The sequence below is a fragment of the Colossoma macropomum genome, unplaced genomic scaffold (genome assembly GCF_904425465.1).
Source record: "Colossoma macropomum unplaced genomic scaffold, Colossoma_macropomum, whole genome shotgun sequence".
Lineage (NCBI taxonomy): Eukaryota > Metazoa > Chordata > Actinopteri > Characiformes > Serrasalmidae > Colossoma > Colossoma macropomum.
The window spans coordinates 1491270-1554174 of record NW_023495565.1 but is presented as its reverse complement, the minus strand read 5'-3'; the positions used below and the strand labels follow the sequence as shown (position 1 = coordinate 1554174).

Sequence of the window (62905 nt, the reverse complement as noted above, 5' to 3'; positions counted from 1 at the left end):
TTACTGAGCTTTCATCTAATTCATTTATGAGCTGGTAAACAATATACCAGTATAATTAGTACGAGTATAATTGGCAAATTCACATTTAACTTTAACTGTTATTAAAATTGAAGTAGTGAAGTAAAATTATTTTATTAGAAATTAACTCAAGTAAATGTGCTATGATTTAATTCTACTCAAAAAAGTACCATTACATGGAAAAATGAGTACTTGAGTACTGTAACCACAGTGAAGGTAATTTGTTACTTTCTACCTCTGGATATAGGGCAAATATCAAATATGTTTATTTTATGAAGAGCTAAAGAAGACAGTGAAATAAACTGTTAGGCAATATGTTATTTACTTAAGTGATTTTAAAAAATAGGATATGGTGACCTTTTTTTTTCCAGTCCAGTGATTATATCTTGTGCTGACAGACTCATAGGTGTGCAGAGATTACAAGTGCTTGCTGCTAGCATTTAGCTTGATAAAAATCACTGATTTTCCTTTCGACTGAACTAGTGCCATACTGATTAAATCAGAAGATGTTAAAGGCATACACTTATTCTTTGTTTTTGTTTTAACTATAGTAATGTAGTAATGGTGTGTCAACATATGATCTTTTGACTAGTGAAAATTACTACTTGTGCACCCTTGACACAGTTGTGGCCTGCGACCCTACCACAAGTGGAGAGCCCTGAGACCTAAAATGTGTGTTCACTGCTCTTCTCTGGTTTCAGTTTCACCCCTCAGCAGGGATGGGTCACCAGCTGGTCAATGGCATGTCTAGACCAATTTTTGAGTTAAGGGGGTTAGTATATTTTATATATTAGATGTAGTTTCGATGGATATTGATTTAGTTAAAATACAAAAATTCATTTTAAGTTAGCCACCAAAATCAGCTTAGTGCGGTTGCAGCTTCTGATTCTGTCAAAGCTCCTGCTTCTGACCTGGTTCCTTCAGCCTCTAACTCAGGTCCTGAGCCAGCCTCACTTCCAATCTTCCTGCCTGCCTCCCATGATCTTTATTTCAGGCTTTCCCTATTTTCACGTTTTAAAGCCAGCTCCAGATTTTGAATCCTGCCTCCTGTCCTCATTTCTTACAACTGGATATTGGTCTTAATCTCACATTCCAAAAACACTTTTTGTCCTTATAAAATTGTCATTCAGAAAACATAAGTGACAAAAACACGACAGCATATCAGACAACTCATTTTGGTTTTATTTATAATCCAGTTTATTATGATAATCACCAAAAAAACAGATTCTTCAGCTTTGACGTAGATTCTGAGGCATGAGCAGAGAACATAAGGAAAGAAAAGGCAACAAATTCAGTGACACACAAGCAATGTTTTTAATTACCAACGATGATCATCAAACTCAAGCAGAAGAAAACAATGAAAAAAGTCAACAACAAGGCAAGAATAGACTCGCTTCTGTTTTTCTCGCTATTGTTTAAAAAAATAATAATGAGTATATAGAAAATCATCAATGAAAGTGTTTAAAAAAGGACGGGAGAGCTATGACAAGTAGATTCTGGGGCATAAACAGAGAAAAGAAGGAAAACAAAGGCTAGAAATACAGTGAGACACAGGCAATGTTTTTAATTACCAATGATGTTCATCAATCCGTTGTCCAAAACAAGGCAAGAATAAACACACTTCAGCTATAATGGTGCGGTTACCAGGTTCAGCTTGATTCCAATATGCCTTACACTGGTACACTTTCCCTGTGATAAAATAACTGGCTGATGTAATTAAGTATATTAAAGTGGCGCACTCACCATACAAAATGGTCCAGTAAATCCCCACTGGCAAGTCTCTGAAGATTTTTTTTAGAAAAAAAAGTATAAAAATATCTTTAATAAAATAAAATAAAATGCTTGAGTGCTCAACAGTAAAATCAGTCATAATTAGAAATTAAATGCTACTATTCTACTATGCTACTAAGATGCAACCTCTGCAAGTAAAATGCCCACATGCCTAGCAATGAATCTGTCACTTCTCTTGACTTTGGAATGTAGCCATGAAACTCTACATGCATCTGCATCCAAAAAAAAGAACCACAGGCTTCTATGGAAGCAAGTAGGAGACATGAGAGTTATTAATAGGTTTTAAATGATTTTAAGTAGTTAACATTATATTTATCAACATTTAGCACCATGTTAGTGGCAACAAAATGTGTTTAACTTTGCAGTAATGAATAGCATTAATTATTGTGTTAATTGAATTAATAATGCCTTAAAAATACATCAACATTATTAATAATACTCAAAGAAGTTAAAGCAATAACAAAAACAGTTATTTTCTGTACATATACCAAACACACAGATTTTAATTACTTACATACAGATCACACTAAACAGAATATTAAATACACATGTTAATTTAACTAGGAAAGTATTCACTTGCCATCCAATAATGCTGCTGTTGCTTCTGTTTGTGACTGTGGATGGCTGAGATTTAAAATAAATCATGAAGTCTGAGCTTGCCTTTAATGGATTTTGCTTAGTGAGCACATTGTCCACAATATAAGGGTGAGGGCAGCTGCAAGGGCTGCAGAGGAGACCTGAGAAGTTCCAGTCTGTGGTAAGTGTCTGTACTGCCTGTCACTGAAATCTTTTGGGGCTTATTTATTTGGATGATAAATTTGAAATTAGAGTTACTGTATGAAATTCTTTCGTTTCAAGGGCTGTGGAAATTTCATCTGGTCTCAGGCAGGAAACAAATGTAAGATATATTTGGTTTCTTTTATTAATATTAATTAGACTATATTCATGAGTGAAATGTCTCTTAGTGTTTCCATTATTTACTTTTAGGAATAAGACAGGCACTATATTAGATTTTATGAAGGGTAAAGGGTACACCTTCAGTACCTTTATTCAGGGAACATATTGTTCCGTGTTCCGTTTTAGTCTGTACCCTGTTTTGACTCTTCGCTTTATGTTTTCTTTTCTTTTTTTTTTTTAAATGTAACCAAACAGCAAAAAATTGGCATTTTCTTAGGGAAAGTGAACAAAGGTGTACCTTTAAAATTTATTTAATGTACACAATTTGATTGTGAGACTGCTGAGGGTACATTTACATTGTTTGTACTTGAAAAAACTGGACCTTTTTTCTGTCAGTGTAGATATGTAATGCAATGTTTGTAATACTGAGGAGACTGACGACTACATGATGAAGTAATTATAGGAATACTTTGAGACTCAAGTCTAGAATAAGGAGTAATTGTAGTTTAACACTAAGTTAATATAGTTTTGAAGTATTTAAAGTGCAATGCATGTAAAATTCATATGACATCAAGAACAAAAAAGATCTGAGGCATTTTGCTGTCCATCATTTATTTTTGACATACATATGGACTTAAATTAAAGGTTCATGACAGGAATGTACATTTCAGAATGTAATGAACTTGTCAGGTTATGTGTAATTTTTGAATCCTCTTCTGTTCAGTAAGCTGCCACCATGAGTACGGACGCTGAGATGGCCATTTATGGCAAAGCTGCCATCTACCTCCGTAAGCCTGAGAAGGAGAGAATTGAGGCTCAAAGCAGGCCTTTTGATGCAAAGACTGCTTGCTTTGTAGCTGATCAAAAAGAGCTTTACCTTAAGGCTACAATCAAGAGCCGAGATGGTGGCAAAGTCACTGTTGAAGTGCTCAACACCAAGGAGGTGAGAATTAATACCGGAATGTAACTTATTCCGATGTTAATGCTCCTAATTTCTATCTAAACTAAACATATACTATGTCATTCTCTAATAGGAGAGAACAGTTAAGGAGGATGATGTCAGCCCCATGAATCCTCCAAAGTTTGACAAGATTGAAGACATGGCCATGATGACCCATCTCAATGAAGCCTCTGTGCTATATAACCTCAAAGAGCGTTATGCAGCATGGATGATCTACGTAAGTTATAACGAACAGCATGACTACAGGCTGGTTCCAAAACAGCTGATTTTTTACATGGCAGTGCTTCAAGGTGAAGAAATCCTGTGATGACAGTTTTTTTATAACTGTAATTTTACAACTTAACAACGTGTATTCCAATCTGCTTCAGACCTACTCTGGATTGTTCTGCGCTACCGTGAACCCCTACAAGTGGCTCCCAGTGTATGATGCAGAAGTGGTGGCTGCCTACAGAGGCAAAAAGCGCATGGAGGCCCCACCCCACATTTTCTCTGTCTCTGACAATGCCTATCAGTTCATGCTTACTGGTAAGGTATAACATACAAAGAGTTCTGATAAAGATAGCTCTGAAAAGAAAACAAATTAAACATATAAGGAATGTGACACATTACTATATTTTTATCTAACAGACAGGGAAAACCAGTCTGTCCTGATTACGTAAGTATCTATGAAAATTTACAAGTAATTGCATGAGTAGCAGCTTTGTTTTTGAGCAATACTAATCTGTTTATCATCTCGTGTAAACCAGTGGAGAATCTGGTGCTGGAAAGACTGTGAACACTAAACGTGTCATCCAGTACTTTGCCACAGTTGCAGTGCAGGGTGAGAAGAAAAAGGAGGTTCCTGGCAAAATGCAGGTATAAACTGAGCTGCTTTTTATTTTCAGTTTCCAAATACATTCCAGTAAAGTTTGTATAAAGGTAGACACAGTTTTGCTTGGGACGAAAATATTAGCCGTTTGTAATATCCTGCCTTACTTCAGTAAAGGAACATTACTGACACAACTCATTTCTAAGAAAAAGCTTAAAGTCTTCTACCTGAATAAAAACTGAAAAAAATGCACTGGCTTATAATAGAGTTTTCTGGTTTCCAGGGATCTCTTGAGGATCAGATCATTGCAGCCAACCCTTTGCTTGAGGCATATGGTAATGCCAAGACTGTGAGAAATGACAACTCCTCTCGTTTCGTAAGTTCAGTTCTATTAAGTTTGTTGAGATTTGCTTTAATTAAATCACTACTGGCAAACTGATAAAGTATTTAGACATTTTCAGTATAGATTCTTTATGATGCTAAAAACATTTATTTTCTTTTAAAAAGGGTAAATTTATTAGAATTCACTTTGGCACCTCTGGCAAACTGGCTAGTGCTGACATTGAAACTTGTAAGTATAAGGATTGATTATAGCATTTATTTTTGGAATTCTATCATGTTGCATTTTGATAATAAGATGGTAACATGGGCACATTTTCTAAACAGATCTGCTGGAGAAGTCTAGAGTAACATTCCAGCTTCCAGATGAGAGAGGCTACCACATCTTCTACCAGATGATGACCAACCATAAACCTGAGCTGATCGGTATGAACATTTTCAGAATGTATTCATTTTCCCTTTGTTTGACCCAACCTCTCAGTTTAAAATGCAATTTTTGTTTCACAGAAATGACTCTTATCACCACCAATCCTTATGACTTCCCCATGTGCAGTCAGGGTCAGATCACAGTGCCAAGCATCGATGACAAGGAGGAGTTGGTTGCCACAGATGTAAGAGGCTGTTGAACTGAAATGAGAATTCCTAAATTTGTACTTAATTTGATGCTAATGTTGATCTTCATGATTTAGACGGCTATTGACATTCTGGGCTTCAGTCCTGAGGAGAAGAACAGCATTTATAAATTTACTGGAGCTGTTCTCCATCATGGTAACATGAAGTTCAAGCAGAAGCAGCGCGAGGAGCAGGCTGAGCCAGATGGCACAGAAGGTGAGGCTGTTGTTCCGCTTTATTTATTTATTTATGTATTTTTGTTAAAAAACATATGAATGCCCCGGTCATTGTGATCAACTGAACACAGGTACTGACTGTGTGTAATTTTGCTGCTTTTAACAGAGGCTGACAAAGTTGCCTATCTTCTGGGCTTAAACTCTGCTGATATGCTGAAGGCTTTATGCTACCCTAGAGTTAAGGTCGGAAATGAGTTTGTGACAAAGGGCCAGACTGTGCCCCAGGTAATATTTATATTTACTACAAAAAAGGAATACGCAACGGATAACGTCTTAAATTCTATTATACAATACTAAACTAAAATTACATTTTACATTTACTCTTCTTTTAGGTGTACAATGCCGTGAGTGCCTTAGCCAAATCCATCTATGAGAGAATGTTCTTGTGGATGGTCATACGTATCAACCAGATGCTGGACACAAAACAAGCTAGACAGTTCTTCATTGGTGTGCTGGACATCGCTGGATTTGAAATCTTTGATGTACGTAACATTTTTGCTAATCCCATCACTAGCAAAACTTGATGAAATGAGGTTGACCATTGACTCATTTTATTTTATTTCTCTCTAGTTCAACAGCATGGAGCAGCTGTGCATCAACTTCACCAATGAGAAACTGCAGCAGTTCTTCAACCACCACATGTTTGTCCTGGAGCAAGAGGAATACAAAAAGGAGGGCATTGTTTGGGAGTTCATTGACTTCGGCATGGACTTGGCTGCTTGCATTGAGCTCATTGAGAAAGTAAGTAGAACATATACATTCATTCTTACAGGTGAAACTGTATCTAATTTCCATGCAAGCAAATGCATTTTCTTCAATGACGTCTCGTCTGCAAACAGCCCATGGGTATCTTCTCCATCCTTGAAGAAGAGTGCATGTTCCCCAAGGCAACGGACACCAGCTTCAAGAACAAGCTCTACGATCAGCATCTTGGAAAGTGCAATGCTTTCCAGAAGCCCAAGCCTGCCAAAGGCAAAGCTGAAGCCCACTTTTCTCTGGTTCATTATGCTGGTACTGTGGACTACAACATCGCTGGCTGGCTGGATAAGAACAAGGACCCACTGAACGAGTCTGTTGTGCAGCTGTACCAGAAGTCTTCAGTTAAACTGCTGGCTACCCTCTACCCACCTGTTGTTGAAGGTAATTTCATTTTATTCAGAAGCATACTTACTAAAATATTTGTTGCCTGATAAATTATGTGGTTTGCTTTTTGAACTATTTTTTTCAGAGAGTGGTGGTGGCAAGAAGGGAGGCAAGAAGAAGGGTGGTTCAATGCAGACTGTGTCCTCACAGTTTAGGGTACGTTATAGTTACAGGTCATCACAAAAAAAGCAGTTTTATTTAATATGCAAATGCCATTGGAGCAGATGTGCATCAGCTTCACCAATGAGAAAATGAATGCCAATAATGTGTCCACTCTACAGGAAAACTTGGGCAAGCTTATGACCAACTTGAGGAGCACTCATCCCCACTTTGTGCGCTGCCTAATTCCCAACGAGTCTAAAACTCCAGGTAAAGATCAACACTTAAAGCTGAACTGAGAGGGAAGTTTCATTTCATATCGTATTCTGGAATATTTATGAATGCTTACTGAAATTGTTTTTTATAGGTCTCATGGAGAACTTCCTGGTTATCCACCAGCTGAGGTGTAACGGTGTGCTGGAGGGTATCAGAATCTGCAGAAAAGGTTTCCCCAGCAGAATCCTCTATGGGGACTTCAAACAAAGGTAAATAAATCTGTGAAAAAAAACTGTAAGGCTGTTGCTTTCATTTCTTATAAAAAAGAGCTAAAACCTGCTTTTTTACAGATACAAAGTGCTGAATGCCAGTGTCATCCCTGAGGGCCAGTTTATTGACAACAAGAAGGCCTGTGAGAAGCTTCTAGGATCCATTGATATTGACCATGACCAGTATAGATTTGGACACACTAAGGTGAATTTTCATCCAAAAAAAGTTAAAAGACTCAGCGTACAATATCTAGTGGAGGGCTTAGTGTAGTAATTCCTTTCTCTTCAATTCAGGTGTTCTTCAAAGCTGGCCTGCTGGGTACTCTTGAAGAGATGCGAGATGAGAAACTGGCTGCTCTGGTTACAATGACTCAGGCTGTTTGCCGTGGTTACCTCATGAGAAGAGAGTTTGTAAAGATGATGGAGAGGAGGTATTTTAAAAAGACACCTGTGATCTGAACAGTACCAGTGACTGTTATTGTACATGTTTCTTGACATTTAACAGAAAATGTGAAAGTTAACTGAATGTCAGTAGACGTTCTAACACAATACATGCCGTTTCACATGGTGGTCTCTACCTTCAACAGTCAGTAGAACAGTGGCAGAATGAAGTGTTTTTATTACCCAGGGAGTCCATTTATACCATCCAGTACAACATCCGCTCATTCATGAATGTCAAACACTGGCCATGGATGAAGGTGTACTACAAGATCAAGCCTCTCCTGAAGAGTGCTGAGACTGAGAAGGAGCTGGCCACCATGAAAGAGGACTTTGCCAAATGCAAGGAAGACTTGGCCAAAGCTGAGGCCAAAAAGAAGGAGCTTGAGGAGAAGATGGTGTCTCTGCTGCAGGAGAAGAATGACCTGCAGCTTCAAGTTGCATCTGTAAGTATTTTTTTCTAAAAGACCTATTAAAATTATAAATTGTCCAAGCATGATTATTCAAGTTTTCAATCCGCTTTATAGATAACAATTTCTTTTTCATTGATTATTTTGCTGTAAATAGGAAGCTGAAAATCTTTCAGATGCTGAGGAGAGATGTGAGGGTCTGATAAAGAGCAAAATTCAGCTTGAAGCTAAACTCAAAGAGACAACTGAGAGACTGGAGGATGAAGAAGAAATCAATGCTGAACTCACTGCCAAGAAGAGGAAACTGGAGGATGAGTGCTCTGAGCTCAAGAAGGACATTGATGACTTGGAGCTTACCTTGGCTAAAGTGGAGAAGGAGAAACATGCCACTGAAAACAAGGTCAGTGCTGTTTACTAGATGGCAAAGAAATAAACTGTTCTCAAATCTGATTTCACTTTAAATCATTTTCTAACAATGCATGAATTCAAAAATTGTAGGTCAAGAACCTCACTGAGGAGATGGCAGCTCAAGATGAGAGCATTGCTAAACTCACAAAGGAGAAGAAAGCCCTCCAAGAGGCACACCAGCAAACTCTCGACGATCTCCAGGCAGAGGAGGACAAAGTCAACACTCTGACGAAATCTAAAACTAAGCTTGAGCAACAAGTGGATGATGTGAGTTACATGACACAGTCATCAAACTGGATTACTCACAAGTTAATTCTGTTTAATGCTAAGCAAATATTGTGTTTGTACAGCTGGAGGGCTCTCTTGAGCAAGAGAAGAAGCTCCGTATGGACCTGGAGAGAGCCAAGAGAAAGCTTGAGGGTGACCTGAAACTGGCTCAAGAATCCATCATGGACCTGGAGAATGACAAACAGCAATCTGAGGAGAAGCTAAAAAAGTAATACGAAATGCAAATTATAAAACAACTCCATCCTGGTTATTAAAATTTATTTAACATTATTTAAAATGTTTAATACATTATGTATTTAAGAGTAAGAATAAGTAAGAAATAATTTTCTTTTTTCTAACTTACCATAAAAATATTTCTATATATTGTATAACAATGTTTCTGTTAAATTCTCTCAGGAAAGACTTTGAAATAAGCCAGTTTCTTAGCAAGATTGAGGATGAGCAATCTCTGGGTGCTCAGCTTCAGAAGAAGATCAAAGAACTTCAGGTAATAATGCATTCTTTTTGTGATAATGACAACTGAGAGAGATTTTTTTTAACCAATTTATAACATTTTTAGTCTAACAAATAACATTTGTGGGTTGCTTTATAGGCCCGTATAGAGGAGCTAGAGGAAGAGATTGAGGCTGAGCGTGCTGCTCGTGCCAAGGTTGAGAAGCAGAGAGCTGATCTCTCCAGAGAACTCGAGGAGATCAGTGAGAGGCTTGAGGAGGCTGGAGGAGCAACTGCTGCTCAGATTGAGATGAACAAGAAGCGTGAGGCTGAGTTCCAGAAGCTGCGTCGCGATCTTGAAGAGGCCACCCTACAGCATGAAGCAACTGCTGCTGCCCTGCGCAAGAAGCAGGCAGACAGTGTGGCTGAGCTTGGAGAACAAATCGACAACCTCCAGCGTGTCAAGCAGAAGCTTGAGAAAGAAAAGAGTGAATACAAAATGGAGATTGATGACCTCTCCAGCAACATGGAGGCTGTTGCTAAAGCCAAGGTCTGTGTTGAGCATTGAAAACCACTAAATGAATGAATAACAGTAAAAAGCACAGATGACGGGCTCCCGAGTCGCGCAACCGTCTAAGCGTTGGCCCTATCATCAGGAGATCGCGAGTTCGATCCCTGGTGATGCTACAGCCATCCGTAGCCGGGAGTCCGAGAGAGCACAATTGTAAGGGATGGCTGCCTTTCTCCCCCCATCACTCACTAAGCGCGATGCTAGTCAGCGCAGGCGTCTGTTAGCTGACGTAACAGATCTGGCGGTTGGCGCTTTCCTCCGAGCGCGTTCGGCTGTCCAAAGACGTTGCGTGAGCGGCAGTTCGAAAAGATGCGGTGGCTGGTTTCACAGATCTCGGAGGAAGCCTGTGTTAGCCTCGCCCTCCTAGCGTTGATAGCGTCGTGTGTGATTGGGGGAGTCCTAACTAGCGGGTGGAATTGGCAAAGACTAAATTGGGGAGAAAACCGGGTAAAAATTGAGCACATATGGTTATATTCTGAGAGTGGCATTAAAATAGGAATAATTTTTGAATTGACAGGCAAATCTTGAGAAAATGTGCAGAACCCTTGAGGATCAACTCAGTGAAATCAAGACTAAAAATGATGAGAATCTGCGCCAAATCAATGACCTCAGTGCTCAGAAGGCCAGGCTCCAGACTGAGAATGGTAACTGAACATTCAGTGACATACATGTCATGGTACATTAGCATTTATTGCCATACCTGCCATAGTCACTCAATTTGAAGTTCTATATACCCAGATTACTACGTAACATATAATGTTTATAGTTTTTATGAAAATAACTGAAAATCATATATTTTCAACGCTGTGCAGGTGAGTTTGGACGCCAGCTGGAAGAGAAGGAGTCTTTGATTTCTCAGCTGACCAGAGGCAAACAGGCTTTCACTCAACAAATTGATGAACTGAAGAGACAGATTGAAGAGGAAGTTAAGGTAACAACATCATGAAATGATACCTCATTAAAAAGAAGACAAAAACTGATATCTCAAATTAATTAATGGCTCAAAGAGACATTGTCCTTTGTGCTTCACAGGCAAAGAACGCCCTGGCCCATGGTTTGCAGTCTGCCCGTCATGACTGTGACCTTCTCAGGGAGCAGTTTGAAGAGGAGCAGGAAGCAAAGGCTGAGCTTCAACGTTCAATGTCCAAGGCCAACAGCGAGGTTGCACAGTGGAGGTCTAAATATGAAACTGATGCCATCCAGCGCACTGAGGAGCTTGAGGAGGCAAAGTAGGGGCAAAGGAGGCTATCATGATTGACACTAGATATTCACAACACTAAAATGAATACAAAATCGAGTCTGAAATGAAATGTAATTTTTAACAGGAAAAAGTTGGCACAGCGTCTGCAGGAGGCTGAGGAACAAATTGAGGCTGTAAACTCCAAGTGTGCCTCTTTGGAAAAGACCAAGCAGAGACTCCAGGGTGAGGTAGAGGACCTCATGATTGATGTGGAGAGAGCCAATGCCTTGGCTGCCAACCTTGACAAGAAGCAGAGGAACTTTGACAAGGTAAACTGTCTGAGTAATTTAGTGATGCATAGCCTATTCATATTGCCTGAACATTAGCCTTTATGAAATGAGGACTGCATATCTACCAAAGGTGCTGGCAGAATGGAAGCAGAAGTATGAGGAAGGCCAGGCAGAGCTGGAGGGAGCCCAGAAGGAGGCTCGTGCTCTCAGCACCGAGCTCTTCAAGATGAAGAACTCCTATGAGGAAGCTCTTGACCAGCTGGAGACCCTCAAGAGAGAAAACAAGAATCTGCAACGTATGTTAAAATGCTCCTGTGATACGCACACACACACACACAGACACACACACATTTTCTAAACCGATTATCCTTCCGGGTTGCGAGGGGCGCTGGAGCCTATCCCAGCGGTGATATTTAAAAGTAATTAATTAATTAAAATATTTAGTATTCGCCCTGCAATGGACTGGCAACAGCTGGGATCGGCTCCAGCACCCCACCGTGACCCAGAAGGATAAGCAGTTTAGATGACGTGTGTGTGTGTATTTAGTATTCAACTTAGATTAATTAATGTTTACACTGTGTTTTGCCATTGGTGCAGAGGAGATCTCAGACCTGACTGAACAGATTGGTGAGACTGGAAAGAGCATTCATGAGCTGGAGAAGGCCAAGAAGGCAGTAGAGACTGAGAAGGCAGAGATTCAGACTGCCCTGGAAGAGGCTGAGGTAAAATAGAATGATAAGATTCTGCAGTTTAATCAGTGCAGTTCTTATGTTAACATTTTTAATAATGAAAATGTAATAATGAATCTTCATTTTATCTATGAAAACTGAGCATAATTCTCTTACAGGGCACTCTAGAACATGAGGAGTCCAAGATTCTTCGTGTCCAGCTTGAGCTCAACCAGGTCAAGAGTGAGATTGACAGGAAGCTTGCAGAGAAGGATGAGGAAATTGAGCAGATCAAGAGGAACAGCCAGAGGGTAACTGAGTCCATGCAAAGCACTCTGGACTCTGAGGTCAGGAGCAGGAATGATGCTCTGAGGATTAAGAAGAAGATGGAGGGAGATCTCAATGAGATGGAGATTCAGCTGAGCCATGCCAATAGGCAGGCTGCCGAGGCTCAGAAACAACTGAGAAATGTGCAGGGACAACTCAAGGTAAAAGCCCTTTTCAGACATAGTTCAGAGAACCTTTGTTTGATGAGCCCTATATAATCCACTAACTGTCCATATTAAACTTTAATACATAGGTTTCAAGAAACTATCATGGCTCATGTCTGAAACGCAATGTCCTATGCACTATGATAGCAGATATGCTATTTTTGGTGATTTGTCACAATGTAGTTTTAGTTGATAGTATGCTTCCAAGGTGAACTCATATATGTGAATGGGGTTCTCAGTAGAACTCAATACAGTATGTTGATAAACACTGCAAATTCTATTGTTTTCTGATACATAGGATGCCCAACTGCACCTTGATGATGCTCTGAGAGGACAAGAAGACATGAAGGAACAGGTGGCCATGGTGGAGCGCAGGAACACTCTGATGTTGGCAGAGATTGAAGAGCTCAGAGCTGCTCTGGAGCAGACAGAGAGAGGTCGCAAGGTGGCCGAGCAAGAGCTGGTGGATGCCACTGAGCGTGTTGGACTGCTGCACTCTCAGGTACTAAAAACTGTGGCTTTTTATAAAACTAAGAAATTAACATATCTAATCAAGATCATTAGTAATGACTTACATTATTTCTCACAGAACACAAGTCTGCTGAACACCAAGAAGAAGCTTGAGGCTGACCTTGTTCAAATTCAAAGTGAGGTTGATGACACTGTGCAGGAAGCAAGAAATGCAGAGGAGAAGGCCAAGAAAGCAATCACTGATGTGAGTGCTTGACTTAATTAACCCCTTAAAAAGCCAGGGCCCACCAGATGGCCCAAAGTTTTATTGCACATGTCTATCACCTAAGAATAGCTCAGCCAGTCTGCATTGAAGGCCCTGTAGTTACTGAATAATAAATCTTAGTATGTTACAGCCATGGGATTTTAAGGTAGTCTTCAGTTGTATTAGTTTTATGATGTACTCCAAAACGTAGATCTCAAAAACTAGTTTGACTTCTTAGGCTGCCATGATGGCAGAAGAGCTCAAAAAGGAGCAGGACACCAGCGCTCACCTGGAGAGGATGAAGAAGAACCTTGAGGTCACAGTCAAGGACCTGCAGCACCGCCTGGATGAGGCTGAGAATCTGGCCATGAAAGGAGGAAAGAAACAACTCCAGAAATTGGAGTCTAGGGTAAGTCATACTCGAAAGCTAATGTTTACTGGACACTCAACACAGTATCTGAAATTCAAAGAGGGGGTAATTTCCACTGGAATCATTGCCACTGATGCAAGTTTCACTATAGACACTTTAAAGATTTTTTCATGTGTGAACTCTTCCAGGTGCGTGAGCTGGAGGCTGAAGTTGAAGCTGAACAGAGAAGGGGAGCTGATGCTGTTAAGGGTGTCCGCAAATATGAGAGAAGAGTGAAGGAACTCACCTACCAAGTATGTATAAATTCCATCCATGTCAAAACATGATGGTAATGTTCACACCAAAATATAAACTAAATAAAATAATATATGTGATTTGTAGACTGAGGAGGACAAGAAGAACATCAACAGGCTACAGGATCTGGTTGACAAGCTGCAGCTGAAGGTCAAAGCTTACAAGAGACAAGCTGAGGAAGCGGTGGGTCAAGCATGTTAGAACAGGACGTAATGGCTTTGGTAAATCATTTAGAGTATCACATCAAAAAATATCATAATAACATTGCAAACATTCTATAATTGCACATTTAGGAGGAACAAGCCAATGTCCACCTGTCCAAGCTCAGGAAGGTGCAGCATGACCTGGAGGAGGCTGAGGAGCGCGCTGACATTGCTGAGTCTCAGGTCAACAAGCTCAGAGCCAAGAGCCGTGATGCTGGAAAGGTCGGTGGAGAAAGTATTTTATTCATTATGGCACATGGAAATATTTAACTCTCCATCAAATCCTCTTAAAGTCCACAAAAAAATCAAATATATGTTGCTTGTGTTCTTTGTATGGACCAAAACATCAGAGTTAACAAATGTTTTCTCTCTTCCTCAGGCCAAAGAAGAATAAACCTGCTGGATTCTGCTGTGGTTATAGAATATGACTATGTAGCAGCACAACTTTTGCAATTGCTGTTAAATAAAACTGTTTATAGCAACGTCAATCACTTGTGTCTAAGTCTTTGATGGGTTGAGCCCTGACATTTTATGAGGCAACTACATATACTCTGTGGCTAAAATGCCTTTGTGTACAGCTTGTGAACTCTTTGAAAAAGGGTCTAATTAACAAACAAACAAACAGCAGCAGCAGTAGCAAACCCCACTGTTTGTAACACGCGGTTACTCTCACAATGCCCCACTTCTTCACTTAAAAATACCATTGAGTCATGTCTCAAGGTTGCCCTCTGTGGTGAGAGTTGTAAGTACTAAGAAATACTCAATGGAACTCAATGGAGCCTATGTAACCATTGGCAATGGTTACGCACTCTCCCCTTCAGAAAGAAGAGTGTCCCCATAGAATTTTTTCAAGTTCACAACTTGGAAATTATCAGAACGATCCGGGTCATTAACCATGGCAACTTTGTAATTCACCTCACCCAGGCGCTTTACGATTCTTGCAGGTCCCTTCCATTTCAGTGCTAACTTAGCACAAAAGTTTTCTTCAGCTTTTGACAATGGATGAACCCTGATCCATACCAGATCACCCTCTTTAAAACTGTCCTGTCTTCACCTGATGTTATAGTAGCGGGCTTGTTTATACTGTACCTTCTCTACATTTTCACGTACTTGTTGGATAAGATTCTCGTGTCTAGCCAAGGTAGTATAGGCATCATGTTCTGGGCTGACTGCCTGATGAAATAATCGCTCTGCTGGCCCTTTCAACTTTCTGCCCAAAGCTACTTCGGCTGGCGTGAACCCTGTAATTTCTTGCCATGCAGTATTGACAGCAAATCTGAATTCAGCAATCCATTTATCCCAGTCTTTATGGTGGTCTTGTACATAGGATGATATCATGAGCTTCAAGGTTCTGTTTGCACGTTCTGTCAGATTGGTCTGAGGATGGTAGGCTGTTGTCAACTTCTGGATAACACCCCATTGCTTACAGACTTCATGCAAAAGATGGGAAGTGCCCCTCGATCAGAAACCAAGTATGCAGGAGTTCCCCATCTTGTGAAAATATCCTTGATCAAATTTGGGTGATTTGAGGTGCCCTTGCCGTTCTTACAGGGAATATTTCGATCCATTTACTGCAGTAGTCAATGATTACCAACAAATACTAATTCTGTTTAGGGCTTTTTGGGAAAGGACCCATAATATCAACGCCAAGCATGTAACCGGGCTCCATCACAGGAGAAGACTGAAGATGACCAGGTAATTTTGTCACTCTGGGCTTGTACTTTTGACAAGTAAGGCACTCTTTGCAGTGGTTCCAGACATCTTTGCATATGGTGGGCCAATACGCTATTTCAAGAAGTCTTAAAAGTGTCTTAAATCTCCCTAAATGTCCACACAATGGATTGTCATGTGCATATTCAAGGAATGCCTTCCTCAGTTTGCTGGGAATAACTAGTTGTAGGGTACCCATTTTGCACAGAATAGTGGATATGATCTATATCCACAGCTTGAGATTCTGCTTCCTTCATTAACTCTGTTACTTCAAGATCATTTTGTTGAGCGTCAGTAATATCGGTCCAATCCACAGGTAGGTCACCTGTTACGGGGATTCGCTTGCACAGAGCAGTTTGGCCAACACTGTTCTCAACATAGCTGCGTGACAAAGCATCAGGGGCTATGTGACACTGGCCTTTTCTACAGATGACCTTAAAATCAAAACTCTGCAATCAAATAGTCCACCTTGGGAATCTAGACGTCGGATTTGGGTGGTTAAAGACCCAAGTCAAGGCAGAATGATCGTGACTACTTCGATGTGTGTGCCTTCCAGATATGGTCTCCATTTTTCAACTGCCCATACCACCATCAGACACTCTTTCTCTGATACAGAGTAGGACTTTTCTGTTCCAAAGAAAAACCTAGAAGCATAGGCTATTACTCTCTCTTCACCATCCTTTTCCTGGACAAGAACAGCCCCAATGCCATTTTCACTTGCATCTGTTCGAACCTTGAACTGTTGGGTGAAGTCTGGAGATGTGAGAACTGCTGCTGACGCCAAAGCTGCTTTGATTTTCACACATGCTTCTTGACATTCAGTACTCCAATGCCATCTTACCCCTTTGCATTTTAAAGAATGAAGTGGAGCTGTTATCAAGGATAGATGGGGTATGTATCAGTGGTACCATCCAGCAAAGCCAAGAAATCTTTGAACTTCTTTTATGTTTTTTGGAACTGGAAATTCACAGACTGCTCCTACTTTGTCTGGATCTGTTGCAATCCCATCACTGGAAATGACCCAGGAAGGTCAAAGTTCTCTGCATGATGTTACACTTCTGTGGGTTCAAAGTTAAACCAGCTTTTTCTAGGCAAGCGAACACTTCAGCGAGATCTTTCAGATGCTGTTCTTCAGTGGGTGAATATAATACGACATCATCAATATACACAAAACAGTTTCTTCCCTTTACCTCTCGAAGTAGCACTTCCATCAGCCGCTGGAATGTAGCCGCAGAATTCTTTAATCCAAAATGCAACCGCAAAAATTCATATAACCCATTGCTTGTGATGAATGCAGTCTTACAAATGCTCTGAGAATCAACACTTACTTGCCAATATCCACTTCGCAAGTCGAGGGTACTGAAGATGGTGGCACCATGTAATGAAGAATGTAGAAGGCTGAATAATTCCTTTTTCCAACATTTCCTCCACAGTCTGGTCAATGATCTGTTGCCTGACCACTGGTACTCGTTTTGCCTTCTTTCTCACAGGAAGCACATCGGTTGTGACAATATGATGTTTGATGACATCAGTATGCCCAATGGCATCAGTACATACAGTTGGCCAATCATATAATAAACCTTCCAACTGGGGTCTGAGCATGTCACACACCTCTGCTGAGTATGTCAGCCTCTGGATATGCCCTAGAGTCTCTTGTGATACAGCAGGGATTGGTTGAGCAATACACAAGTATAAACCTGAACTCTGTGTGTGTTTCTGAGTGATCGAACAGAACATGAACGCTTGCCTTTTTCTGTCTTCAGAAAGCAGACTGCAGGTAGTGGTACTAAAATCAATGGTCATCCCTGTATTTATTTAAAAATCTAAGCCCAAAAGGAGGGAAAGCAAGATCAGCATCAGATAAAATATATAATGGCAGTTGTTAGGTTTGCCCCTTCAGCCTGCATTCCCATTCAGTGGTACCCAAAGCTCTCTGAGTTTGTCCATTGGCTAGTTTGAAGGTTTGTCCTTCGCAAGGTTTCCAAACTTCTGATGGATCTTTTAGCTTTTTCCACCATGATTCTTGATTCAGAGAATGTGTACTACCCGTGTCTACAATTGCCTGAGTATAATGGGATTTTATCAGAAGAGGTAGGGAAATGAAGGTAGGCCAGATATTTTTCTGCTGAGGTTTTACTGTAGCATATTGGTTGGGTGCCTTTACTGGGCCCTGTTTCTTCTTGCAATTATCCTCAGCATTGGCTTGTGACCAGTACATTTTAGCTTGGCTAAGGTCTCACTCTATCAGAGTCTCTATCATTTTTAACATTTCCTCTTAGTAATCTGGCCAACCTAGGATTACAGTTCCTAAGCATACCTTGTAGTATTTCCCTTTCCGTCATTCCTTTCTTCCAGCGAATACATAACGCTTTGTATTGGTCGGCAAAGTCCTGAATGCTTTCATGTATTCCTTGCTTTCTTTCTAAAATCCTTCTTTCTGCTTCAGCTTTGTAGTCTTCTGAAAGAAAAGAGCGCAAAACAGATGTTTTGAATTGTGCCCAGGTTTTTACAGCTTTCTTTCCGGCCAACCACCAATCCTTTGCAGTTCCAGTTAATAATGATGTTAGAGTTGCAAGAATTTCAGAATCAGACAATGGACGTACAGCTAAGAATTCCTTACATTTTTCGATGTAGGATACTGGATCTTGCTCTTCTCCTTGTCCGCTGAAACGTGGAAAGTCTATGCGAATAGGTGGTTTACTTGGGAGTACAGACACATTCTCACAATGGCTAACCTGCTGTGGCCAGTTTCCTGCTTTTGGTGTAGAAGTAGCAGTGGCATGGACTTGAAGCTTGGACTCAATCTGTCTATCTCTACGCTTCAAATGGTCGACCATTTCCTGTCCCAGATCTTTTATATTTAACTCTGGCAAGCTCTTTACTTTATTACATTCCCTTTCCAGGAGATACTGCCATTGATCCTGGGCTGCTTTGACCCGACCTCCTATTTCTGAACACCATTCATTTACTTTAACCTCCACTTGAGTTAGTTTGGTTTCTAAAGTTGTTACATTAGCTTCTAATGCTTGTATTCTATCAGGCATATCAGTGGCTGACTTGTTTACTGGGGGTAAGTTTTCTTCCTCTTCTATACCTTCTACTAGCCCTACATCATCTTCTTCTGCCTCTTCGTCTACTGTTCGTCTAAATACATTTGACTGAAAGTCTGCATTAGTTCACTAAGGTGTTCTGTGGGTTCTCTGCGTGTGGTCCTGCAGTAAAATGGTCCTGCAGTAAAATCTAGATCTGGTTCAGGATCACCCATTGTACCTTGTATATACTCTGCCATAACTGTATAAAAATAAATCCCAAATTACCAATATGACAACCAAGCTGTATATTCTAATTATAATTGGGTGTAAATACACACAAAGCGTTGGCTAGGTCCCTGTTCAGGCTCCACTCTGTAACAAAACTCTTTGAAAAAGGGTCTAATTACTTTATCTGAAGGGGACTCTAATCCAGCAGCTTGTAACTTTGCACAAAATGGAACCACAGCCTTGTACTGCATGCACAAACTATGTATTTACACCCATAATATTTACAAAACACACAAACAGGTATCATCCAGTGTTATATTCGTGTAGTCTTTTGAGTAAGAACTGTCTTTTTGTCTGAATCAGAGTTTAAGTCTCTGCCTGAAGAAAGGACTGATCTCACCAAGTGAGCAGCTTGAGTCCAAAAGGTGTTGTTTTCCAGGCTACAGCTTCAGATAATAAATTGAAGTTGGTGCAAAGTGGTTAGATGATCTTAGTCCTTTAGGCCCATGTAGAAGTCCAACATCGAAGGAGATGGAGCGTTCGGTCAGCGACCCTCCATTCCATTATCCATGATCCATCCCATAACAGCTCAAAAAGGTAGTAAAATAAAGTCCTGAAAATTGAGCATAAAACATTTGGTTTCCCAATATAAGGACTACACATAAAACAAAACAAACAAACAGCAGCAGCAGTAGCAAACCCCACTCTTTGTAACACGCGGCTACTCTCACAATGCTTCTTCACTTAAAAATACCATTGAGTCATGTCTCAAGATTGCCCTCTGTGGCGAGAGTCCTAAGTACTAAGAAATACTCAGTGGAACTCAATGGAGCCTATGTAACCATGGGCAATGGTTACAAAATGCATCATATTATTTTTTTTGAATTTCAACATATTGTTTGCAACCAACATAAATCACAAATATATCTGTAACTCTTGACTGATTCAACCAATAACTTATATCAAAATAACATCATAATAATAATATCAAAAAGCCATTTATCTGTTACAGTCCAGACCTGAAAGTTTGGCTGTTAGCAGCTTGGCTTTACCTTACTCCAATGGTCTCCCACAATTTTTTTACCATGAGAGGTACTCTTTTTTCCTCTTGATTTTATTAATGACAGACTAAATGACATTTCATGTTCAGTTTCTGAAAAAAATCCTCCTGCTAGTATTCTAATCTTCTACATAAACTTTTCAGTTCTAAGACCATTTTTCCTCTCTCCCTTTCCTCCTTACATTTCCTCTCTTTGTCTTCTCTTTTTCTTTTTCTCTCACAGACGGCTATTACATCAATAAATCTAAGCTGTCTTTGATTCCTATTAGTCAGTATGTCAAGAACTTGACAATGATGTCATTGATGACATTTAAGAAATTTGTGGACAGTGAACAATCTTTGCCATTGGGAGTTGAAGAATTCTCTTGCATTGTCCTTTCCATTCCATTATGTTCATCTCAGCCTAGCTCCTTTTAGCTTATTGTTTTCCAAAGAGTCTCTTCAGTTTCGTTTGTGTTTCTGTTTTGGTTTTGTGATTTGTAGAGTCTTGTCTCTTTTTCTTATCTTAAAGTTATCTTTGTTTTATCATTTTGTCCCAATCAAGTAATTACTAGAGTTGTTTTGGTGATTCTTCTGATTCCCTGTGTGCACAAAGAAATGTCGTTATGTTAGTTTTTTTTATTTTACTTTTTTTGAAAGTTCTTTTTCTTTAATGTATGGTGGGATAGTCTCTACCTGAGCAGACAATATGGAACCCATAAGGGTAAGTCATACTCAAAAGCTAATGTTTACTGGACACTGAACACAGTATCTGAAATTCAAAGAGGGGGTAATTTCCACTGGAATTATTGCCACTGATGTTAGTATCACTATAGACACTTTAAAGATTTTTTCATGTGTGAACTCTTCCAGGTGCATGAGCTGAAGGCTGAAGTTGAGTGAAAGAACTCACCTACCAAGTATGTATAAATTCCATCCATGTCAAAACATGATGGTAATGTTCACACCAAAATATAAACTAAATAAAATAATATATGTGAGGTTGACAAGCTGCAGCTGAGATCAAAGCTTACAAGAGACAGGCTCCCGAGTCGCGCAACCGTCTAAGCTTTGGCCCTATCATCAGGAGATCGCGAGTTCGATCCCTGGTGATGCTACAGCCATCCGTAGCCGGGAGTCCGAGAGAGCACAATTGGCCTCGCTCTCTCTGGGTGGGTAGGATGGCTCCTCCTTCTCCCCCCCATCACTCCGCGCGATGCTAGTCAGCGCAGGCGTCTGTTAGCTGACGTAACAGATCTGGCGGTTGGCGCTTTCCTCCGAGCGCGTTCGGCTGTCCAGTGACGTTGCGTGAGCGGCAGTTCGAAAAGAAGCGGTGGTTGGCTTCACAGGTCTCGGAGGAAGCCTATGTTAGCCTTCACCCTCCTAGCGTTGATAGCATCGTGTGAGTGATCGAGGAAGCGGTGGGTCAAGCATGTTACAACAGGTAAATCATTTAGAGCATCACATCAAAAAATATCATAATAACATTGCAAACATTCTATAATTGCACATTTAGGAGGAACAAGCCAATGTCCACCTGTCCAAGCTCAGGAAGGTGCAGCATGGCCTGAGGAGCACGCTGACATTGCTGAGTCTCAGGTCAACAAGCACAGAGCCAAGAGCCGTGATGCTGGAAAGGTCGGTGGAGAAAGTATTTTATTCATTATGGCACATGGAAATATTTAACTCTCCATCACATCCTCTTAAAGTCCACAAAAAATCAAATATATGTTGCTTGTGTTCTTTGTATGGACCAAAACATCAGAGTTAACAAATGTTTTCTCTCTTCCTCAGGCCAAAGAAGAATAAACCTGCTGGATTCTGCTGTGGTTATAGAGTATGACTATGTAATAGCACAACCTTTGCAATTGCTGTGAAATAAAACTGTTTATAGCAACGTCAATCACTTGTGCCTAAGTCTTTGATGGGTTGAGCCCTGACATTTTATGAGGCAACTACATATACTCTGTGGCTAAAATGCCTTTGTGTACAGCTTGTGGTGATCACTCTAACTGCTGTTCAAGTTGTTAGGACTGTCCTATGCAAACATTCATGGCCATTACAGCCATTCATGTGAAAAGAGAGTAGATATTTCCTGAAATGTAAATAATTACTGTAATCGTAAACCTCTTGAAGATTACAAATGTATCATATTATTTTTTTCAAATTTCTACATATTGTTTGCAACCAACATAAATCACAAATATATCTGTAATGCTTGAGTAACCTTACTCCAATGGTCTCCCACATTTTTTTTACCATGAGAGGTACTCTTTTTTCCTCTTGATTTTATTAATGACAGACTTAATGACATTTCATATTCAGTTTCTGAAAAAAATCCTCCTGCTAGTATTCTAATCTTCTACATAAACTTTTCAGTTCTAAGACCATTTTTCCTCTCTCCCTTTCCTCCTTACATTTCCTCTCTTTGTCTTCTCTTTTTGCTGAAGCTAAAAGAGATCAGTAATGGTTTGATTTAATGAACATCAGAAATTCATCCACACAAAACAGTTGAAATACAATTTAAACCTTGGAAAATTGAAATTAGCAGGCAGGCTAGCAGGTAAAATAATTTATGAATACAGGTTTTCAATGACCAGAGGGTATTCCCTCACATATTGCTTATGGGACAGAGGAGTTTGTTTTTGTGAGTAGCTTTGTGAAAGGATTTCTTTGCAGATACAACTGTGAAGGAGGCAGCCGCTCTCACAGATGGCTATTACATCAATAACTGTCTTTGATTCCTATTAGTCATTATGTCAAGAACTTGACAATGATGTCATTGATGACATTTAAGAAATTTGTAAACAGTAAACAATCTTTGCCATTGGGAGTTGAAGAACTCTCTTGCATTGTCCTTCCCATTCCATTATGTTCATCTCAGCCTAGCTCCTTTTAGCTTATTGTTTTCAAAAGAGTCTCTTCAGTTTAGTTTGTGTATCTGTTTTGGTTTTGTGATTTGTAGAGTCTTGTCTCTGTTGGTGTTTTTTTCTTAGTTATCTTTATCATTTTGTTCCAATCAAGTAATTACTAGAGTTGTTTTGGTGATTCTTCTGATTCTATATGTGCACAAAGAAATGTTGTTACATTACATATTTTACATATTAGGTATAGTTTTGATTGATATTGATTTAGTTAAACTACATAATTTCATTTTAGGTTAGCAAGCTAAATCTGGAGGTTAGTGTGGTTGCAGCTTCTGATTCCGTCAAAGCTCCTGCTTCTGACCTGGTTCCTTTAGCCTCTAACTGAGGCCCTGAGCCGGCCCCACCTCCAGTCTTCCTGCCTGCCTCCCATGATCTTTGTTTTAAGCCTTCCCTGGTTTCATGTTTTGAAGCCAGGTCCAGATCATGAATCCTGCCTCTTGTCCTCATTTCTTACAACTGGATATTCTTAATTTCATACTCCAAAAACACTTTTTGTTTTAATAAAATTGTCATTTAGATCACATTAGTAACAAGACATTGTTTTTATTTACAATCTATAATCTACTTTATTATGATAATAACCACAAAATCAGATTATTCATAATTTCTCAACATTTCATTAGTGTTGTTAGGAATGAACTTTCTTGGTTAGAATTAAGAATTTGTACTTTGTACTAATATGAATTGCAAACAACTTTGTTTAAAAAAATAATAATGAGTATATAGAAAATCATCAATGAAAGTGTTTAAAAAAGGACGGGAGAGCTATGACAAGTAGATTCTGGGGCATAAACAGAGAAAAGAAGGAAAACAAAGGCTAGAAATACAGTGAGACACAGGCAATGTTTTTAATTACCAATGATGTTCATCAATCCGTTGTCCAAAACAAGGCAAGAATAAACACACTTCAGCTACAATGGTGCGGTTACCAGGTTCAGCTTGATTCCAATATGCCTTACACTGGTACACTTTCCCTGTGATAAAATAACTGGCTGATGTAATTAAGTATATTAAAGTGGCGCACTCACCATACAAAATGGTCCAGTAAATCCCCACTGGCAAGTCTCTGAAGATTTTTTTTAGAAAAAAAAGTATAAAAATATCTTTAATAAAATAAAATAAAATGCTTGAGTGCTCAACAGTAAAATCAGTCATAATTAGAAATTAAATGCTACTATTCTACTATGCTACTAAGATGCAACCTCTGCAAGTAAAATGCCCACATGCCTAGCAATGAATCTGTCACTTCTCTTGACTTTGGAATGTAGCCATGAAACTCTACATGCATCTGCATCCAAAAAAAGAACCACAGGCTTCTATGGAAGCAAGTAGGAGACATGAGAGTTATTAATAGGTTTTAAATGATTTTAAGTAGTTAACATTATATTTATCAACATTTAGCACCATGTTAGTGGCAACAAAATGTGTTTAACTTTGCAGTAATGAATAGCATTAATAATTGTGTTAATTGAATTAATAATGCCTTAAAAATACATCAACATTATTAATAATACTCAAAGAAGTTAAAGCAATAACAAAAACAGTTATTTTCTGTACATATACCAAACACACAGATTTTAATTACTTACATACAGATCACACTAAACAGAATATTAAATACACATGTTAATTTAACTAGGAAAGTATTCACTTGCCATCCAATAATGCTGCTGTTGCTTCTGTTTGTGACTGTGGATGGCTGAGATTTAAAATAAATCATGAAGTCTGAGCTTGCCTTTAATGGATTTTGCTTAGTGAGCACATTGTCCACAATATAAGGGTGAGGGCAGCTGCAAGGGCTGCAGAGGAGACCTGAGAAGTTCCAGTCTGTGGTAAGTGTCTGTACTGCCTGTCACTGAAATCTTTTGGGGCTTATTTATTTGGATGATAAATTTGAAATTAGAGTTACTGTATGAAATTCTTTCGTTTCAAGGGCTGTGGAAATTTCATCTGGTCTCAGGCAGGAAACAAATGTAAGATATATTTGGTTTCTTTTATTAATATTAATTAGACTATATTCATGAGTGAAATGTCTCTTAGTGTTTCCATTATTTACTTTTAGGAATAAGACAGGCACTATATTAGATTTTATGAAGGGTAAAGGGTACACCTTCAGTACCTTTATTCAGGGAACATATTGTTCCGTGTTCCGTTTTAGTCTGTACCCTGTTTTGACTCTTCGCTTTATGTTTTCTTTTCTTTTCTAAATGTAACCAAACAGCAAAAAATTGGCATTTTCTTAGGGAAAGTGAACAAAGGTGTACCTTTAAAATTTATTTAATGTACACAATTTGATTGTGAGACTGCTGAGGGTACATTTACATTGTTTGTACTTGAAAAAACTGGACCTTTTTTCTGTCAGTGTAGATATGTAATGCAATGTTTGTAATACTGAGGAGACTGACGACTACATGATGAAGTAATTATAGGAATACTTTGAGACTCAAGTCTAGAATAAGGAGTAATTGTAGTTTAACACTAAGTTAATATAGTTTTGAAGTATTTAAAGTGCAATGCATGTAAAATTCATATGACATCAAGAACAAAAAAGATCTGAGGCATTTTGCTGTCCATCATTTATTTTTGACATACATATGGACTTAAATTAAAGGTTCATGACAGGAATGTACATTTCAGAATGTAATGAACTTGTCAGGTTATGTGTAATTTTTGAATCCTCTTCTGTTCAGTAAGCTGCCACCATGAGTACGGACGCTGAGATGGCCATTTATGGCAAAGCTGCCATCTACCTCCGTAAGCCTGAGAAGGAGAGAATTGAGGCTCAAAGCAGGCCTTTTGATGCAAAGACTGCTTGCTTTGTAGCTGATCAAAAAGAGCTTTACCTTAAGGCTACAATCAAGAGCCGAGATGGTGGCAAAGTCACTGTTGAAGTGCTCAACACCAAGGAGGTGAGAATTAATACCGGAATGTAACTTATTCCGATGTTAATGCTCCTAATTTCTATCTAAACTAAACATATACTATGTCATTCTCTAATAGGAGAGAACAGTTAAGGAGGATGATGTCAGCCCCATGAATCCTCCAAAGTTTGACAAGATTGAAGACATGGCCATGATGACCCATCTCAATGAAGCCTCTGTGCTATATAACCTCAAAGAGCGTTATGCAGCATGGATGATCTACGTAAGTTATAACGAACAGCATGACTACAGGCTGGTTCCAAAACAGCTGATTTTTTACATGGCAGTGCTTCAAGGTGAAGAAATCCTGTGATGACAGTTTTTTTATAACTGTAATTTTACAACTTAACAACGTGTATTCCAATCTGCTTCAGACCTACTCTGGATTGTTCTGCGCTACCGTGAACCCCTACAAGTGGCTCCCAGTGTATGATGCAGAAGTGGTGGCTGCCTACAGAGGCAAAAAGCGCATGGAGGCCCCACCCCACATTTTCTCTGTCTCTGACAATGCCTATCAGTTCATGCTTACTGGTAAGGTATAACATACAAAGAGTTCTGATAAAGATAGCTCTGAAAAGAAAACAAATTAAACATATAAGGAATGTGACACATTACTATATTTTTATCTAACAGACAGGGAAAACCAGTCTGTCCTGATTACGTAAGTATCTATGAAAATTTACAAGTAATTGCATGAGTAGCAGCTTTGTTTTTGAGCAATACTAATCTGTTTATCATCTCGTGTAAACCAGTGGAGAATCTGGTGCTGGAAAGACTGTGAACACTAAACGTGTCATCCAGTACTTTGCCACAGTTGCAGTGCAGGGTGAGAAGAAAAAGGAGGTTCCTGGCAAAATGCAGGTATAAACTGAGCTGCTTTTTATTTTCAGTTTCCAAATACATTCCAGTAAAGTTTGTATAAAGGTAGACACAGTTTTGCTTGGGACGAAAATATTAGCCGTTTGTAATATCCTGCCTTACTTCAGTAAAGGAACATTACTGACACAACTCATTTCTAAGAAAAAGCTTAAAGTCTTCTACCTGAATAAAAACTGAAAAAAATGCACTGGCTTATAATAGAGTTTTCTGGTTTCCAGGGATCTCTTGAGGATCAGATCATTGCAGCCAACCCTTTGCTTGAGGCATATGGTAATGCCAAGACTGTGAGAAATGACAACTCCTCTCGTTTCGTAAGTTCAGTTCTATTAAGTTTGTTGAGATTTGCTTTAATTAAATCACTACTGGCAAACTGATAAAGTATTTAGACATTTTCAGTATAGATTCTTTATGATGCTAAAAACATTTATTTTCTTTTAAAAAGGGTAAATTTATTAGAATTCACTTTGGCACCTCTGGCAAACTGGCTAGTGCTGACATTGAAACTTGTAAGTATAAGGATTGATTATAGCATTTATTTTTGGAATTCTATCATGTTGCATTTTGATAATAAGATGGTAACATGGGCACATTTTCTAAACAGATCTGCTGGAGAAGTCTAGAGTAACATTCCAGCTTCCAGATGAGAGAGGCTACCACATCTTCTACCAGATGATGACCAACCATAAACCTGAGCTGATCGGTATGAACATTTTCAGAATGTATTCATTTTCCCTTTGTTTGACCCAACCTCTCAGTTTAAAATGCAATTTTTGTTTCACAGAAATGACTCTTATCACCACCAATCCTTATGACTTCCCCATGTGCAGTCAGGGTCAGATCACAGTGCCAAGCATCGATGACAAGGAGGAGTTGGTTGCCACAGATGTAAGAGGCTGTTGAACTGAAATGAGAATTCCTAAATTTGTACTTAATTTGATGCTAATGTTGATCTTCATGATTTAGACGGCTATTGACATTCTGGGCTTCAGTCCTGAGGAGAAGAACAGCATTTATAAATTTACTGGAGCTGTTCTCCATCATGGTAACATGAAGTTCAAGCAGAAGCAGCGCGAGGAGCAGGCTGAGCCAGATGGCACAGAAGGTGAGGCTGTTGTTCCGCTTTATTTATTTATTTATGTATTTTTGTTAAAAAACATATGAATGCCCCGGTCATTGTGATCAACTGAACACAGGTACTGACTGTGTGTAATTTTGCTGCTTTTAACAGAGGCTGACAAAGTTGCCTATCTTCTGGGCTTAAACTCTGCTGATATGCTGAAGGCTTTATGCTACCCTAGAGTTAAGGTCGGAAATGAGTTTGTGACAAAGGGCCAGACTGTGCCCCAGGTAATATTTATATTTACTACAAAAAAGGAATACGCAACGGATAACGTCTTAAATTCTATTATACAATACTAAACTAAAATTACATTTTACATTTACTCTTCTTTTAGGTGTACAATGCCGTGAGTGCCTTAGCCAAATCCATCTATGAGAGAATGTTCTTGTGGATGGTCATACGTATCAACCAGATGCTGGACACAAAACAAGCTAGACAGTTCTTCATTGGTGTGCTGGACATCGCTGGATTTGAAATCTTTGATGTACGTAACATTTTTGCTAATCCCATCACTAGCAAAACTTGATGAAATGAGGTTGACCATTGACTCATTTTATTTTATTTCTCTCTAGTTCAACAGCATGGAGCAGCTGTGCATCAACTTCACCAATGAGAAACTGCAGCAGTTCTTCAACCACCACATGTTTGTCCTGGAGCAAGAGGAATACAAAAAGGAGGGCATTGTTTGGGAGTTCATTGACTTCGGCATGGACTTGGCTGCTTGCATTGAGCTCATTGAGAAAGTAAGTAGAACATATACATTCATTCTTACAGGTGAAACTGTATCTAATTTCCATGCAAGCAAATGCATTTTCTTCAATGACGTCTCGTCTGCAAACAGCCCATGGGTATCTTCTCCATCCTTGAAGAAGAGTGCATGTTCCCCAAGGCAACGGACACCAGCTTCAAGAACAAGCTCTACGATCAGCATCTTGGAAAGTGCAATGCTTTCCAGAAGCCCAAGCCTGCCAAAGGCAAAGCTGAAGCCCACTTTTCTCTGGTTCATTATGCTGGTACTGTGGACTACAACATCGCTGGCTGGCTGGATAAGAACAAGGACCCACTGAACGAGTCTGTTGTGCAGCTGTACCAGAAGTCTTCAGTTAAACTGCTGGCTACCCTCTACCCACCTGTTGTTGAAGGTAATTTCATTTTATTCAGAAGCATACTTACTAAAATATTTGTTGCCTGATAAATTATGTGGTTTGCTTTTTGAACTATTTTTTTCAGAGAGTGGTGGTGGCAAGAAGGGAGGCAAGAAGAAGGGTGGTTCAATGCAGACTGTGTCCTCACAGTTTAGGGTACGTTATAGTTACAGGTCATCACAAAAAAAGCAGTTTTATTTAATATGCAAATGCCATTGGAGCAGATGTGCATCAGCTTCACCAATGAGAAAATGAATGCCAATAATGTGTCCACTCTACAGGAAAACTTGGGCAAGCTTATGACCAACTTGAGGAGCACTCATCCCCACTTTGTGCGCTGCCTAATTCCCAACGAGTCTAAAACTCCAGGTAAAGATCAACACTTAAAGCTGAACTGAGAGGGAAGTTTCATTTCATATCGTATTCTGGAATATTTATGAATGCTTACTGAAATTGTTTTTTATAGGTCTCATGGAGAACTTCCTGGTTATCCACCAGCTGAGGTGTAACGGTGTGCTGGAGGGTATCAGAATCTGCAGAAAAGGTTTCCCCAGCAGAATCCTCTATGGGGACTTCAAACAAAGGTAAATAAATCTGTGAAAAAAAACTGTAAGGCTGTTGCTTTCATTTCTTATAAAAAAGAGCTAAAACCTGCTTTTTTACAGATACAAAGTGCTGAATGCCAGTGTCATCCCTGAGGGCCAGTTTATTGACAACAAGAAGGCCTGTGAGAAGCTTCTAGGATCCATTGATATTGACCATGACCAGTATAGATTTGGACACACTAAGGTGAATTTTCATCCAAAAAAAGTTAAAAGACTCAGCGTACAATATCTAGTGGAGGGCTTAGTGTAGTAATTCCTTTCTCTTCAATTCAGGTGTTCTTCAAAGCTGGCCTGCTGGGTACTCTTGAAGAGATGCGAGATGAGAAACTGGCTGCTCTGGTTACAATGACTCAGGCTGTTTGCCGTGGTTACCTCATGAGAAGAGAGTTTGTAAAGATGATGGAGAGGAGGTATTTTAAAAAGACACCTGTGATCTGAACAGTACCAGTGACTGTTATTGTACATGTTTCTTGACATTTAACAGAAAATGTGAAAGTTAACTGAATGTCAGTAGACGTTCTAACACAATACATGCCGTTTCACATGGTGGTCTCTACCTTCAACAGTCAGTAGAACAGTGGCAGAATGAAGTGTTTTTATTACCCAGGGAGTCCATTTATACCATCCAGTACAACATCCGCTCATTCATGAATGTCAAACACTGGCCATGGATGAAGGTGTACTACAAGATCAAGCCTCTCCTGAAGAGTGCTGAGACTGAGAAGGAGCTGGCCACCATGAAAGAGGACTTTGCCAAATGCAAGGAAGACTTGGCCAAAGCTGAGGCCAAAAAGAAGGAGCTTGAGGAGAAGATGGTGTCTCTGCTGCAGGAGAAGAATGACCTGCAGCTTCAAGTTGCATCTGTAAGTATTTTTTTCTAAAAGACCTATTAAAATTATAAATTGTCCAAGCATGATTATTCAAGTTTTCAATCCGCTTTATAGATAACAATTTCTTTTTCATTGATTATTTTGCTGTAAATAGGAAGCTGAAAATCTTTCAGATGCTGAGGAGAGATGTGAGGGTCTGATAAAGAGCAAAATTCAGCTTGAAGCTAAACTCAAAGAGACAACTGAGAGACTGGAGGATGAAGAAGAAATCAATGCTGAACTCACTGCCAAGAAGAGGAAACTGGAGGATGAGTGCTCTGAGCTCAAGAAGGACATTGATGACTTGGAGCTTACCTTGGCTAAAGTGGAGAAGGAGAAACATGCCACTGAAAACAAGGTCAGTGCTGTTTACTAGATGGCAAAGAAATAAACTGTTCTCAAATCTGATTTCACTTTAAATCATTTTCTAACAATGCATGAATTCAAAAATTGTAGGTCAAGAACCTCACTGAGGAGATGGCAGCTCAAGATGAGAGCATTGCTAAACTCACAAAGGAGAAGAAAGCCCTCCAAGAGGCACACCAGCAAACTCTCGACGATCTCCAGGCAGAGGAGGACAAAGTCAACACTCTGACGAAATCTAAAACTAAGCTTGAGCAACAAGTGGATGATGTGAGTTACATGACACAGTCATCAAACTGGATTACTCACAAGTTAATTCTGTTTAATGCTAAGCAAATATTGTGTTTGTACAGCTGGAGGGCTCTCTTGAGCAAGAGAAGAAGCTCCGTATGGACCTGGAGAGAGCCAAGAGAAAGCTTGAGGGTGACCTGAAACTGGCTCAAGAATCCATCATGGACCTGGAGAATGACAAACAGCAATCTGAGGAGAAGCTAAAAAAGTAATACGAAATGCAAATTATAAAACAACTCCATCCTGGTTTTTAAAATTTATTTAACATTATTTAAAATGTTTAATACATTATGTATTTAAGAGTAAGAATAAGTAAGAAATAATTTTCTTTTTTCTAACTTACCATAAAAATATTTCTATATATTGTATAACAATGTTTCTGTTAAATTCTCTCAGGAAAGACTTTGAAATAAGCCAGTTTCTTAGCAAGATTGAGGATGAGCAATCTCTGGGTGCTCAGCTTCAGAAGAAGATCAAAGAACTTCAGGTAATAATGCATTCTTTTTGTGATAATGACAACTGAGAGAGATTTTTTTTAACCAATTTATAACATTTTTAGTCTAACAAATAACATTTGTGGGTTGCTTTATAGGCCCGTATAGAGGAGCTAGAGGAAGAGATTGAGGCTGAGCGTGCTGCTCGTGCCAAGGTTGAGAAGCAGAGAGCTGATCTCTCCAGAGAACTCGAGGAGATCAGTGAGAGGCTTGAGGAGGCTGGAGGAGCAACTGCTGCTCAGATTGAGATGAACAAGAAGCGTGAGGCTGAGTTCCAGAAGCTGCGTCGCGATCTTGAAGAGGCCACCCTACAGCATGAAGCAACTGCTGCTGCCCTGCGCAAGAAGCAGGCAGACAGCGTGGCTGAGCTTGGAGAACAAATCGACAACCTCCAGCGTGTCAAGCAGAAGCTTGAGAAAGAAAAGAGTGAATACAAAATGGAGATTGATGACCTCTCCAGCAACATGGAGGCTGTTGCTAAAGCCAAGGTCTGTGTTGAGCATTGAAAACCACTAAATGAATGAATAACAGTAAAAAGCACAGATGACGGGCTCCCGAGTCGCGCAACCGTCTAAGCGTTGGCCCTATCATCAGGAGATCGCGAGTTCGATCCCTGGTGATGCTACAGCCATCCGTAGCCGGGAGTCCGAGAGAGCACAATTGTAAGGGATGGCTGCCTTTCTCCCCCCATCACTCACTAAGCGCGATGCTAGTCAGCGCAGGCGTCTGTTAGCTGACGTAACAGATCTGGCGGTTGGCGCTTTCCTCCGAGCGCGTTCGGCTGTCCAAAGACGTTGCGTGAGCGGCAGTTCGAAAAGATGCGGTGGCTGGTTTCACAGATCTCGGAGGAAGCCTGTGTTAGCCTCGCCCTCCTAGCGTTGATAGCGTCGTGTGTGATTGGGGGAGTCCTAACTAGCGGGTGGAATTGGCAAAGACTAAATTGGGGAGAAAACCGGGTAAAAATTGAAAAAAAAAGCACATATGGTTATATTCTGAGAGTGGCATTAAAATAGGAATAATTTTTGAATTGACAGGCAAATCTTGAGAAAATGTGCAGAACCCTTGAGGATCAACTCAGTGAAATCAAGACTAAAAATGATGAGAATCTGCGCCAAATCAATGACCTCAGTGCTCAGAAGGCCAGGCTCCAGACTGAGAATGGTAACTGAACATTCAGTGACATACATGTCATGGTACATTAGCATTTATTGCCATACCTGCCATAGTCACTCAATTTGAAGTTCTATATACCCAGATTACTACGTAACATATAATGTTTATAGTTTTTATGAAAATAACTGAAAATCATATATTTTCAACGCTGTGCAGGTGAGTTTGGACGCCAGCTGGAAGAGAAGGAGTCTTTGATTTCTCAGCTGACCAGAGGCAAACAGGCTTTCACTCAACAAATTGATGAACTGAAGAGACAGATTGAAGAGGAAGTTAAGGTAACAACATCATGAAATGATACCTCATTAAAAAGAAGACAAAAACTGATATCTCAAATTAATTAATGGCTCAAAGAGACATTGTCCTTTGTGCTTCACAGGCAAAGAACGCCCTGGCCCATGGTTTGCAGTCTGCCCGTCATGACTGTGACCTTCTCAGGGAGCAGTTTGAAGAGGAGCAGGAAGCAAAGGCTGAGCTTCAACGTTCCATGTCCAAGGCCAACAGCGAGGTTGCACAGTGGAGGTCTAAATATGAAACCGATGCCATCCAGCGCACTGAGGAGCTTGAGGAGGCAAAGTAGGGGCAAAGGAGGCTATCATGATTGACACTAGATATTCACAACACTAAAATGAATACAAAATCGAGTCTGAAATGAAATGTAATTTTTAACAGGAAAAAGTTGGCACAGCGTCTGCAGGAGGCTGAGGAACAAATTGAGGCTGTAAACTCCAAGTGTGCCTCTTTGGAAAAGACCAAGCAGAGACTCCAGGGTGAGGTAGAGGACCTCATGATTGATGTGGAGAGAGCCAATGCCTTGGCTGCCAACCTTGACAAGAAGCAGAGGAACTTTGACAAGGTAAACTGTCTGAGTAATTTAGTGATGCATAGCCTATTCATATTGCCTGAACATTAGCCTTTATGAAATGAGGATTGCATATCTACCAAAGGTGCTGGCAGAATGGAAACAGAAGTATGAGGAAGGCCAGGCAGAGCTGGAGGGAGCCCAGAAGGAGGCTCGTGCTCTCAGCACTGAGCTCTTCAAGATGAAGAACTCCTATGAGGAAGCTCTTGACCAGCTGGAGACCCTCAAGAGAGAAAACAAGAATCTGCAACGTATGTTAAAATGCTCCTGTGATACGCACACACACACACACAGACACACACACATTTTCTAAACCGATTATCCTTCCGGGTTGCGAGGGGCGCTGGAGCCTATCCCAGCGGTGATATTTAAAAGTAATTAATTAATTAAAATATTTAGTATTCGCCCTGCAATGGACTGGCAACAGCTGGGATCGGCTCCAGCACCCCACCGTGACCCAGAAGGATAAGCGGTTTAGATGACGTGTGTGTGTGTATTTAGTATTCAACTTAGATTAATTAATGTTTACACTGTGTTTTGCCATTGGTGCAGAGGAGATCTCAGACCTGACTGAACAGATTGGTGAGACTGGAAAGAGCATTCATGAGCTGGAGAAGGCCAAGAAGGCAGTAGAGACTGAGAAGGCAGAGATTCAGACTGCCCTGGAAGAGGCTGAGGTAAAATAGAATGATAAGATTCTGCAGTTTAATCAGTGCAGTTCTTATGTTAACATTTTTAATAATGAAAATGTAATAATGAATCTTCATTTTATCTATGAAAACTGAGCATAATTCTCTTACAGGGCACTCTAGAACATGAGGAGTCCAAGATTCTTCGTGTCCAGCTTGAGCTCAACCAGGTCAAGAGTGAGATTGACAGGAAGCTTGCAGAGAAGGATGAGGAAATTGAGCAGATCAAGAGGAACAGCCAGAGGGTAACTGAGTCCATGCAAAGCACTCTGGACTCTGAGGTCAGGAGCAGGAATGATGCTCTGAGGATTAAGAAGAAGATGGAGGGAGATCTCAATGAGATGGAGATTCAGCTGAGCCATGCCAATAGGCAGGCTGCCGAGGCTCAGAAACAACTGAGAAATGTGCAGGGACAACTCAAGGTAAAAGCCCTTTTCAGACATAGTTCAGGGAACCTTTGTTTGATGAGCCCTATATAATCCACTAACTGTCCATATTTTTACTTTAATACATAGGTTTCAAGAAACTATCATGGCCCATGTCTGAAACGCAATGTCCTATGCACTATGATAGCAGATATGCTATTTTTGGTGATTTGTCACAATGTAGTTTTAGTTGATAGTATGCTTCCAAGGTGAACTCATATATGTGAATGGGGTTCTCAGTAGAACTCAATGCAGTATGTTGATAAACACTGCAAATTCTATTGTTTTCTGATACATAGGATGCCCAACTGCACCTTGATGATGCTCTGAGAGGACAAGAAGACATGAAGGAACAGGTGGCCATGGTGGAGCGCAGGAACACTCTGATGTTGGCAGAGACTGAAGAGCTCAGAGCTGCTCTGGAGCAGACAGAGAGAGGTCGCAAGGTGGCCGAGCAAGAGCTGGTGGATGCCACTGAGCGTGTTGGACTGCTGCACTCTCAGGTACTAAAAACTGTGGCTTTTTATAAAACTAAGAAATTAACATATCTAATCAAGATCATTAGTAATGACTTATATTATTTCTCACAGAACACAAGTCTGCTGAACACCAAGAAGAAGCTTGAGGCTGACCTTGTTCAAATTCAAAGTGAGGTTGATGACACTGTGCAGGAAGCAAGAAATGCAGAGGAGAAGGCCAAGAAAGCAATCACTGATGTGAGTGCTTGACTTCATGTAACCCCCTATAACAAGTCAGAGCCCTCCAGTTAGCCCAAAGTTTTATTGCACTATGTCTATCACCTAAGAATAGCTCAGCCAGTCTGCATTGAAGGCCCTGTAGTTACTGAATAATAAAAGGGTTTTTAAGGGGTTAATTGGTCTTTAGTTTTATTAGTTTGATGATGTACTCCAAAACGTAGATCTCAAAAATTTGTTTGCCTTCTCAGGCTGCCATGATGGCAGAAGAGCTCAAAAAGGAGCAGGACACCAGCGCTCACCTGGAGAGGATGAAGAAGAACCTTGAGGTCACAGTCAAGGACCTGCAGCACCGCCTAGATGAGGCTGAGAATCTGGCCATGAAAGGAGGAAAGAAACAACTCCAGAAATTGGAGTCCAGGGTAAGTCATACTCGAAAGCTAATGTTCACTGAACGCTCAGCTACCGTATCTGAAATTCAAAGAGGGGGCCATTTCCACTGGAATCATTGCCACTGATATAAGTTTCCCTATGGGTACATTAATAATTTTTTCATGTATGAACTCTTCCAGGTGCGTGAGCTGGAGGCTGAAGTTGAGGCTGAACAGAGAAGGGGAGCTGATGCTGTTAAGGGTGTCCGCAAATATGAGAGAAGAGTGAAGGAACTCACCTACCAGGTATGTATAAATTCCATCCATGTCAAAACATGATGGTAATGTTCACACCAAAATATAAATTAAATAAAATAATTATGTGATTTGTAGACTGAGGAGGACAAGAAGAACATCAACAGGCTACAGGATCTGGTTGACAAGCTGCAGCTGAAGGTCAAAGCTTACAAGAGACAAGCTGAGGAAGCGGTGGGTCAAGCATGTTAGAACAGGACGTAATGGCTTTGGTAAATCATTTAGAGTATCACTTCAAAAAATATCATAATAACATTGCAAACATTCTATAATTGCACATTTAGGAGGAACAAGCCAATGTCCACCTGTCCAAGCTCAGGAAGGTGCAGCATGACCTGGAGGAGGCTGAGGAGCGCGCTGACATTGCTGAGTCTCAGGTCAACAAGCTCAGAGCCAAGAGCCGTGATGCTGGAAAGGTCAGTAAAGAAAGCAATTAATTCAACAAAGCACACAGAACTATTTAATTCTCCAGCACATACTTATCAAATATATGTTGCTACATAAGAAGCAAAACATCAGAGTTAACAAATGCTTTCTCTCTTCCCCAGGCCAAAGAAGAGTAAATCTGCTGGATTCTGCTGTGGTTATACAATATGACTATGTAGCAGCACCAGTCTTTCAATTTCTGTTAAATAAACCTGTATATAGCAGCATCAAACACGTCTGAGTCATTCATATAGAAAACCACGACAGATACCAACCAAGATGTATCTAAGCTAAAGTCAGCTTCTTGACAGGTTGAGCCCTGAAATCTTTTTAAACAGCTTCATGTGTTCCATGGCTAACATAACATCTTCAAATTCTTAAGATTGTCCTATACAAAGATTCATGGACAATCACATGAAATAGTACTAGGTGTTATCTGAAACTAAATCCTTACCTTTAATGTAAACCTTGTGGAGATGAAAAAAATGTCCATATTGTTTTTCTCAGATTTCAACACATTGTTCACAACCAATATAAATCACAAATATATTTGTAACCCTTGAGTGATGCAACCAATAATGCTCTTTAGTAGTATGTTAATGTTAGCCTATTGTCAGTGGTGGAAATGGCCAGGTGTTCAGTTTAACCCTTATGTGGTGTTCATGTTTTTGTTACTCAGTGGGTCTGGTGGACCCACCGCATTATTGTTTTTTGAATCAACACAGCCATAACAATTTATGTAAAAATGCCAGTTGTTTAAAATATCACAAGTGGTCAGCATAGGGTTCTCCTTTAGCAGCTGTAGCCAGTCAGCAGCCTGTCCATGTTGTCCACCCTCATACACACGCACACATATACAAACACATACACACACAGACACAAACACACTAACAGCAGGCCATGTAGGAGTAGAACAGAGTGAAGGGACACAGCACCTCCACACTTTTCTTCCCTGCGGATTCACCCCAACATCACATGTGACAGGGGGTGTACAGTGTGAAGTCATTGAAAATGTGTTATTTTAACTTAATTGTTCTTAACAGAATATGAGCAAAGGCCAAAGAATTTGGGGTTGAAATAATAATAAATCGCATTTGGTAAACATTGAAAATGGGTCCCACAACCACGAACACCACATAAGGGTTAAGTATTTTTTCTGTTCTATTTTTTCAGTCCAGATCTGAAAAAAGCTTGACTTGACCTTAGTCTCCCTACTTAATGACATTTCATATTCAGCGTCTGAAAAGACATCCTCCTGTTATTCTATTCTTCTAAAATTTTCTGTCCTTAGGCCCTTACACTTTCTCCTGCTATTTTTCCACATAAAGTTTTCTGTCCTTAGGCCCAAGTTCTCCACTCCTTGTCCACACACTTCTCCTTATTCACTTCTCTTTTTGCTGAAGCATAATGTTTCTAACATTACGTTTGACTGATCGTTGTAAATAAACCTAGTTCTCTATCAAGTACAGCTATTTTTATTACAAACCTTGTTTTAATAAACACCAGCAATTTATGTTTACAAAACAGTTGAACCATCACAATTCAAACCTTGGTCACAAGTGATTGATTGACATTAGCAGGCCAGCTAACAAGTAACAATTATTACCTTCCATCCTACTTGAATTATTATTATGAACTTTTTTTTAAGTTTAAACAAGGACACCAGATGTCATTCATTAAACTGTGAAACACAAAAAGCTATCTGAGTGCACAGTTGCCTGGTGCAGTACAAATGTTCTTAGAATGAAGACTTTTGCATCTACTGAAATTGTAATTTCACCAAAGTAACTTTACGTTTTCTTGAGCAGAGGTTTTTGCTACACATGCTGCAGTAACACTTTACAATACTGTTTTGTAGGTAATAAGTAACTAATCAGGAACTAAGCAGGAACGAATGAGTAGTTCTGCATTAACATTTAAGTAACTACTCTTAACTACCAATGACTACTAGTTAACAACTCAATAGGTAATAGTGAACTAATGATTAGGGTAGTTCACTATTAACTAAACAATAACTACTGAGTCTCATAGAGAATTACTTAGTAACTATGGTTTCTTAGAATAACTACTCATAAATTACAGATCAATTCAACATTAATTGCTCAATATCTGAATCTGACAAGGTTTCTGGCGAACTGCTAACTGATGTTGTGTATTCCAACACTGTGCAGTGAAATACACTACACAATGTGCAGTCTCTACAATATAATTGATTATACCGTCCATTTCTATACCCTCCATTTCTATTCACAGAAACAGGTATCCTCAGAGAAGGCTGGGGGCATTAAACCACCTTGTACTGACTGGTGTCCCTCATGTGTTTGTTTTGATCAGAAACCTTAAAAGGCTAATGTACATCTTCATATTTGGCAGTGTGAACCAATTTGCACAGCCTACAAATGGGACAATTGCTAAATATTTCAGCATTCAGTAGACGAGTCTGCTTACCTCTCATCTTTAGAAAAGCATGCAATTACTGTCAGTCAGATAATGAATGAGGTGTTGCTCGTTTTCATTAGGAGCTAATGATGTTCAGGACCAATGTAAAATGAAACAATGGTAACTTATTATTAATGTACTAGGAGTTAATGATGATCAGGAACAGTATAAAGTGAAACACATGGTAACTCATTACTAATGAGCTAGGAGTTAATGATGATTAGGAACAGTATTATATAGTGAAACATATAGTAACTCACTATTTATTAACTTTGAGTTAATGATGATAGGCAACAGTATTATAAAGTGCGGCACATGGTAACTCACTATTAATGAACCAGGAATTAATCATGATCAGGAACAGTATTATAAATTAAAACACATGGTAATTCACTATTAATGAACTAGGAGTTAATCATGATCAGGAACAGAATTATAAAGTGAAACACATGGTAACTCACTATTAATGAACTAGGAGTTAATCATGATCAGGAACAGTATCATAAACTGAACTATAATAGAAATAAAAACCCCTAAAGAAATGATGCACTGTAGTACAAAAAGTATTAATAAGGAAATTTTGAAAAAAGTAAGAGTAAATGAGTTGTTTATTGAGTCCTTTTTTTATTTGTGAACAGTCCAAATGTGAAAACATCCCTGAGTTAGCTAGCTAAATCACTGAAAATAATACACCCAAACAAAATGAAATAAAATCTGTCATTCCTATTGTAGGAGAAAGTCTGAGAGCTGAGACTGATCACAGTATGTTCTGCTAGTACATTAGTTACACATATTTCTGTTTCACACAAAGTTTTACTGCCTATGAGCTTAGCTCTATCTAGATAGCATGCACTCATAACAGAACATGAGCAGCAGCTTTAGGTTTAATAAAGCACTAACGTGCTTATAATTCTGAAACAACACGGTAAAACAGACATTGTACAAGAACACTACCTACTTAGTTCAGATTAGTTAGCAAGTCAGCTAACTGTGTCTCTACGTTAGTGCTGCAATCTGAATAAAACCTTGAATCTGAATCAAAAGCCTCACATTAGCGGCCCGGGGGTCTGCCATGAGTCTGATCCACTCATCATACATAAGGAGATACAGTGAGTCAGAATTAAAATATGAACAGAATTATCAAACTAATCCTCTGAGAACGCAGGATTAACTGCTCTCCTTTACCAGCACTTGCAAAAGCCTCATGGGCGCTCGACAGAAACACTAATATTACAATAACATTTCACAATATTTTCAGTCTATATATTATTTAGTGTTTAGTTTTACAAAATATGTTATAAATATAATATTCATCTATATATAATGTATAATGAATAATAAGGAACATTTTTAGTGGTTTTGGTGTTTATTTCTCTTTCTTTTCATTTTTAAATTCTGAAAAATCTTGTCTCAGTCTCAGTCTTGTCTTGGTCTCACCACTCCTGTTGTTTCTTGTTTTTTTGTAGTAGTAGTAGTAGACATTTAAAATAAGAAACATTCTTCTACTGAACATTCTTCGATTGAATTAAATAAACTTACATTTAACAGTAGAGTGTCACAGGACTCTTATTTTAATAGCTTTGGTGTTTCTGTTGAGTGCCCATGAGGTTTTTGCAAATGCTGGTAAAGGAGAGCAGTTAATACTGCATTCTCAGTGGATTAGTTTGATAATTCTGTTCATATTTTAATTCTGACTTGCTGTATCTCCTCATGTGAATCAGACTCATGACAGACCCCCGGGCCACTAATGTGAGACTTTTAATTCTGATTCAAGGTTTTATTCAGACTGTAGCACTAACGTAGAGACACAGTTAGCTTACTTGCTCACTAATCTGAGCTAAGTAGGTACAGTCTTCTTGTACAATGTATGTTTTACGTTTCACGTTATAATACTGTTCCTGATCATCATTAACTCCTAGTTCATTAATAATAAGTTACCATTGTTTCGTTTTATATTGTTCCTGATCATCATTAGCTCCTAATGAAGAACAGCAACACCTCAATCATTATCTGACAGACAGTGATTACATAGTAGTTATTCTAAGAAACCATAGTTACTAAGTAATTCTCTATGAGACTCAGTAGTTATTGTTTAGTTAATAGTGAATTACCCTAATCATTAGTTCACTATTACCTACTAAGTAGTTAACTAGTAGTCCCTGGTAGTTAAGAGTAGTTACTTAAGCGTTAGTGCAGAACTACTCATTCATTCCTGCTTAGTTGCTGATTAGTTACTTATTAACTGCGAAACAGTATTGTAAAGTGTTACCGCTGCTGCTGTTAGAAGTCGTAAATGCACAAGAAAGAGTGTTACACCTATTCTTAAACCTCTACATGGGGCTACATTTAAAAGGTTTTTTCTCCTTTTTTACCATATGCACTAGCTAGCTAGTTAATGTTTACTTGTCTGCATATATTCCTCTCTCTCTCTCTCAACCTCTCCTTACCTCTGTACTTGTGCCATTTCTCCCTTTTTAAAACTCTGGATAATCTGATTCTCCTTTTAAAAATAGTTTTAATTCATGATTTTAGTTGCTAGTGATGACTTTGAGCTTTCTTTTTTATAACATTACACACATGTTTATCTGCCTTCAAGTTTAGAATTGTCAGTGGATGTAAGTCAATATATTAATGATTTGACATCAAATGTGACACTCACTCAATCTCCTTCTTTTACTACTATACCTGTCGGTCTACCTTGTAGGTTTTCAGATATTCAAATCAGTAAGATGAGTCATTTTCATTTTTTACTGGCTGCAATCAAATGTTTTTGGCTGCTGCAGATTTTAAAGTAAGCCCAAAGTCTATGTTTTTCATAATTTTCACTGAAGACTGCTTTGTAAAACTAGCCAAATTTGTTTGGAAAACCATAAATTTGGCAGATGAATCTAGCTGTGAATCAGTCAGCATGATTGATTTGATAGGGTGATCGCTTCCATAAAAGGTCTAACAAGTGCTGCAACTGCCTCCAACTTCTTTATACAAATCACCTCCCTGAAAAATACGGTAACACTTTCTTTGAAGGGTGTCTACATGACACATTCATATCACCTTACATAAACACTTCATAACATGTTCACGAATGCTTAAATCAACATTCATAAACTATACATGTTTTACATGATATTAATATGGACTGCTATGTCATTTTACCAAAAGATGTTTTTCAAAATAAAAGTCCTCATTTTATTTATTATTTTCAGTGAAACTCCTCGTTTCTGGACTGTCAGCATAAAATGACCTGGCTTTATCCCTTTGGACAGAAAGTGTTTTGACACTTTTTGCCTAGACTTTCAACCTTTTTTTTTTTTCTCAAGCATTTGTATTTTGCAATACGCTATTCTTTCTGCTTTTTACGCTAATTATTCATATATAAAATGTACTGTTCATTCAACACTCTATAGGTAATTGTGGAAAATGTTACTTAAACTAAGTTTAACTTTCTTGGGGTAAATGCTAACACTGTTATCCCAATTACTTTGGAGGTTTTATTTTTAGTGATGTTCTTCCTCACTTACGGTTCTGGAGAAGGCACAAGTATAACTGTGCATTAGTTATCCTGTGTAACTGAGGTTAAATGTGACAAGCACTGTTATCACAAGGAATGATTCCTTTTTTGGCATTACTTCTAAGTACAATCGAGTGGTGGCTCTTTGACTTTCCTCACTCAGGGTGCTGATAATTTTGTAAGAAATGTCCTTTATAAATTTGCTTGCTTTGCCTTCACCATAAACGTGATGGAAGTCACGTTATCCTCACTAAAGTGCATGTTACATGAATGGATGGATCTTGAATGGAATGGATAAGTATTATGGGCCTGTCCCACCACCACACAAAGTTTGAGACTTTAAGTTGATTGACTGTTCATAGCATATTTATGAGTAATTCACTGTCCATATAGTAAAGTGACATGCAAGACAACATTCATAAGTGATTCATAGCATTTTAAGGAGCTGTTAATATACCACATAGTAAAGTGACATGCAAAGCAGCATTCATAAGTGATTCATAGCATTTTTAAGAGATGTTTACAGACCATGTGTATAAATAGTGATAGTGATTTACAATTAAATATTTACAATTATGTTCCCTACCTTTGCAGCAAGACCCAATGACTGTGAAAAGGAGTCAATAAACACAAGTAGGAAGGTCCTTTTTTTTATTGGCAAGACCTCTGTTCAGAACAGGCACTTAAACATGCTGCTCAAAATCAAATCAGGAAACTACAAACTCTTCTGAACATGGAACTGCAAAATAGGCAAAAATAAAATAATCCTCCTTTACAGTAAAATAAAGCTCTGCTGATCGTTCAACACAGTTTCAATTATAAATGGTCTAAAACACTGGAGTTAATATAGCCTATATCTGGTAATTTACCCTTTAACCCTGCAGGCCTGCAGACTTCTGGTCACAGCAGGACAGTCAACAGTCTTGCCCAGCTAGCTAGTAAGTTGGCTAACAAAAAAGCGAAGGGAAAGATTTAAGACAAACATCGGTAATTTGGATACGAATGGACTTATATGAATTCATTATCACTCCAGTTGGTTTCCCGATATATTTAATCTGTAACGAGAAACTATCAAATACTGAAAAGTCGCGAGGCTGAAATCAGCTTCTCGTTCGCCAGCTTGTTTTTCGAATTTACCCGTTCCACCTTAAATGCTGCAGCAGTTACATTCTGGCACCTCAGGCGCCATTTAAGGTGGAACGGGTAAATTCGAACAAGAAGCTGGCGAACGAGAAGCGACTTCAGCCTCGTAAAAAACGAAATTTGAGAGACATTTTCCAAGAATTACTTTACTCTTTTACAAGATTATTTTACTTTTCGGCAAAGTTTCGTGGTGGAGATGCGAGACACGCGGCTATAGCTGAGCTAAAGGTTAAAGCAGAGTAAGTCTTTCGTTTATATACTTTTAGCCTATACTACCACATTAGCACATACTGAGACATATTACAGCCAGGATAGTAAAATGATTTTTTTGACACTTCGCCGACCCCTGGTGTAGACCACCTCACTAGCCAAACGTTAGCGAGTGTTTTAAGTGCACCTTGCGTTTGGGACTAGCTTGTTCAACGTATCACTCCGCATCGCACTGCTGTGCGTCATAAGTAATGCTCATTTAGGCCCACTAACTACTTCAACTCGACTGGCACGGCCACAAAACAGTAAGCTAAGTTAAATCAGTATCAGCTATTTAAGTTAAAAAAAAAAAGAATGTTGTTAACAAGAGCCGCATAAGGTCTTTTAATCTTTGGGGCTTAACTGAATCATGTAATTTAGCTAATTAGGTGACGTTAACATTAGCCTGATGCATTTTAATAGCTAATGTAAGGTAGCGTTAGCCTGCTAGCTAGTTAGCAAAGTTTCTTGGCTACAGTTACTGATCATAAGTAAAGTAGCTAATTTTACTGCTATACTGCTAGTTATATATCATACCCCTGCTATGGCAGTCTGTCTAGCCCACTAACATAACGTTCATGCGCTTCCAGTATAAATAGGCTCATCCTGTACGTGTAGAATTCCACACATCTGACTGCTCCTGTTTGATCTTTGTATAGCCAGAAGAGGACAGACAACCAGCAGCAGTGCCAGGTTCATGATATCTTCAGACTCTTGCAGTGACTTGTGTCGTTTTGTTTATTTTCTTCATATTTTTGTTTTGTTTTTCAGAGAATTTAAAATAATTTCAGTCTAAGAAGAAAAGGAGCAAAGTGAAGGCAATACCCTTAAGTAATGGCCACATGAGGTGGTGTGTTTTATTTTTCGTTTTAGAAAAGAGTTTAAGATTTTATTAAACACATCTGTATTTTGCAGTTCCATGTTCAGAAGAGTTTGTAGTTTCCTGATTTGATTTTGAGCAGCATGTTTAAGTGCCTGTTCTGAACAGAGGTCTTGCCAATAAAAAAAGGACCTTCCTACTTGTGGTGTTTATTGACTCCTTTTCACAGTCATTGGGTCTTGCTGCAAAGGTAGGGAAAATAATTGTAGATATTTAATTGTAAATCACTATCACTATTTATACACATGGTCTGTAAACATCTCAAAAATGTTGTGAATCACTTATGAATATTGCTTTGCATGTTACTTTACTACATGGTATATTAACAGCTTCTTAAAATGTTATGAATCACTTATGAATAATGCTTTGCATGTCACTTTACTATATGGTATATTAACAGCTCCTTAAAATGCTATGAATCACTTATGAATGTTGTCTTGCATGTCACTTTACTATATGGACAGTGATTTACTCATAAATATGCTATGAACAGTCAATCAACTTAAAGTCTCAAACTTTGTGTGGTGGTGGGACAGGCCCATAATACTTATTCATTCCATTCAAGATCCATCCATTCATGTAACATGCACTTTAGTGAGGATAACGTGACTTCCATCACGTTTATGGTGAACGCAAAGCAAGCAAATTTATAAAGGACATTTCTTACAAAATTATCGGCACCCTGAGTGAGGAAAGTCAAAGAGCCACCACTCGATTGTTCTTAGAAGTAATGCCAAAAAAGGAATCATTCCTTGTGATAACAGTGCTTGTCACATTTAACCTCAGTTACACAGGATAACTAATGCACAGTTATACTTGTGCCTTCTCCAGAGCCGTAAGTGAGGAAGAACATCACTAAAAATAAAACCTCCAAAGTAATTGGGATAACAGTGTTAGCATTTACCCCAAGAAAGTTAAACTTTAAGTAACATTTTCCACAATTACCTATAGAGTGTTGAATGAACAGTACATTTTATATATGAATAATTAGCGTAAAAAGCAGAAAGAATGGCGTATTGCAAAATACAAATGCTTGAGAAAAAAAAAAAAAGTTGAAAGTCTAGGCAAAAAGTGTCAAAACACTTTCTGTCCAAAGGGATAAAGCCAGGTCATTTTATGCTGACAGTCCAGAAACGAGGAGTTTCACTGAAAAAAATAAATAAAATGAGGATTTTTATTTTGAAAAACATCTTTTGGTAAAATGACATAGCAGTCCATATTAATATCATGTAAAACATGTATAGTTTATGAATGTTGATTTAAGCATTCGTGAACATGTTATGAAGTGTTTATGTAAGGTGATATGAATGTGTCATGTAGACACCCTTCAAAGAAAGTGTTACCAAAAATACTTAGGGTTATAACTGATTTGGATTTCAGCAGTAACCCTGTCACAGCTTGCTTCAGCTCTCGTTCAGCTCTGACAAAGTTTGTGCTATTATCTGACCTCAGCTGAGCCATTTGATCTCAACAACACATAAAACAATGGAGAGTCATTGTCTAGTAAATAGGCCATGTTGAGGTGCATTGCTCTACTGGCCAATATGACGCTGCACCTGTTTACTAGGTTGCAACCTTTCTTGATCTCAATTGGCTTAACGTAATCCGCGCCCATACTGGAAGATGGTGGTAAGTCTAACAAGAACCTTTCTACTTAGAAATCAGCCATTTTTCTCTCCAATCTTTCCTTTGAGATGCTGACAGATCATATATTCAAAGATTGTCTTTCTGCAGGCTGTGTTGGTGCTGGTTATCCTGTATTTTCGTCACAGGGAAGACAGTACATGTTTTGTTCCTGGAGGTACCAACTGTTGATGACTGTACCTCAAGAGCAGTATGGAAGGTATTGTTAAGATCACTGGACACTTCTCTTCTTCTGGCATCACAGCTCTGCTGCACCTTCCTTCTACTCACAACAATCCATCCTCCAAAGCAGGATTAAGCCGGTAAACATTGCTGTTCCTCTTGACACCACCTCCCTCTTTCAAAGCAGTAATCTCCTCCTAAAACCTTTCTTGTTGATAAAAAATAAATAATCATGGGTCAGTGACTGGTCACTCATTTTAACTGTTGCTGTTTTCTTTGTATGAGCTCCATCTACTGAAGGAAAAGATTGAATAAAACATTGGCTGACTAGAGAGCTTGGAGTCTTCCTATAAAGGCAATATAGGGAAGCAGACTATGGACTGTATGCAGTAGACTGTCTAACGGGGGAAGAGCTTCTGAGCTCACAGAAGAGAACCAGATGACAGTTTAAGTTATAGCTGAGGTACACTCTTATACGTATATGGAGGGTTGTGTAAGATGGCCCTATGGAGAGTTGCGCAAGAGGGCCCTGTAAGGAGAGAACAATGTGGTAAGAGTCAGACCAGAGTGGGTTTAAAAAAAAAAAAGACATCATACGCGTTTGGCTTTAAAGGTTACCAAAAAAGGTGTAACGTTTGGATATGATGAGGACGAAAATGGTATGGAATTGTGTAGAAGGGGTGGGGATATTATCTCATCACCCCAGAGGGGAATAAAAAGGGATGTTTTGAGATGATATTCTCATTGTGTTTGACCTGGAACCATCTTGCCATTTGATGCTCAATAAAGCAAAGGCCTTTTCCTTCTTTCCACAAGAACTCAGCAGCTGATGTCTTTTTTCATTCCTTTTTATCCTTTTTCATTCTTGTTGATATTCTTTGATTCTTTTAATTCTTTTTGAAGACATTAGATTAGACAGTCTGTGGTGGCACATAACAAAAACACAACTTGATGAGCCAGAAATGCGACCGGCACATTCTGCATTAAAAGCTAGGTTAGGTCAGGAGTCGACAACCCAAATGTTAAGAAGAACCATTTTGTCCTTGCAACAAAAATCAAACCACCTTGGAAGCCACAACATTTTATGTCTAATATGTCTCAGTATGTGCTAATGTCCTAGTATAGGTTAAAAAATATAACGTTAAACAAAAACACAGACATACTTTACTCTGCTTTAAGCTTTAGCTATAGCTGCTTTTCTTCCCATCTCCGCCAGAAAGTTTTTCTTTAAAAGTAGAAGAGTTTCTTGAAAAATGTCTCTCAACGTTAGACTGTTTTATAAAGTCAGATTTTTATTCTCCAGCTTCTTGTTCGAATTTACCCATTCCAGCTTAAATACTGCCTGAGGCGCCAGAACGCAAATGCGACACCATTTAAGGTGGAACGGGAGAATTCGAAAGAGAAGCTGATTTCATCTTTGCAACCTTTCAGTGTTTGACAGTCTCTCATTGCAGATTTAACGTACTAGGAAACCAACTGCGGTTCTTATAAATGCGAATAAGTCCATTTGTCTCCAAAATGTTAAATTCCTCTTAAATTCCTCTCTTTGCCTTTTCGTTAGCGACTAGCTAGGCGAGACTCTCTGCGTTGGTATGTAACCTGCAGTCTGCATGCCAACCTTCAGGGTTATAGGGCGGTGAATTAGCAGCGTTTAAGACCATCTACTGTTAAAACAGTGTTAGAACCTGGACAAGAGCCACACTATATGCAAGTTTTGTCACACTAAACTAAAATATTTTGGAAACGACAAACATTAGAAACCATATTACATGTTTCCACCCGTTTTCCATCTGGTTGTAGTTGCTGCCAACCAGAGGACCATCAAGCAAGCGATGTCAAAGCTTCCACCCAACTCGGAATTTGCGTCCATTCTCAGTATTTGAGAACCAGGGCTTTTGCGCTATGTTGCACACTTTGGAGCCAAGATACAGCGTCCTGTCTCTAACATATTTTAGCCCCCCCCCCAACTCTCTACAACGAGACCAAAACTGAAGTTACAGAATCACTGAATAAAAAGGGTAGAAGAAGGGTAGAAGAAATCCTGTATAGAAAAAAAGATGCATCAAGATGCATCGATAATCATTTAATAATCGTATCGCAGCCCTCAGAATCGCAATTGAATCAAATCGTGAGGTGCCTAGAGATTCCCACTCCTAGTATAGACAATATTAGAGCTACTTATAAATGTCCAGACCATGGGCAAAAAGAGATAGCTCTTGGCAGCGACACTACCATCCATCTGAACTTAAAGAAACTTTTTTATACATCACTAATTTCATGAGCATTTCTAAGATTTTCAAAATCCATGCACCAGAAGTTCTCATTTTCTTAAAATCAGAGAAAAAATGTAACCTTTCCGGATTATTGTACTGATACCAGTACACTTCCTTTGAAGCGTTCACTTCTGTTTTTTTATATATCATTTTTATGCATTAAATCATCCAGTTATATGGTGATCTACATTTCCTAGAACTCCCTGGGAGATCATGTGACTGTGGCTTCACCACCATCCACTCAGTGATCATACTTACCTGAATATTGATCTGTTTCACCTGTTCACTGTATCATGTGATCATGCCTAGTTGGGGTATAAGCCCGGGCTTCAGACTAGTTCTGTGGGAGGTATTGTTTTAAAACACTTTTAAATCCAGGCTTAAAACATTCCTTTTTGAGCAGGCTTTCAGCATAGTTTAAAACACTGTTAGCGTTTCTAGCCCTTTTCCTCTGTAATGGCACTTTTTCTTACCCTAATTTAACTTAAACTTTTTATTTGATTTTTAATTATCCTAATTTTACTTCTAATTCGATTTTTTATTTGATGATTTTCTCTTCTAAATCTACTGTTTTAATCATGTTTTTAATTTCTATTTTCCGTTACCTTTTTAAATGCCTTGCCTTGCCTTGCCTTACTGTATGAAATCAAGGGGGAAAAACATTCAAATTAAAAATGCTTCTAATTGTTTTCCTTCTCTATTTTAAATAAATAAAGAGAGATAGACAGGGTGTCTGTGTCTATTCGTTTTCAATTTCTAATACAGTTTGAGAATTATTTGAGAGCAGAGAGAGCAGATAATAGCCAGGTTCAAGTTTTTAATTTTTAAACTCTACTTGTATCAATTGAATGAAATAAAGCATTCAGCATCACTTATCATGCTTGGTATCTGTTTACAACCTCTTCACAAACTGGCTGTTTTCGAGCTGAAAGATATTAGCTGAAAAAGGCTAGGCTAGTAACGTTAGCTGAGGTAAATTAACATTAGCATTTGTCTGTTTACTTGAAAGCCTAGCTGCCAGACTCACATGCTTCACTGCACATTGACGTATTGTGTCGGCTCTGGTGTGCGTACCGTCATTAAAATTTCTAATTTTTGGGCGCTATGAGACGTTGTGGGGCATGTCTGGTGTGCAGTGGCCTTTACAATGTAAACTTCTCTGTCTTGCTAGCACTCTTCATTGTCACGTTGGAGCTGAGAGATTTTTTTTGGAATGGAATCTGTAGCCTTACAGATGGTGGGTTCTGAGACTTGTGTGCAGTTTGCACCTGTGCTGGCTTATATGGGTTTTCTTTGGGCTTGACAAGCAACGATACTGAAAGATCTTGTTCAGAAGTTGAATTTTGCTATTTTGAGAATGTTTTAGTGTTAGTATTGGCGTGACGTTTGAGATTTTATAGGCTTCTTATAGTAAGCATTAATATCTGTGTTTCCTTTTTTTTCACTGGACTGCAACACAGATAACTTTGCTATGGCAACGGCAAACTTTGATTCCATTTCCAGTTGTTCTCTTTTCCTCCTCAATTTTTCCATTTCTCTATAAGGATTTTCCTCTTCTGCTTCCGAGCATGCCTTTCTTGTAATGCAGACACAGACTGCAAGAGTGCTGCCCTATCGACTTTGGCCTTGATTTGAGCAGAAACACTACTAGAGGCCTTTAAAACAACAGAGGAACGAGCGTTATATTGCAATCCATTGATTAAGGCATGGGGCACACTATCATCTGGATTTATTTCTGTTGACTATAGATGTCTAGCTTTCTTCATCAACATGCATGGTGATCCAGTATCACAGTGATAAAGTCATTATTTTCTTTCATTTTGTGTGTTTTGCTGTTTATCATATTCAGTTTGAGGCAACGGCACTTCTAGTAATAATTTATGACTTTCAACTTTATTGTTACAAAGTTGAGTAAATTTATTTTGATGTCTTTGTACATCAGAAACTCATCAAGTTATTGGCCCCTGGGCACAAATATTTGGGCCCCTAGCTGGATACCTTTTTTGGGTGGTCATTGTTTTTTTAGTTTTAACAATATCAGCAGGTTAAACAAGGCCTATGCAGTACCATGATGACAGCATACTAAGCACAGTGTTGGGCATGTCACTGCTATAAGCTCATATTATTTCCAATCAAGAAAAAACAACACATTCCACACACACTAACGAGAGCGCAGGTTAACATAAACCTAACAACCAATTCAACACTTCCCTATAAAGCCTGCATCCATTTTTGACAAGCAACACACTTACTCCAAAATCGCACAGCTGAAATGCACATCAAGACAAAAAAAAAGCAGCAGACTTAAAAACTCAAACTGTCAAGCATCCTAGTTAAAGCATGGAAATAGCATGCATGGAGATGTTTTTTACATATTTATTTCTTACCCCTGATGACAGATCTCAGAACACTGGCAACAATACATCATTTTTCTTCAACTTAAGTGGTTGACATTTTAGATTTGGCTTTGGAAATGGGCATCCTCTGCTCTGGCAAAGTGTCAGGTCTCACTTTTACAGGTACCTTTTGAATATCTGGAGGTCCAAATTTAAAGTACATTCAAAGAAATGTTAGCTCACTGCTAAAAACCTGAAAATATGACCATAGTAATAGTGTTTGAGTAATGGTTGCTAAGCAGTGATTGGAGGAGAAAATGAAGTGGATGTTTATGAAAAGACTGCTAGCATCAGGATTACAATTGGCCATAACACAATGACAAATTAAATCTTTTTTCCCCGCTTTGCTTCGAGTAAAGAGTCAAAAGAACAGTTTAATTACCTGCTGGAGCTCCCTAGTGGCTGGGGCACTCTGGGCGTACGCCCATGAAACACAGTGGATGATCAGGCCTGACTACAACCACAGCCAGAATCAACCAGGATCAGCCCTACGCCAGCCCTATGGCTTTCCTGGGTTGTTTTTTTGTTTTTTTTTGTACAATGCTGTCTTTTTCAGGAGTGACAATTTTTCACATTAAACTGGAAAATGCAGCAAACTGATTAGAATGCTTCAGTACGGCCTCTGAGGTAAGCAATTTTGCGCTTAGCATGCCAGCTGCTTACTCCTATAGCTAATCCAGCTCCTCTATTGGACTTCTTTGCAATTTGTTGCATTTGTACTCCTCTTCCAAAGCCCTTTATCTTAGGGAAAGGTTCTTAATTGTGTGTCTTATCAGTCAGCATGATGGGTTTGATAGGGTATTCTTCACTTATATACAATACTAAATGACTTACATTTGTCTTTTCAACACCATTGTGTAATATTAACCTTACTATTAATCTTCATACAAGTGATGGCTTCCTGCTGTCTGCTGCTGCATTCACCATAGCAGGTCGCTGTCATGGTTTATGATGGTAAGTGTAAGAACCACATACTCCCAATACCCATATTTCCCTTCCTGTCACATGTGATCTTTTAACACCTGACAGAAACATCTAAGCTATCACTCAACACGTATTTTATACTGCCCTCAAATCTTTTTCTTTTTGATCGTTCATTCAAAATATTAGCAAAAATCTAACCCTTATTAAGGTATAATCATTGAAAGAAAAAAAACTTAAATTTATGTGGGCCACTATTATTGGCACCCCTAGAAAGTCTTAAGAGTGAAATCTGAATGAAAAATATTCCCACTCATATTTTATGTTTTTAAGTTCACCTCAGTGCCATGAGTCAGCCATGACTTCCTGGATCTGGAGAGATTCATACAGAGGAATGGTTTAAAATTAGGATTTCTTTTCATCACTGTACTTCAAAAAAGGGTTAGATTTTTGTTAAAATTTTGAATTAAAGATCAAAAGGATAAGCAATAAAGAATGTTTTTTACAGCTTGTTTTGCTCACGTTTACCAGGGGTGCCAATATTTGTAGAGGGCACTGTATGTCCTAAATACACTCCTGCATACATCATATTATTGTTCCTACACAGCCTTTTGTGGAGAACCTTCAGCCTGTTAAATGTGAATCTGTGAGTGAGAATGTGTGAATGAGGTACAAGCTAGGGCCATGAGAGACATAGATAAAATGTATAAATATATGAAACAATACTTACATTGTTTTTGTCATGACATATATATCAAAAAAGTAAAAAGAGAAGACCATAAATTGGAATTTAAATAGAAAGACTTTTCAGGATTACAGGAGTATGAACAGGAAAAGAGAATGGATAATCACCGTAGTGCAGCACAGATTTGGACAAAACTTTTGTATCTTCATGCACATTATATGTAAATTAGACAAACAATTGCTGATTCGTCGTTACATAGCAAAGCTAATAAAATGAAGATTTGGATTGGTTCACAAAGTTAAGCAGAAACTATGTCACTAGTTAGGCCTAAGTTCAACCAATAAAAATGCTATCCATGTGGGTCCCATGTAAACAGTAATGATGTCTGCAACTGTAACTCTTGAAAGTTCTCGAATAATCTCCATAGTCACCTTTTACCAGTTGGTTGGAATTAAAAGGAATAGTGTGCATTTATTCGATGTGATAAACCAGTCTAATCTGTTACTTGTGTCACAACAACCTGAGACTGCCCTAGGGACTTCCATTATGTCCCAAGACTGGTTGGGAGCTCCGTTGTGTTTTGTTTGTTTTTTGTTTGTTTGTCTGGTTACTTGTGAAACAGTCTCACTCACGTACAGCGCAGAAGATCTGCTGAACATCAGGCAGTCCATGCCACAAGGTATTGCTCCTGACTTTTTACTTTCCGACTGTTTTTTGGACATTTTAGTGAGCAGAGCGGCTGCTCTCTACAGCAGATGCAGACGGACTTTACGCAGACGTGGGAAGCGCGCTGGAGCACTGGTTAAACTCCGACAGTGCGCACTTTGCACACCACTCCCCAGCATTCACATGGCAAATCTTCGCTCTTTAGGAAATAAATTAGACGAGCGTCTCCTTCTAAACAGAACCAATAAGTACTTTTCTCTATCTGCTGTGCTGTGCTTCACTGAGTCTTGGCTCACTGAGTCTACCCCAGAGAGCGCGCTCCAGCTCCACGGCTTTAACTTCTACAGAACAGACCACACCATGAAGCTCTCAGGCAAGAAAAAATGAAGTGGAATCTGCTTTTATATCAACCAAGTCTGGTGTACAGATATCATAGCGTTAACGAAAACACGTAGTCCTAACCTGGAATCATTTTTTAGAAACTGTAAACCTTTTTACTGTCTGTGGGAATTCTCCTCTGTCAATCTTGCAGGAGTCTACATTCCACCCCAGACATGCATGCACGAGGTGCTGCGTGCTCTTGCAGATCAGATCACAGGCGCTAAGCTCAAACACACAGACTCTGTTTTTATCATTTTAGGGGACTTCAACAGAGCGAAACCAGTGAACTGAACAGTGAATTGTACCTGTAGTCAGCTCTGTGAAAAAGTGGACCACCGAGGCTAAAGAAAGGCTTCAGGACTGCATGGAATTAACAGATTGGAGTGTGTTTGAGGACGCTACAAGCAGCCTGGATGAATATACGGATACTGTGACATCCTATATTAGCTTTTGCGAAGACACCTGTGTTCCCACCAGGACTTGCATTTAATATAACAACGACAAGCCATGGTTTAATGCCAAATTGAAACAGTTGCACTGGTCTACAGAGTCAGCATATAGAAGTGGGGATCAGGCTCTGTACAATCAGGCAAGGAACACACTCAATAAAGAAATCAGAGATGCAAAGAAGAGCTACTCAAACAAGTAGTACGACGTCCACAAACGAGCCATCAACTGTCTGGAAGTGCCTGCAGAACATCACCAGCTACAAAAGGACACCCCCCCCAGATAATGGGTGATTGTTGGCTGGCTGATGAGCTTAAGACCTTTTACTGAAGATCTGTGAGAAAGATGTGCATCAACTCTTCAGGAAACAAAAAGTCAGGAAAGCACCAGGACCAGTTAGTGTATCACCCTCCTGTCTGAGGGCCTGCACCAACCAGCTTGTGCCCGTGTTCACAACGATCTTCAACAAATCACTGGAGCTGTGTGTCATACCTTCCTGTTTCAAACGCTCCACCATACTACCAGTTCCCAAGAAAACAACCTTCACAGGATTAAACGACTACAGACCCGTTACTTTGACCTCTGTAGCCATGAAATTCTTTGAGAGACTGGTGCTCACTCATCTGAAGAACATCATAGATCCTCTGATAGACCCCCTGTAGTCTGCATACCGGGCAAACAGGTCGGTGTGAACATGGGACTCCATTTTATTCTCCAAGAGCTTAAACATCAAAGAACTTATACAAGAATTCTGTTCTTGGACTTCAGTTCAGCCTTTAATACGATCATTTCAGGACAGCTACACAACAAACGGCTCCAACTCAGTGTGCCAACCCCCACCTGCCAGTGGATCACCAACTTCCTCACTGGCGGAGAGCAGCAGGTGAGGTTGGGAAAGTTCACCTCACAAGATCATCAGTACGGGTGCTCCACAGGGTTGTGCTCTCTCCCCTTTGCCCTTCTCACTGTACACTAACGACTGTACCTCCACAGATCCCTCAGTCAAAATCTTGAAGTATGTAAATGACACTATAGTCATTGGTCTCATCTGTGATGGTGACGAGTCTGCTTACAGACAGGTAGTTGTTCAGGTGGTCCTTTGGAGCAGCCACAACAACCTGGTGCTGATGGCAGTAGAGTCCTGCAAGTTCCTGGGCACAACAATAACCAGGGACCTGAAGTGGGACAGCCACATCAGCTCCATCATCATGAGAGCCCAGCAGAAAATGTACTTCCTGCATCAGCTGAGGAAGTTCAACCTGCCCCAGGAGCTGACGGTGCAGTTCTACACTGCCATCGCAGAGTCTGTCATCACCACGTCCATCACAGTATGGGGTAGCTCAGCCACCAAGCATGACCTCCACAGACTGCAGCGCATCATCAGGTCTGCAGAGAGGACAACTGGGATTAAGTTGCCCACATTGCTGGAACTGCATGCCTCCAGAACCAGGAAGCATGCAGAAAAAATCTCCGCTGACTCGTCACACCCTGGCCACCACCTGTTCCAGCTCCTTCGCTCAGGACATCCAGGCTACAGAGAAGCTTCTTCCTGCAAGCCGTCACTCTCATCACACATCTTCTAAGCCACTTATCCTTCTGGGTCGTGGGCCCAAAATACTTTTAACATTCACATAGAAAATAACATTGACAATAGTGCCAATAAACTTTTTGCATTACACTTTTGGTGTCCCGTAGCAAGTGAACGAGCCTACTCATAGCCACACTCTGGATCTGGTTATTTCTAAAGGTCTCAACATTTCTGCTGTTATGGTTAAAGACTTGGCCTTTCTGATCATTTCTGTGTCTTCTTTGACTTTCTTGTCTCTCCCGATGTTCAAACAAGCTCTAACAAGCTTTAAACACCCAAAACAGCCCCACAACTTTTTTTCCACAGACAAATGTAACAAATTTGTTTGTTTTTTCCAGTGAGAAAAGCCATTAGTCAAAGTTTATTTTATTTATATAGCGCTTTTTACAACAGGTGTTGTCACAAAGCAGCTTTACAGACAAATCTGGGTCCAAGCCCCCATGAGCAAGCCAATGGCGACAGTGGCAAGGAAAAACTCCCTAAGAGCAAGAGGAAGAAAACTTGAGAGGAACCAAGACTCAAAAGGGGAACCCATCCTCCTCTGGTTGACACCAGATAGCAAACAGCATTAGTATAAAACATTAGAATACAAAACAGGGAAAACAGGTGGAGCAATGGTTAATTAGATAGTTTGAGCTTATGCAGCAGCAGGAGCATCAGGAGGGTCAGTTCATGAGGGTGAGGTTTGCACAGTGTTGTACAGCGTGAAGCTCAATGGTGGTCAAAATGGTCCAGAAGGCTGGCAAGCAGTGGGCACCTAATCAAAGCAGAAGAAGCAACAGCATCAGACCGCACATTATGGGGAGTTGTTCAACTCGGCAAAGAAAAGGAAAACACAAAGAGAGTTAGTTCTGTAAAGAGTGACTGATCACAGATTACAGTATTAACAGAGTGCAGCACAGACTCCAGCAGGTCTAGTTATTACAGCCTAACTAAAAGGGAGAAACCTGAAAGGTAACAGAGACATGAGGGCGGCTCCCTGAGATGTCAGCGCCCCTCCGCTCCACCGTCAGCAAACTTGAGTGAACGTGTGAGAGCAGCGGGACGACAGCACCAACAATCCCAGTGTACCATAATACTAAGTCCATGAACCCCCAGATGTGCACCTTTTATCTAACAGGGAAAACTAATTACCAAAGGCTTGACTAAACAAGTAAGTTTTTAGCCTAGACTTAAAGACTGAGGCTGTGTCTGAGTCCTGAACGCTGACTGGAAGTTTATTCCAAAGCTGGGGGCTTTGTATGAGAAGGTTCTCCCCCCTGATGTAACTTTATTAATTCTAGGTACTAATAGTAAGCCAGCACCTTGTGATTTAAGTAGGCATGATGGTTCATAGTATGAAAGAAATTCACTCAGGTACTGAGGGGCGAGTCCGTTTAGAGCTTTACATTAGGCTGACCATCGACATCACACAGTCAAATAATGAAACTAGAAAAGTGCATTTCCTAAAGGAAACGCGGAATGGTTGCGCCGCGGTTACTATGGAATTCTATAGGAGGAATGATGGACGAAAAAAGTACTCATAGAGGAGTGTGGGTCAGCATGGCTGTGGATTAGAGCTTGGAGATCTGATCTGAAAGAGTACATGTACTTTGGTGGCTGTTGAGAAAAAGACCGATTAGGGCTTTGTTGCGAAAGAAAATAAATGGGACTCTATGGGAGGAACGAAGAAAGAAAAAATGACAAATAGATGAGTGCAGGTCAGTGTGGCTGTGGATTAGAGCTTGGGAAAGTGCCCATGCATTTTGTTGTCTGTTGCACAATGGAAAAAACTGGGCTATAGAGGAGTGCGGGTCAGTATGGCTATGGATTAGAGCTTGGGGATGTGCCCTGAGTGAGTACATGCATTTCGGTGGCTGTCGGGCAAAGAAGTAGTACAGTTTGAGTGGTTTTGAAATGAATGTGACTCTATGGGCGGAACGAGGGAAAAAAAAAATGACAAACAGAGGAGTGCGGATAAGTATGGCTTGGATTAGAGGTTGGGGATGTGCCATGAGTGAGTAAATGTGGTTTGTTTGCCGTCAGACAAAGAAGCATTAGAGTTTGAGTGGTGGCGAAAATGAATGGGGCTATATGGGAGGAACGAGGGATGAAAAAACGACAAATAGAGGAGTGCAGGTCAGGACGGCTGTGGATTAGAGCTTGGGGACATGCGCTGAATGAGCACTTGCATTTTGGTGACTGTCGGGCAAGGACGTAATAGACTTTCAGTGGTGGCGAAAATGAATAAGACTATATGGGAGGAATGTCGGATGAAAAAATTACAAATAGAGGAGTGCTGGTCAGTATGGCTGTGGATTAGAGCTTGGGGACGTGCCCTGAGTGAGTATATGCATTTTGGTGACTGTCGGGCAAAGAAGTAATAGAGTTTGAGTGGTGGCAAAATTGAATGACACTCTATGGGAGGAATGAGGGATGAAAAAACAACAAATAGAGGAGTGCGGGTCAGTGTGGCTGTGGATTAAAGCTTGGGATGTGCCCATGCATTTCGGTGTGTGTTGAACAACGGAAAAAACAGGGCTATTGCTTGGCCAAAAATAAATGGGATTCTAAGGGAGGAACAAGGGATGAAAAGAAGACAAACACATGAGTGCAGGTCAGGGTGGCTGTGGATTAGAGCTTGGGGACCTGTCCTGAATGAGTACTTGCATTTTGGTGACTCTAGGGCAAAGAATTAATAGAGTTTGAATGGTGGTGAAAATTAATGGAACTATATGGGGTGAACGAGGGATGAAAAAATGACAAATAAAGGAGTGCGGGTCAGGACGGTTGTGCAATAGAGCTTGGGGACCTGCCCTGAGTGACTACATGCATTTTGGTGACTGTCGGGCAAAGAAGTAATAGAGTTTGAGTGGTGGCAAAAATGAATGAGACTCTATGTAAGGAAAAATGACAAATAGAGGAGTGCGGGTCAGGACGGCTGTGGATTAGAGCTTGGAGCGGTGCCCTGAATGAGTACTTGTATTTTGGTGGGTGTTGGGCAAAGAAGTGATAGAGTTTGGGTGGTGGCGAAAATGAATGAGACTCAATGAGAGGAACGAGGGATGAAAAAATGACACAAAGAGGAGTGCGGGTCAGTATGGCTGTGGATTAGTTCTTGTGCTAGCTAAGTGCAATTCCACCTTAAAAGCAGTTCCACCTTAAAAAAATCATTATGTGTGCTGACACTGCTGAGCATTAGGCTGGGAGCGGGTGAGACATTGGGCTCCGTGCGTCAGTTTGGATGAGTGTGTGAGTTAACGGCCCATTGTGACATCATGTCTGGCATGCTGCCAACAGTCCGCTCAATGTAAATCTATGAGAGAAATGAATGATGGAATAAAACGACAAACGGATGAGTGCGGGTCAGAACGACAGTGGATTGATGCTCGGGGGCCTGCGCTGAGAAAGTGTATGAAAAACGGTGTCGATTGGAAAAGCAGAAGTACCTTAGATTGGCATGCAAATGTTCACCCCATTCATTCTCTATGGGAAAAAATTTCGCAAAATTCCCTTGCCACATGGAATCAGTGCATCCGATCAAAGCACGCATCACACAATCAGGCCGGACAATCTGGAGTTGGAACGGTGTTGATATCTCGAAAGATGCAGGACTAGTAACGCGGCAAAGAAACGGCTATAATAATAACTAGAAAGGGAATGTTCATGAACGAACTTTAAGTTGGCTTGAAAAGCTTAATTACGTTAAAACTTAATTACTTAAAGACTTTTGATAGCTGTTAAAATGTTGCCAAAATATTCCTAAGCAGAAGCTGCAGTATCCGTTGTGGAAGGAAATTCTTTGCTAGTTGTGCCACCTTAATTTTAGTGCTATGTTATTTGAAGTTCCACCTTAAATTCTGTGCCACCTTAAATTTAGTGCTATGTTATTTGAAGTTCCACTATAAATTGTGTGCCACCTTAAATTTAGTGCTATGTTAATTGCAGTGCCACCTTAAAACAAGTTCCACCTTAAATTCTGTGCCACCTTAACTTTAGTGCTACCTTACAGACAGTTCCACTTTAAATTTTGTGCCACCTTAAATTCATTGCAATGTTAATTGAAGTCCCACCTTAAATTTTGTGCCACCTTAATTTTAGTTTTACCTTAAAGAGAATTCCACCTTAAATTCTGTGCCATCTTAATTTTAGTGCTACTTTAAAGAGTTCCACCTTAAATTTCCACCTTAAATTCTGTGCCTGCTTAAAGTTAGTCCAATGTTAATTGAAGTTCCACCTTAAATTTATTGCTAATTAAAATGCAGTTCCACCTTAATTACAGTGTCAGTGTAAACTCAGTGCTACCTTAAAAGAAGTTCCACCTTAAAAAAAATCATTATGTGTGCTGATACTGCTGAGCATTAGGCTGCATTAGGAGCATGTGAGACTAAGCGCTCCGTGCGTGAGTTTGTATGTATGTGTGAGAGAGGTGGCCATTGTGACATCACGTGGCATGCTGCCAACATTCCGCCCATTCATTCCCTATGGGAAAAAATATCGAATTTGAACGTTAATATTCCGAAAACCGTAGGTCGGATCCCTTAGAAAAGCACAAGCACACCCCAGGGCTATAGGTCCTACGATCCCGCAAAGTTTCATGGTTCTAGCTCGAAAACCTGTAGGAAGAGTAGCATTTTATATTTTGAGCGTAGAATAATAATAATAACTAGAAAGGGAAAGTTCGTGAACGAACTTTAAGTTGGCTTGAAAAAGCCAGTTAATTACGTTAAAAGGTTAAAATAGTTGAAGGCTGCTGATAGTTGTTAAAATGTTGCCAAACTGTTGTTAAGCAGAAGCTGCAGAATCCGTGGTGAATGGAAATTTTTTGTTCCACCTTAAATACCGACTTTGAACGTTAATTTTTGGAAAACCGTACGTCGGATCACTTAGAAAAGCACAAGCACACTCTGCGGGTATGGGTCCTACGATCCTGCAAAGCTTCGTGGTTCTAGCTCGAAAACTCTAGGAGGAGTAGCATTTTATATTTTGAGCGTAGAATAATAATAATAACTAGAAAGTTTGTGAACGAACTTTGAGTTGGCTTGAAAAAGCCTGTTAATTACGTTAAAATGTTAAAATAGTTGAAGACTGCTGATAGTTGTTAAAATGTTCCCAAAATGTTGTTAAGCAGAATCTGCAGAATCCGTGGTGGATGGAAATTTTTTGCTAAGTTCTACTGTGAATGAAGTTCCACCTTAAATTCTGTGCCACGTTAATTTTAGGGCTGCCTTAAACTAAGTTCCAACTTAAATTTAGTGCTATTTTCATAGTGGTTCCACCTTAAATTTAATCCTATGTTAATTGAAATTCCAACTCAAATTCTGTGACACCTTAAATTCAGTGCTATGTTAATTCCAGTTCCACTTTTAATTCTGTGCCACCGTAAATAAAGTCCCACCTTAAATTCTGTGCCACCTTAAATTTAGTCCTATGGTGATTGCAGTTCCACCTTAAATTTGTTGCCACCTCAAAAATAGTTCCACCTTAAATTCTGTGCCACCTCAATTTTATTGCTACGTTAACTAAAATTCTACCTTAACTTCAGTGCTAACATACATGCAGTTCCACCTTAATTTCAGTGTCAGTGTAAACTCACTGCTACCTTACAAGAAGTTTCACCTTAAAATTAATGCTATTTTCATTGAAGTTCCACCTTAAATTCTGTGCCATGTTAAATTTAGTGCTATTGTATGCCACCTTAATTTTAGTACAATGTTAATTAAAGTTCTACGTTAATTTCTGTTCCTCCTTAAATTTAGTGATATTAGCAGTTCTACCTTAAATTGTTTGCTATGTTAATTGAAATTCCACCTTAAATTCTGTGCCATCTTAAATTTAGTGCTATGTTAATTTAAGCTCCACCTTAATTCCTGTTCCACCTTAAATGTAGTGATATGCTAGTAGCATTTCCACCTTAAATTGAATGCTATGTTAACTGAAATTCCACCTTAAATTCTGTGCCATCTTAAATTTAGTGCTATGTTTATTGAAGTTCCGCCTTAAATTTTGTACCATCTTAAATTTAGGGCTATGTTAATACCGGTTCCACCTTAAATTGAATGCTATATTAATTGAAATTCCACCTTAAATTCTGTGCCATCTTAAATTTTGTGCTAGTTTAATTGAAGTTCCACCTTAAATTCCCTTCCACCTTAAATTTAGTGATTACGTTAATAGCAGTTCCACCTTCATTTTAATGCTAGGTTAATTGAAATTCCACCTTAAATTCTGTGTCATCTTTAATTTAGTGTTATGTTCATTGAAGGTCCACCTTAAATGTATTGTTATGCTAACTGAAGTTCCACCTTAAAATTCAGTCCTAGCTAAGTGCAATTCCACCTTAAAAGCAGTTCCTCCTTAACAAATCATTATGTGTGCTGACACTGCTGAGCATTAGGCTGTGAGCATGTGAGACTAAGCGCTCCGTGTGTCAGTTTGGATGGGTGTGTGAGAGAGGTGGCCATTGTGACATCATGTTTGGCATGCTGCCAACAGTCCGCCCATTCATTTCCTATGGGAAAAAAGATCGACTTTGAACGTTAATTTTGGGAAAACTGTACATCAGATCACTTAGAAAAGCACAAGCAACCTAATCGGGTATAGGATCTACGATCCTGCAAAGTATAAAAAAATATCGGATTTGAACGTTAATTTTCCGGAAACCGTACGTCGGATCGGTCCAAAAAGCACAAATGCACTATTCCCGTATATGAGGAACGTTTGTGCAAAATTTGATGGTTGTACGTCAAAAACTGCGGGCCGTGAAAAGTTTACAAAATTTGAGCGTAGAATAATAATAATAACTAGAAAGGGAAAGTTTG

General features: G+C 39.5%; 2 protein-coding genes and 1 long non-coding RNA gene across 3 annotated transcripts; all 3 read left to right on the top strand.

The window, feature by feature from the left end:
- Positions 1 to 2472: 2472 nt before the first annotated feature.
- LOC118802462 (myosin heavy chain, fast skeletal muscle-like) lies at positions 2473 to 14635 on the top strand. Its single transcript, XM_036563016.1, has 41 exons — positions 2473 to 2566; positions 2668 to 2707; positions 3431 to 3649; positions 3741 to 3884; positions 4036 to 4192; positions 4295 to 4322; positions 4414 to 4522; positions 4759 to 4851; positions 4983 to 5046; positions 5142 to 5240; positions 5322 to 5425; positions 5504 to 5642; positions 5769 to 5887; positions 5995 to 6144; positions 6233 to 6403; positions 6502 to 6802; positions 6891 to 6961; positions 7087 to 7174; positions 7272 to 7389; positions 7471 to 7594; positions 7684 to 7820; positions 8018 to 8273; positions 8395 to 8637; positions 8736 to 8912; positions 8996 to 9141; positions 9330 to 9420; positions 9526 to 9915; positions 10454 to 10580; positions 10749 to 10867; positions 10969 to 11165; positions 11262 to 11445; positions 11537 to 11702; positions 12004 to 12128; positions 12254 to 12562; positions 12864 to 13067; positions 13155 to 13280; positions 13519 to 13689; positions 13839 to 13943; positions 14032 to 14127; positions 14238 to 14369; positions 14527 to 14635. The coding sequence occupies exons 3-41, from the start codon at positions 3443 to 3445 to the stop codon at positions 14539 to 14541; spliced, it is 5802 nt and encodes a 1933-aa protein (XP_036418909.1). The 5' UTR covers positions 2473 to 2566; positions 2668 to 2707; positions 3431 to 3442; the 3' UTR covers positions 14542 to 14635.
- Positions 14636 to 21723: 7088 nt separating this feature from the next.
- On the top strand, positions 21724 to 37284 carry LOC118802463. Its single transcript, XR_005006676.1, has 2 exons — positions 21724 to 21794; positions 36846 to 37284. It is a non-coding gene; the product is annotated as an uncharacterized LOC118802463 (long non-coding RNA).
- LOC118802461 (myosin heavy chain, fast skeletal muscle-like) lies at positions 24822 to 36749 on the top strand. Its single transcript, XM_036563015.1, has 40 exons — positions 24822 to 24915; positions 25017 to 25056; positions 25774 to 25992; positions 26084 to 26227; positions 26379 to 26535; positions 26638 to 26665; positions 26757 to 26865; positions 27102 to 27194; positions 27326 to 27389; positions 27485 to 27583; positions 27665 to 27768; positions 27847 to 27985; positions 28112 to 28230; positions 28338 to 28487; positions 28576 to 28746; positions 28845 to 29145; positions 29234 to 29304; positions 29430 to 29517; positions 29615 to 29732; positions 29814 to 29937; positions 30027 to 30163; positions 30361 to 30616; positions 30738 to 30980; positions 31079 to 31255; positions 31339 to 31484; positions 31673 to 31763; positions 31869 to 32258; positions 32805 to 32931; positions 33100 to 33218; positions 33320 to 33516; positions 33613 to 33796; positions 33888 to 34053; positions 34355 to 34479; positions 34605 to 34913; positions 35216 to 35419; positions 35507 to 35632; positions 35863 to 36033; positions 36184 to 36288; positions 36376 to 36471; positions 36582 to 36749. Exons 3-40 carry the CDS (start codon positions 25786 to 25788, stop codon positions 36732 to 36734), a joined length of 5808 nt encoding a protein of 1935 aa, XP_036418908.1. The 5' UTR covers positions 24822 to 24915; positions 25017 to 25056; positions 25774 to 25785; the 3' UTR covers positions 36735 to 36749.
- Positions 37285 to 62905: the final 25621 nt, after the last annotated feature.

Bases quoted from the DNA above. Each gene is read 5' to 3' on its own strand.
- LOC118802462 (XM_036563016.1), top strand. From the start codon at position 3,443: ATGAGTACGGACGCTGAGATGGCCATTTATGGCAAAGCTGCCATCTAC. The intron at 8,274-8,394 runs GTAAGTATTTTT...TGCTGTAAATAG, and splicing joins TGCAGCTTCAAGTTGCATCT to GAAGCTGAAAATCTTTCAGA. The intron at 10,868-10,968 runs GTAACAACATCA...TGTGCTTCACAG, and splicing joins AGATTGAAGAGGAAGTTAAG to GCAAAGAACGCCCTGGCCCA.
- LOC118802461 (XM_036563015.1), top strand. From the start codon at position 25,786: ATGAGTACGGACGCTGAGATGGCCATTTATGGCAAAGCTGCCATCTAC. The intron at 26,228-26,378 runs GTAAGTTATAAC...AATCTGCTTCAG, and splicing joins ATGCAGCATGGATGATCTAC to ACCTACTCTGGATTGTTCTG. The intron at 32,259-32,804 runs GTCTGTGTTGAG...TTGAATTGACAG, and splicing joins AGGCTGTTGCTAAAGCCAAG to GCAAATCTTGAGAAAATGTG.